The sequence below is a fragment of the Tachysurus vachellii genome, chromosome 7, assembly GCF_030014155.1.
Source record: "Tachysurus vachellii isolate PV-2020 chromosome 7, HZAU_Pvac_v1, whole genome shotgun sequence".
Taxonomy (NCBI): domain Eukaryota; kingdom Metazoa; phylum Chordata; class Actinopteri; order Siluriformes; family Bagridae; genus Tachysurus; species Tachysurus vachellii.
The window spans coordinates 31307013-31379101 of record NC_083466.1 but is presented as its reverse complement, the minus strand read 5'-3'; the positions used below and the strand labels follow the sequence as shown (position 1 = coordinate 31379101).

Here is a 72089-nt window from a genome sequence, read left to right as displayed (position 1 = left end):
ACAAGACAGGACAGTACAGACTGTACAAGAAAATGCAGATAATGTGATACAATATAGACAGTATGAGTATTAAATATAATACAGAATATATGACTGGTCAGTTATGTACATAAAGTGGGAGAAGTGCATGGTAGTGCTAATAACAATATGCAGCAGCAGCAGTGTGTGTAACATACACAGATAATGTGATGACTTACAGTTCTGATAATGCAGTACTTGTAGATATGAAGCGGGGAATATAATTATGGTGAGTTGTTAATCAGGGTGATTGATTCAAATTTAAATGATTTAAAAAAAAAAAAACCTTCAAAATAAGCATCATGAAAAACTCCCTGAAAACTGTCTCTACACTAAATAACTTCAAAATGTATAACGTAACACCAAATAATGTAGAACACAACATTTTATATACACATTGATGTTCAAAAGTCTAAGACTTACAGTATAAAAGATTAATAATCTATTAATCTGTAAATGAACATTAACATGAAATGTTGTGAAAAATCCTGGAGCCTTAAGAGAATATATTTATATTATTATATTATATTATATTATATTATATTATATTATATTATATTATATTATATTATATTATATTATATTATATTATATTATATTATATTAACCAGAAGTCAGAGGGTGAATAAAAGAGGGACTCTTTATTATAGTAACTCAGCAGACAGGAGAAGAAAAGAGTGTAAACAGGGTCTCAGGGCCAGAACAGAGCTGCTCCAGACATGTAATGAGCTCATGGGTGATATGAAGCAGTGATAGCTCGCCATGACATCAGCAGGCACTGGCCTTGGGTAGGGAGAAGGACGAGGATGGTGAGGTAAGGACCTGATGGTGCGACCAGGATGAATTGGCTGACCTCAAGGCGAAGGATCTGAGGGGAGATAAGGGGAGTTAGAGGAGATAGAGGAACGGAAGCTTGAGATATGTGTAAGCAAGCCCAACCTGGGCAAGGACAGGCTGAGATCATAACAAATTCAAGCATTTAGCAGGTTAGAGGAGTCATCAAAGAACTCCATTTTTGTACACAAGCAACATTATAGCAGCAATAGCTTAGCAATAGTGACAATATAAGATGACGAATAAATAAGAGCTTTTAACATAATAACTTTTGATATTAACCAGACTCATAGAGTGACTTATATATATATATAGAAGAAGATAGCAAAAGAGAAACTTACTCATTGTAGTTGAATGAAGGATTAATCCTCAGGACATCTGTCATAAAAGACTGAGAGGCGAATGTAACATTGACCAGTAAAGCTCTTTTGAGCACATTTTTAATAACAATAACAAAATTGTTATTTAGAATGAAGAAGACCTTGGTTCCCAGACCTTAGCTCATAAATTGTTATGTAGAATGAAGACGACCTTGGTCCCCAGACCATGACTCATAATTGTTATGTAGAACGAAGAAGACCCAGGGTCGCAGGCCTGGGCTCCCAGACCTGGGCCCCGGGGAACTAAGGGGAGGAAAATCCATAAATGGGCATATGGGTAAAAGGTGATGGAAAACAAGGGGATTGTAAGGAACAGGACGTTACAAAACATATGAGGTAATTCCGGTAAATAAGGTGATATGATGATAAGGTGATATGGGAACGGGCCTGTGAGGATGGGAACCAATGAGGAGGCGCCTAGAAGCGCCAGGGTATATATAGAGGAGAATTTTTTGGGCCAATTTGGTATGTGTAAAAAAAAACGTTACTTTGCAGGACCGGCCTGAGAGTTTTTGTTTTTATTTTTGCATGCCGATGCTCTTCATGAAGATGCTTTTTTGGGGTTTTTTGGTTTTCTTTTGTTACTTTTAACTTGGCAATTTCTCTTAGAGAATTGTTGGCTGATTGACCACAATAAAGAAGTTTGCTCATTCTCATCCAGGTCTGAGGAGTTTTCTCAGTGTTTTGCTTGTAGTAATTATAGTTTATCATTTAAGTCTAACTAAAACAGTCTTTATTAATTAAAAGTATATAAGTACAAATCACCCGGCGATGTGTCGACTTGGAGACGGGCTCTAAGTTCCGACAGAAACTACAGGCTGAAAAATGTGTCACTTTGTTGAGTAAAAATGTGTTATTGTTGGAACTCAGCAGTGACACTTCATTACAACCAAGTCAAAATGAACAAAGCTCATTTATTCCCAAACATGAAGTGCAGGAGGGTTTGAAGACTTCAAGAGGGGGATCAGGACAAAGCAATAAGCAGAACCCATCTAACTCATTTAGGGAGAAACTAAATAAGCTACAAAAGAAAATAAAAAAAACAAGATTACAACACAATACACAATACACTAACTCCATTACTAACATAAACAGGGGAAAACAAGATCCAAAAAGAAATGGCACCCCTTCCCTACTAACCCCTCCCCAAATTAACAATAGAACTCAACAAATAATGAATGAAAAAGTGTAACAAATATTAACTTTCAACCAAAAGAAAAACTTCCTGTTACAGAGATGTCAATTCCAACAACAGAAAGAATAACAAAATATCAAACAAACTCAATCAAAGTACAATCACTAAACAGTAAATACAAACTTCTGGGAGAGATTTAAAGCGCCTCCCAAAAACAGCTCACTCTCTTACACAACTAACCACACCAGCACCCACCCAACCACCCACACACAACTAGCAGGACGATGCTGTTTAAATAAACTCTGCATCCTCTCATTATCCCGACAGAGCTGATGTTTAATCAGTGATGTCAGATGGCAACCATTTTTCACTGAAATATTCATGAATCTATTCTACAAAAATAACATTTTTACACTGACAGTAACTGACACCCCAACAAGTACCTTTACACAGTTTAGGAAAACTTGTAGACATTCTGGTCTGTGATTTTCACACCTAATGCAGTTTAATCCATTTATCAACAATGTGTAACATTTTCTTTTCTAGTTTCTCATGACTCCAGCAGTCTCCTGTCTAAAGATCTGCTGCTGTGTCCGATCTGTGTGGATGTGTTCACTGATCCAGTCACCACTCCATGTGGACACAACCTCTGTAAGAGCTGCCTTACACAGTGCTGGGACATGAATCAACACTGTCGCTGTCCATTATGTAACCAGATATTCACCAAGAGACCTGAACTGAAGATCAATACAACACTGAGAGAGGTTGCAGATCACTTCAAGAAGAAAAGTGGTTCTGAAAAACCTGAGGTTCTTTGTGATGCCTGCAGTGGAGAGAAGCTGAAGGCCCTGAAATCCTGCCTGGATTGTGGACTGAGTTTCTGTAAAATTCATTTAGAGCCACATTATCATGTTCCAAAACTTAAGAAACACAAACTAATAAACCCTGTGGAGAACCTGGAGGCCAACACATGCCAGAAACATGAGAGAGCTCTGGAGCTGTTCTGTAGAGATGATCAGACGTTTGTGTGTCAGTTCTGTATTGAGACAGATCACAAGAATCACAACACTGTTCCTATAGAGGAGGAGAGCAGAGAGAGGAAGGTGAGAAACACTGAATAACTTCCAGTAGGAGATCAGATAGGAAGATTGTGATTTAAATTTAAATTTAGACAAATTACTTTTTTTAACAAAATTATTAGTTGTCTTCTCTGTCCTCAGAGTCAGCTGGTGGAAACACAGACAGATGTGCAGCAGATGATTCAGGACCGACTGAAGAAGATAAAAGAGATCAAACACTCAGTAGAACAAAGCAAAGTGTGTACAAACATGACATGATATGAGTTAATATCTGATACATTCAGTAGTTTTATTCTTATTTGTAGAACAACATTTGTATGAACAAAGTTCACTATCAGTGTTATCTGATGGAAGTGAAAATGTGTTCCTCCTTTAGAGAAGCACAGAGAAAGAGAAAGCAGACATTGTTGAAGTCTTCACTGCTCTGATTCGCTCCATTGAGAGAAGTCAGGCTGAGCTGCAAGAGATGATGGAGGAGAAGCAGAAAGCAGCAGAGAGGCAGGCTGAAGGACTCATTAAAGAGCTGGAAATCAGTGTGCTAAAGAGGAGAGACACTGAGCTGGAGCAGCTCTCACACACTGAGGAGCATCTCCACCTCCTACAGGTCAGTGTTCCTCTCTCTGCTCACTGACAATGCAGAACATCACAGAACAACACTAACCATGCTGAGGGATTTCTCCTCTCTCCTGCTCTACTGTAGATTTACTCCTCCATGTGCAGCCCTCCACACACCAAGAACTGGACTGAGATCAGCATTAACACTGATGTGAGTGTGTACACTGTGAGGACAGCTCTGTCTCAGCTTCAGCAGACTCTGAATGAGAAACTCACTAAATCACTCAATGACAAGTTAAAGAAAACAGGTGAGAAGATATTTTTACTTTAGATTTGGTTAAAAAAAAAGTCTAACTAGATTTGTAAAGTTTGTCTCGACAAGCTTTGATGTTGGCTTTGACAGTGCAAGTATTTGCAAAGGCCGGTGCGTTTTGGAGGCGAGTGACGTCACGTGATGTCACCAGAATACCCGTTCGGGTGCCAATACTTTTGCCGAAAAGTGGCTACTGAGGGTTTGGACATTTCATGTCAATACTGCAGTCATTATGGGATTCTACTTATTATACTGCATAGAACACAGGAGAGAAGCCGTGCCTGAGCTCTGCGCACGCTGCGTGTGTGAAAGCTTAGAGGAATTTTAGGAATTCCCCATTCAAGTCTATGGGATGTTCCATCGTCGACTACGGGAAAACCGAAAGTTCCGTTGGAACGCCGAAACAAAAACTTCGTCCAGAGCAACATCCTAAAGAACCTGTCCGAGTTTGGTGTAAATCGCTCGAAAACTTGCCAAGTTATAAACCTCCAAAATTTATAATGGAAGTCTATGGGGGAAAAGGCCACTTTGAGCTTCCGTACCGGGAATGCCAGAATTCCAATCGCTTAGAAAAGTATTAGCAACCAACTACAGACCAGGGTCTACGACATATCCGAATTTGGTGCATGTGGCTCGAAAGCCCTAGGCTGCATTTTTTTTGTAGATTTTTGGCTAAGAAGAAGAATAATAACTAGATTTGTAAAGTTCGTCGCGACAAACTTTGATGTTGGCTTTGACGGTGCAAGTATTCGCAAAGGCCGGTGCTTTTTGGAGGCGAGTGGACATAAGGGTCAGTGTTACTTTTGGAGGCAAGTGGACAGAAAGATTGTGAAAGCTACTGGACAGCTAGGGTGCCAATACTTTTGGAGGCAAGCGGACATGAGCATGTGACGTGATCCGAATACCCGTGAGGCAGTTCCCCTCATTGTTCTGAGTCTGGGGACCAATGTCCATGTTGTGCAAATTTTTGATTTCGCTTATTGGGGGCGGGGCTACACGTGACGTCACGTGACGTGACCAAAACACGCGTGAGGCAGTTCCCCTCATCGGGCTGAGTGTTTTGATATATGACACGTCCATGTTGTGCTAACTTTTTGATTTCGCTTATTTTGGGGGCGGGGCTACACGTGACGTCACGTGACGTGACCAAAACACGCGTGAGGCAGTTCCCCTCATCGTGCTGAGTGTTTTGATATGTCACATGTCCATGTTGTGCAAATTTTTTATTTTCACGTGAAATCACGTGACGTCACGTGGCTTCATCAAACTACACGTGAGGAAGTTCCCCTCATTGTTGTGAGTGTATTGATATGTCACATGTCCATATTGTAAAAAGTTTTTTGATTTTGTATATGTTGGGGGCGGGGCTGAGGCACAACCCGAAGGCCAGTCAGTACACCAATTTAAAAGTTTGTTCAGAGTCTCACCCTAAAGGAGCTGGTCGAGTTTGGTGTAGAGAGTTTAAAAGCTTGCCGAGTTCTAAACCTCAAATTTATAATGGGAGTCTATGGGGGGGGGGAAAGGCCACTTTGAGACCCGGTACCGGAGATGGGTGACTCGAGTCATATGACTTGACTCGAGTCAGACTTAAGTCGCACATTTGAGACTTGAGACTTGCTTGACAAATATTAAAAAAAGACTCGACTTGACTTTGACTTGACATTCATGACTTGAGACTTGTTTTTAAATCTGTTTTTAAACGCACACAAGAGCGTAATCTAACCACGTGACGCAGCAGGCAAGCAGAGGGAGCGCGTGCACTAACTAATAAACCTTAACAGTCGTGACGAAACATGGAAGGTGCTACACCAAAAATAATTAAGTTCAGGTACCGGGATTTTGTGTAAGATGAGAAGAGAAGAACAGCAGGATGCGACACATCACTCACATTTTAATGACAAAGTTTTATCAAATTCAATTTTTTTGCAAGCGCCATGTAGTGTAAATGTTTGGTGACTGTTTATGTGGAAATGTCAGCTGTTTACAATAGCACTTATAATTGGTCTTCAGTGTTAGGCTTTGTGTGAAAAGTGTATGGATCGTTTATGGGGATGCACACAGACACACACACACACACAGACACACACACACACACACACACACACACACACACACACACACACACACACACATTCAATTTAAAGGGACAGTCTTTTATACAGTCTTTTAAAGGGACAAATCTTTTATAATTTTCTCACCCTCATGATGTTACAAACCCAGGGGCGTCACTAGGCTTTAGCCCCCCTAAACTTCTGCCCAGCCCCCCTAAAAAATGATTTGATTAATTATTTTTTGATCGCTTCAGTCCCCTTTAAAAACGCATTTGAAGCGGCGACAAGCTGCGTCGTGTTTCAGCTCCTCCCCTGAACTGTTTTTCAATCCGCAGGGACGCCGAGCAGAGCGAACATCAGAGAGTACAAAGTGTGTGTGCTTTTATTGATGGATTGCTATGATATGACATCTGCATCGGTGCAGTTCTTGTAATTGCAGTTTACTGGACCGATACACAGTTCGGTTTCTCATCCAATGCGTCTTCGCTGCGTTCAACTTCAGCCCTTATCACAGTGCGATAGTTTTCTTCCAACAAAAATGAAGCGATTAACACCCATGAAAACATACTTTAGAAAACGACCATGATTTATTTTAATTGACCTTTTAAAATGTAAAACATATTATTGTGTATTTCGGCATTACAAATATGCAGCCATGCACAGAAATGATTAAAGACACACAAAAAAGTTCCTTATCTGAGGTTTTTATGTGAGCATAGAAATGCAAACAGTAAAATGTTGTGTTTGTACTGGAAACGTGTGTACGTGTGTTTGTACAGTGAGTAATGAATCAGGAAGTCTTCACTGTAAAAAAAAAAAACTACATTCACAACTCAAAATTTTCTAGTGACTGGTCACATCTAAATTTTTTATTTTTTTACAGTGAAATACAGGGAATACAATGGAATAGTGGATTGCAATAAGGTTAGTAGTATACAACCCTACCCTGGGGGCTGAGCCCCCCTAAAATGAAAATTCTAGAATCGCCCCTGAACAAACCTGTATAAATGTCTTTGTTCTGATGAACACAGAGGAAGATATTTTAAGGAATGTTTATAACTAAACCATTTATGAGCCCCATTCACTTCTAGTATTCTTTTTCCCCCACTATAGAAGTGAATGGGGCTCATAAAGGGTTTGGTTATAAACAGTCCTCAAAATATATACATGTGTGTTCATCAGAACAAAGACATTTATACAGGTTTGTAACATCATGAGGGTGAGAAAAGTGACAGAATTTTTATTTTTAGGTGAACTATAATATTAATAAATTACACTCACTCCAGTCATCTCTCTCTCTCTCTCTTTCTCTCTCTCTCTCTCTCTCTCTCTCTCTCTCTCTCCCCAATTGTTAATTCACTTCAAGGTTTGTGGGATTCAATAATTTACGTTTTTTGATTGACGTGATTGATTGTTGTTGTTATTCTGTTGTTAAAAAGGAAGGATCTAATATAAGGATGTGTTCATGTCCCATTAAAAGTGAATGTCTGTTCAATAAATGTCATTTGGTTGCATAGAAACCTTTGTACTTTTTTATATAAACTTTTCCATGGTCTTCTGCCATGTTTGAGGCATATTGAAACTTTTCATGCTTTTATTTTGGCCTTATTTCAGTTACATTTACATCTTATTCTTTGTAGTTTTGATTTTTATTCATTTTTAGATTTTTATTGTATTTACAACTCACCTGTATGTGGACACATTTTAAAAATAAATGCTTATAATCATTTTTATTGCAAATAAAACTCTCATAGTCCATAAATACTGTAGATTTAACTTTGTTTAATACATTTAGTTAAATCATCAAACATATGTATGACTTGCCAGTGACTTGCTTGACTCAAACTACGACTTGACTTGACTTGCTTGACATAAAGCAGTGACTTGACTTGACTTGACTCTCACAAAAAATGACTCGGACTTGCTTGAGACTTGAAGGTTAAGACTTGAGACTTAGTTGTGACTTGCACATGTGTGACTTACTCCCACCTCTGCTCGGTACCGGAAGTACGGTGACGTTAGTTCCCCGAAGTTTTGTCCGAAAGAGTATACAGGATAGTAAGAATGATGCTTTGCAAGCACCATTAATAATAAGCTTATAACAGAAAACAGAATGTTGGCTTCTACAAAGTCAACATAATAATAGACTAAAGTAGATGTTTTGCAAAATCTAAATATTAAATACCAATAACTGATCTGAAATCTAATGACAGTGATGTTTTGTTGTAATTAGATTCCACAGATCTGAAGAGGATTCAGCAGTATGCAGGTACAGTGAGCTTTCTGATTTCCTCTCATATTAAAATGTACATATCAGCATTACACCACTGCATCATCAGACTTATTTTCATCTGTAGATGTCTCCAGATAAAAGGAGTATTAAAGTGTCTCATTATCCTCCTCACTATAGCTCCTTATTACTGTCATGCACTAAAGCCCTTAAACCCTTTTCTACTTTAGACTTTACAGACTGCCTTCATTTGGACTTATGCTCTGTGTAATATTTTTAATGAAACAATCATAAATGCTTGTGGACAACAGATAGATTAGACATGAATGGATGGACTGAATCACTAGATTGACTGAATGCTAGATAAAATGATGGGAATTACGTAGAGACACTGTAAATCTTACAAAGCTAATTTTATTTCAATTAACTTATTTTAATGTAAAAAATGTCTGGAAGCAAATTCATTCACACCAAATCTACACCCATGTGACATCCTGATGCTTATTTATTAAACGTGATGATTTTTTAAGACCATAAATAGTATGAGTCACATAAACACAGGAGAAATTATTTTTTTATAAAGTAACTGGTAGAAGCTCTAGTGCAGAGACATTATTGTTGATGACAGCTAACTGGAAGTAAACGTTACACTAGATACTTTTAATTTTACTTTTCATATCAAAATGTTCTTATGTAATGAGACGTTATGTGAATCCGTGTGCAGGAGTTCAAATTTAGATTTAAGATTTAATTGACATTTTTTAGATGTTCAGAGATTCATATTTTATAATTCATATTTTCAAAATAATAATGTACTGTTTTGTGTCCTGACATTAAATAAACCCCCAAAGGTTTGAGTCCAAATTCCACAACTTGGAGTAAATCCTTGTTCTTTCCCCTTCACTGTTCAGCTTTATGATTGGATTGAATTCAGCTTCACTTGTAGAAATGAAAGATTCTAGATGTTAGTAAAACATTGTGTGGAAATAATGAATGATTCTGAATGATTTGTTACACCGTGTATGTGGAAAAGTGATGAGTATAAAACTCTTTGTCTATCAGAGGGGAATGTTGTTGTTTTGCTGGACAAAGAAGGCTGAAAGATTTATAATCATACAGTTAAAAAAGAATAAAAAAAAACACACAGTTTCTCTCAATCACTTTAGAGTCCCATGTTTTATTTCTAAATGTAAAATGTCCCAGATATTTATCACTAGAGACACTCAAGGTTTTTACCTCAAATGGTTTTCTCTCATGTTCTGTGACCCTTTCTGTGTATTTCCTGAAAAACAAAAATTACAAACACAAATTAATCACTAAAATTTCAGAAGGAACCTTTTTATATTTCGTATCTTTAATAGACTCCTATTATAAACTGTACTTTTGAAATTTCAATGAAATAAAATGTAAAAAATCTTCTACAAATCCTTTTATAAATCGATAATGAATATGATCCACTGGATGATGATGTAATATTTTTTACATGTTTACTCATATCACACACTGTGTGTTTCTCTCAGTGGATGTGACTCTGGATCCTGATACAGCTCATCCTGAACTCATCCTGTCTGCTGATGGAAAACAAGTGACACATGGAGACAAAAGACAGAATCTCCCTGATACACCACAGAGGTTTGATGAGTGTATCTGTGTTCTGGGAAATCAGAGTTTCTCCTCAGGGAGATTTTATTATGAGGTGCAGGTCGGAGGGGAAACTGGCTGGTCATTAGGAGTCGCGAGAGAGAACATTAACAGGAAGGGGGAGATTACACTGAATCCTCAGGATGAATTCTGGGCTGTGATCATGATGAATGAGAATCAGTATGATGCTTGTGAAGATCCCAGTGTCCCCCTCACACTGAGAGAGAAGGTGGAGGTTGTGGGGGTGTTTGTGGACTATGAGGAGGGTCTGGTCTCCTTTTATGATGTGAAGTCCAGATCTCATATTTACTCTTTCACTGGTCAGACTTTCACTGAGAATCTCTATCCATTCTTCAGTCCTTGTTTCAATGAAGGAGGTAAAAATGCAGCACCACTGATCATCTCTCCTGTATTTAACACTGAATAAATTTAAACCTCACAAATTTGGTAAGAGTAAAAACAATTAGTTTACTTTTTGGTTAGATTTTAGAAACACATATATCCTTTTAAAATGCTGTACCTATTATTTTAATACCTGCTTTTAATTGTAATCCTACAGTCTGTTATGATTGTGTGACATTATGATTGTGGAACTTTGTCATTACAAATCACATATTAAACTATTTATCCAGCAATCAGAATATTTTGTTTTTTGTTCATGGGAATGTATTTTATTTCACTGTGTTGGTGTGTTTTTTGTTACATTATAAATAGTAATTCATAGTTTATTTATAAGATAAAAAAAAACCCAGGTGTATTTACAGTAATTTGTTGTTATCCCATGATGCTCCGAGTGTACTACAGTACGTAAGACTGGAAGACTGGAGAAAGAGAGAACAAATCAAAAAAGTGTGAAGGACTGAACATGTGATGCCGGTGGCCACAGAAGGCGTGTGTCCGGGAAAATAATTAATAACAAGTGATTAGAGACGCGTTTAAACAAGCGTTGAAAACTGTTCCTTGCTCCAGTGGACCGCAGAGGAGTTCGTGGACAACCCGCGCTGCGAGAGAGTGAGTTGAACTGTGTTTCCGAGGACGGAGCACAGTGAGATAAGCTAAGCTAAAGTTAGCACTTGCGAGTCTTCGTGTTGCCGACGAACATTCAGCACTCACCTGCATTGAGGACAACATCCAGGGCAGTGGGATTCTGTGTGCACATCTCCATTGCTCCTTAAACCGACAGGGTGAGAGATTCCTTCAGAATGCTAGGATTATCGAATACAATGTATTTTCCTAAGGATATGAGCTCCAACGTGCGCCATCGGTCTTAATTGCAAGCTCACATATAAAACACTGAGTGCACTCTAACGTAAGGTTAAAACTTTAATCTAAAACATTCTTTTATATCTACTGGGTAATCCTATGTTAATATTTTTTTCATTTATTTAATACAAAAAGCCTAAAATGCATTTGTGTTTTAACAGGACGTGAGTGCTCTGGTTGTACAGGGTGAACCCTGCCTGTAGTCCGAGATGATGGAATAGGCTCCTATCCTCCTGTGACTTTACAGAGGATAAGACGTTTTGGAAAATGGATGGATGATGAATAGATGGACTGAAATTATTTAATAATGTTGCAGTGCTCTGACTACTATGGTGAATAACATTAACACTGTGTACATTTTACATCAGTTTGATGACAAAACATCAAAGTATAACTTCATTTTTAATATTGTTAACTAAGTATTAGAATGGTTTTATACTATTGGGGCAGTTTAGAGATCCATCTGTGTTAGATAAACATTCTGTGAAGTTGTTGGTGTATATCAGCTTTACTGATGCTGGTAACGTGCTGTAACATCACATGGATGTAGTCAGATTTATTTTAAAAGTATTAAATATTGTACAGTAATATCATACCTTGTTGACGTGAAATGTTCTGCACACCAATGTTGAGGATGAAAGTTTACTGAAAGAGAGCAGTAACAGATGCAGCACATTGTGTGGTTCACTTATTTCGGTCAGATGTCGCCATCTAGTGGAGGTGTGTCGCAAGGAAAACGTCAGAGTTCTGAGATATAAAGTCATCATTATGTTTTGTTACTTTTTAAAATAAGGCTTCCATACTTTTACTTTCCTTTGATTCTGTAATATAGAAATTTCCCCACTGGGAACGAATAAAGGTTTATCTTATCTTATCTTATCTAGCTTAGTAACATCACAACCAGAGAGAACACAGAACATGAGACTAAGTAAGACCCAAATTTGCCCACTGTTGCCACCGGCTTAGTGGAACATTATGATTTCTGAATCTGATGAATTCTGACAAACCTAAAACAGATCCAACTGAAACCATCATGACTGGTCAGTACATAATGGCATCAATGTAAACACTGGATTAAACAAGCACAGTACTACAATTAGGACAGCCTAAATTATTGTTCTTTTTTTATGTTTGGATTGTCTGCTTGTAATTACTGTGATAAACTCCTCATATGAATTATAATGCGACTCCTACAGTGGACACAAACAGTGAGGAATTAAAGTAGTAAATCACTCACTCACTCGTTTTCTACCGCTTATCCGAACTACCTCGGGTCACGAGGAGCCTGTGCCTATCTCAGGCGTCATCGGGCATCAAGGCAGGATACACCCTGGACGGAGTGCCAACCCATCACAGGGCACACACACACACTCTCATTCACTCACACAATCACACACTACGGACAATTTTCCAGAGATGCCAATCAACCTACCATGCATGTCTTTGGACCGGGGGAGGAAACCTGAGTACCCGGAGGAAACCCCCGAGGCACGGGGAGAACATGCAAACTCCACACACACAAGGTGGAGGCGGGAATCGAACACCCAACCCTGGAGGTGTGAGGCGAACGTGCGAACCACTAAGCCACCGTGCCTCCCACCTTCTAACATTCACATACAAAATCACAAGATCTCAGCTCAGAACGAGCTCTTATATGAAACGTCACTTCAAATGTTTACTTACAGTTTATGTTAAAGTCTGTAATCCACCTGAACTGACAGTTCACCGTTTATCAGGTCAGTCATATAAATAAATGGACAAAAGAGAGAAAAACCCCAGTGGGCAGAGAGATGACCCTGATGTAGAGCTAAGAGTCCTGGTGCCACCTACTGTACTTTTGGGTAGTTTAGATTAGGGTATGCAGCTAATTTTTCTTTGCTGTCAATTTATTTAGCTGGGGGGGAAAAAACAGACTACACAAGGCTCTGTTTTTAATTCTGTTCATTTCTTTACACTGTCCATGTTCTCCTACCTTTGTGAGTCTAGCCCTCCTGTCCCTGTGTGTCCTGAGTCCTCATGTTCTGTCTGTAATTTCTTGTTATTTGGATCATTAAAGTAATAATCTGTCCATAGCTGCGTTCCCCCTCATAAAATGTTTATGATTTTCCCCTCTTATATTAATAGCTATGACATCACTATATATAATTAATTGTGTAGTAATAAAGTGTCCACTTTCAGTAAATGATACTAATACAAATTCTATGTAATATAGTATGGTCTAAAGCTCTCAGATTCTGCACTTTATCACTGTTCTTTTAGAAACATAACACAGACATAATACAGAGTCAGTAACAGGCTGTACAAAATTTCATAGTCACATGAAAGAGGATTCTAAAAAACACATCATTTTTTTATCAGTTAACCACAGACATAAAAAAAAACACCATGTGCATCTGGAAGAAATGCAGCACATATAAAAAATAAAGAGGGTACAAACATGAATGAATAAGGAAACATCAGCAGTGCTGTGGATAAAATCAAACAGATACAGGTCAAGTGCTTCAGTTATTATTCAGATCCAATATCAGAATGTAGAAAAATATGATCTGAGTAATGTTGTGGCTTGTTCTTTGGTATAAGATGAGCTAGTTTGAGTATTTCAGAAACATTTCATGCAATAATATAAATATATAAATAACATTTCTTTACAATCACGGCCCCTTATGAATTATAGCTCCACCCTGTGACTCAGATGAGTGGCAGAGTGAATGGGACAATTAAAAGAGTACATGGGCCAATGTGTAGGTTCGAGAAGAGCAGTGGTGAGAAACTGAAGACAGACAGACAACATAAGGTGTAATAAACTTAACAAAAATATTTATATAAAAGGTGTACATTTAATCCAAACTGGTATGTTAACAATGAACAAATAAAATACATATCATGGCCTATTTATAAAGTCCTTCCTAATTTATAAAATCAGACCTAAATTAACTTTTGACCTGTTTATAATTTGAATTTTCTAATCTATTTATTTGATCTAATTTTAAATGGCTAGAATGTTTATACTTTTCCCAACACTTTTAGATCTTTCTGATTTGTTTTAAATTTAAACCATGTTAAATCGACAAAGGGAAGAAAAGAAAAATGGAAAACAATAAAAATAAAAATACAGCAGTATGTAGAACAACAATATATCAATAATAATTCAAATTCAATTAAACGTATAAACAGTTCTGAGATGATTAAAGTCACTTCCCTTTTCCAATATCAGTTCCTACAGAAAGTGACCCAGTGCAGTGAGGTTAGCTGAATGTTCACCTAAAGTCCTGTTGACCAAAAATAAGTAAAGAAATCTGTCTTGAGGAGAAAAAAGTTTGTCAACTCACTTTGTCCTTGTTGTAGTAATTCTCTGGGTGTCTCACCATCACAAGACACAAGCTGGTATCTGTTTAGTGTTGTTGTCGAATCCACGTTAAAAACACTGATTTGTTGAACCCTCGACTATTAATTTAAAGAAACATTACGTTCTTTCAACATGGAAAAAAAAAGAAAGAAAAGGAAAATAAAATAAAAGAAAGTAAAAACATCACCATTCTCATATTCACATCAATAAGTTAAAAAAAAAATCCATTCGAATGTTCTATATAACAAAAATGATTTTTTCTTAATTATTAATTTATTCCTTTAAATCCCCCCCTAGCTCTACTTATCTCTATTTATAGTAACCCTGGGTTACACATAAGTTAAAGTTTTCCGGTATTGACAGAAATTCCTTGGTTTTAGCAGAATTAATGTCTACATGAAGTCATCAAGTGGTATTACAGGTGAATATGTCGTCCAAGCAGTTCATTAAAGTGGTTAATAGATTAGTATTATAAGGAGTGATGTTGGACCAAACACCTTAAATGCCAGATACTAAAATGAGGTTATATCATATATACTTAGATTTTAGTGTGTAGCGCCCCTAGCGTTACTGGCTATTATGGGGTGACTAACCTGAGCTCTTTTTCATTTTACTGAAAATCTTAAACTTAATCTAGTCGTTTTATCTCTGATTTACATTGAGTATGGGTTCTATTGACAATTAAATCTATTAAACTGACAGGTACCAAGAAGTGTGAAATGTAATATTATAAATATACACAAACACAACACAACATAAATGATACGAACTAGTGTTAATTTGGTCAGACGAGACAAGGCGAAATATGTTCGTCAACAACCTTTTTTTTCATGACTAAGACGAGACGATGACGAGACTGCACCACTGTACAAAAACGCTGACTAAGACTAAATTAACACGCATTATTGTTGACGAAAAAAGACGAGACGAAAATGTTTTGTATAAAATAAAAACTAAGATAAAATCTCTCTTCATTTTCATCTACAATTGTCTCTGCTTCAGCTGTTACGCCTTTAAAATATTCAGCACGAGTTCGCGGCTTCGCTGTTGCTCAAGTTACAGGTCCGTGAAGCGGATCCCGCTTATTATATTGTTACCTACCAAATAAATCGATAAAATTTAAAAAGGAGTTTATTGATTTAAAAACAATAGTATTGTTTCCTCTAAAGAAAATAGTGCGCTCCGTCTCTACGGTTAGAATCCTGTGTGTCCATGGCAACGCTCTGTTTTTCATGGCAACGGTGTGTTATAGTTCGCAGCGGTCTGTTATCAAGAAATAAAATAGTGTGTGTGTAGAAAGAATTCGTCCACACGCCGCTCAAATAAATAAATAAATAAAAACCCCTGAGCACAAGTCCACCCCTGGTCTAGTCAGGCTTTTTGTGTTAAATTATATTCACAGGCTTTTTTATTGTACATGACAGCTTATGTCCCGATGACCGGTCTTTGCATTTCGATTAAAAGCAGCATCAATAAAGTAAAAAATGTGATGTGCGGTCAAGTTCGAGTGTGTGTACTGTTTAAACGAGTGTTCTCAACTTCTCACTGATACTTTTGTGATTTACGGAGTTTTGACAAGTTTTATAGCCTTGATATTGTTTCTTATTCAAAAGTGGTGACAGAAAAAACTCTTTACCCCCAACCTGAAACCTCTTCCCACCCCCCTGTCACAATCACATCATAATCAACACAAACTTTAAGGAGTAGACGGAGTCTTTAACAGCATATATTAATAACTGTATATCAAGATGCATGCCAAACTGAAACCATAGCTGCCTCGTGATGTCCACTCGCTGTGAACAATCCATAATGATGCTTTAAGATATAAAGACACTGCATCTTACAGACTGGCCAAAAACAACCTGTCCTGAGTTATCGGGTAAGCTAAGACACTGTATGGACTGAAGCTGAAACAATGCACAGACAACAAAGACTCACCAAGCTTGTGGTAAGGTTTCCAGTACATTAAAGAATGCAAGCCCCCTCCAGAGTCCACAACTTCTGTATCAGTTATGACAAGCAATAGAATGTAATCAAAACCATAGATGGTAATCAACTTCAGGAAGGCCGACACACCCACAGATCATTTATGGTAGTATTAATAGGGTCAGCAGCATTAAGTTCCTGTAGGAATACCTGGTGGATGACCCATGGCTATTGTCAATTTTAATTGTTTACATTATCATTCACTCACTCATTTTCTACCGCTTATCCGAACTACCTCGGGTCACGGGGAGCCTGTGCCTATCTCAGGCGTCATCGGGCATCAAGGCAGGATACACCCTGGACGGAGTGCCAACCCATCACAGGGCACACACACACACACACACACACACACACACACACTTACACACACACCTACAGGGTTGGGGGTTCGATTCCCACCTCCGCCTTGTGTGTGTGGAGTTTGCATGTTCTCCCCGTGCCTCGGGGGTTTCCTCCGGGTACTCCGGTTTCCTCCCCCGGTCCAAAGACATGCATGGTAGGTTGATTGGCATCTCTGGAAAATTGTGTGAATGAATGAGAGTGTGTGTGTGTGCCCTGCGATAGGTTGGCACTTTGTCCAGGGTGTATCCTGCCTTGATCCAACCCTGGAGGTGTGAGGCAAACGTGCTAACCACTAAGCCACCGGGCCCCCATTATTATTAATGGTGCTTGCAAAGCAACATTCTTGTTATCTTGCATACTGAGATCTTCTTCTTCCAGACAAAAATTTTGGCACGTAACTTGTCCCGCAGCTTTTGTCCTAGACCCATGAATGATGAAATGACAAATCGACCGGCTCATTGAGGAGAGGTGTGCTATGACTTTTATAAGCGATCAAACCAAAGATGTTTGCACAGCGGACGAAAAAGCAGCCAAAAAAGTCCCATAGACTTGAATGGGAAATTCCTAAAATTCCTCTAATCTCTCACACACACAGACACACACACACAAAAGCGGCCGGCCTTAGGCACTGGGAGCCTGGCCAATTCTGTCGCCTCTCCGGCGCTCCAGTTCTCCCGAAATTCACCGTGGACATGTGACATATCACGTGATGTGACGTCACGTGATGTCACGTGAAAATCAAAAATTAGCACAACATGGACATGTGACATATCAAAACACTCAGCACAATGAGGGGAACTTCCTCAAGAGAATTCAGATGATGTCACATGCTTGTCTCCACTAGCCTCCAAATGTTTTGATACCCTAGCTTTCTGTCCACTTGCCTCCAAAAGAAACACCCTAGCAACCGAACATGAGATCGAGATTTGCCATGTGCAAGCACCATTCACATTTTCTTCAGGAAATGTACATTCTACTTAATGGTGCTTGCAAAGCAACATTCTTATTATTCTGCATACTTATTATTAATGGTGCTTGTTAATAACAGTTTGCCTATAAGAAAGGTTGCAGTACTGAAGATGCAGTCGCTGCTTTGGTGCATATCGTCTCTAAACGTTTAGATCAATCCAATACAACTATAAGAACCCTGTTTTTAGATTTCTCCTCTGCGTTCAATACCATAAAGGTGGACATATTGGTGTCAAAACTTGTACAGTTGGGTGCAAATCCTCATTAGATTCATTGGTATATCGCATTCCTTACTAATAGAGTTCAGAGAGTTATAGTGAATAAAACCTTGTCATCTGCTTTTAACAATGGATATTTTCTCAAAGCAGCTTTACAGAACATCACCATAAAACAAAAAGTTATATAGAGATTAATATAAAACAAAAACTCAAGGTTAATATTAGACTCCTGTTTAAATGTGTTTGTATTTATTCCTAATGAGAAAGCCTGAGGTGACTGAAGTGACTGTGGTGAGGAAAAAACACCCTTAGGGAGAAACCCTGAGAGGAACCGGACTTAAGGTGAACCTCATCCTCATGTGGGTGACACTGGAGGGTGTGAATATAAATATACAGTCTGATAAATGTTGTGTTGATGATGAGGTTTTTGTCCTCAAAGATCACATGTAGTCATCATCTCTTAGTATATCTGAATATTTAATGAAGCAGAGTCCAACTGGAGCTGGTAAAATAAGATTATTGCCTTACTGAGTAAAGAAGCAGAAGGCTGTGTTATTATTATCTAATTTGTAATTACAAATTAAAATATAGTAGCGTGGATGAAATGCGTTAAAGAAAAAAGTGTTTATGCTTTGTTTTGTGTTTGTGTTTAAACAGAAAGAGAGCGAGAATCACCAGTGTTGATTATTATGAGCTAATTATGACCTCAGGTACAGAACTCTAGAATTCTGGTTTGAATACCAGTTTTGCTTCTATTTTCTCCTACAATTTGCTCCTTTAAGTAGTAGTAGTGCTGTTGCTGCTGTTATTAATATTATTAGTAGTTGTAGTATTAGTCGTTGTAGTGGTGGTAATAGTAGTAGATCACATAGATTAAATCATTAATATGCTATAAAATAAACAAATAAATGTATAAAAAAAATACATAATAGTGTTGTGGATGGATAATGACCACCATTGTGTGGCCATGTTAAGGAAACTAAGGTTGCTCACGTCTTAGAAATCTAATTTGTAGCAAATATTATTATTATTATTATTAGTAATAGTAGTAGTAGTAGTAATAGTAGTAGTAGTAATAGTAGTAATAGTAATAAAAGTAGTAAATTGTGATAAAAAAAAAAACCTCACAATGGTTAGAAATAGTTGCAGGTTACTATTATTATTAGTAGTAGTATATTTTTTTTTTCTACTCCTACTGTCAACAAGAAGAAAACTAATATAAAAGCAATAAAGTACATAATTAAAACTTACTGTTATGAATACTATTTGATCTTATATGTTGTTGGCCAAATGTCAAAATTGCAACAATACATTTAGTTCTTGACTGATAATCTTTCAAACTAGATTACAGTTTTCATATACAGTTAGGTCCATATATATTTGGACACAGGCACAATTTTAGGTTTTTTTTTTTTTAGGTATTTACCAAAACATATTCAGGCTGTATATTTATAGTGGGCTGAAAGTCTCTCAGCTTTAGGTTTAGGAATTACAGCTCTTGAGAGTAGACAGCCCCATCTTTTTTAGACTTGTTGCTGTTGCTATGTTCCCTTGTGCATGTGAGACTCCCAATATCTGTGTCATGATCTGGCCTGGCACAAGCTCTCTCTCTGTCTCTCTCTCTCTCTCTCTCTCTCTCTCTCTCTCTCTCTCTCTCTCTCTCTCTCTCACTCTCTCACTCTCTCACTCTCTCTCTCTCTCTCTCACTCTCTCTCTCTCTCTCTCTCTCTCTCTCTCTCTCTCTCTCTCTCTCTCTCTGTAAGTGAGACGCCCTTCTCCCTGACAGCTCTCAGTAAAACAGCAGGTAGTGATAAAGAAATTAAACACTATTTAAAAAGAGGTAATAATTAATCATAAAAAACAAATAATCAATTACATGAAATTTAAAAAATTAAAAATTAAAAAAAAAATAATTTACAACAGTAAAGAAAAAATGAATAACCTTTTCACTTGCAGAATGTCAAATTACTTATGAATCTTAAAAATGAATTGAAATTTTCAGTTTCAAATTTTCACATAAACAATCACGAGATCTCAGCTCAGAACGAGCTCTTATATGAAACGTCACTTCAAATGTTTACTCACAGTTCATGTGCAGTCTGAGACAGCAGTGTGGAGACCAGCGCTTTGTTGACGTCTGCACCAAAGTGCTAGTCGGAGTCGTCGTCCTCACCAAGTAATAACACGCATCAACACTAGGCTCCTTTAAACGCACATTAGCGTAGTTAGAGCATTACAAATCGGTGTCATTATAATAATTAACACGAGTGCTACAGTATTTAAGTATTTGATATGCTGATTGTGCATCTATGCTTTACTAAAAAAAAATTCAAAGGTATAACAACAAGACCTACAGGGTTGATGACATCGCTTGGGGCCCAATAACACCTTCAAGAAAGGAGACACTGATAGAAGTTTCAATGGTTACTATATGAAGGTAGGTAGGAGTTATAATGACGCTTGTGGTTTCTGCATTTATGCTTGAGCCTGGTTTCTGTTTTCTTTGCGGATTTTTAGCAATACGATCTGCAGATCACTGATGAGAATCAGGTACTGCTGATCAGTCATGTTAAAAGAATGGGCCCTACAAGAGCTCCTCCACCAGGTCCTGCCTTACTCGTCCCGGAGTTCTGCTACCTCACAGGTCTGTCTGAGGGCTAGGAGAACCAGACACTTAATCATTGTGGACAACTTCTTATTGTGCTCATTATTGTCATTTGCGCAGGTCTGACTGATAACATGCGCAACGATTTTACCATCATGAGGGATCTTGCCACTCACACCAGACTGTCCCCAGAACAGCGGGAGAACCGCCTCAACAGATTCGTTAGCAAAATAAGCAAGTAATAAATGCGACTGCGCTTTAACTTGTATAGTGAAATATGCACTTAACAGTCAACAACGAGAGAAGCGCTCTAGAGTTGTTAGAAAAGCGTGTGGATATTCGATTCACTGCAAGTATGCAGTGTCCATATGGGTTGTGTATTTACAGAGATTCTTCTACGTAACACATGCCTGAACATATAGTTTGATTCTGACTACAGTCTAAATAGCCGAATGGTAGGTAATTTAAATTCCTCCTGTGTTTGTAGCAAACAAATTTACATGATATCAAGAACATATTGTGTTGTTAACGTTCAAATAAAATAGCCTCGTTGTTCAAAGCGAATCTCTTCCAGGAACGCCAGCGCTCAGGATGCACTCGGTAGATGGGGTCTAAGCTTTGAGAACAAGATGCTGAATCTGACTGGAAGAGTCCTTCCTGCTGAGAGGATCATCCATGGAGCAAGAGCCGTAAGAGGAACCACAGAACGAACACACAAAATGGTATGCGCTTGTGTCTCAGTCTTGCTGAATCAAGTATATTTGTGTATTTGTGTTTGTGTTTGTGCAGTACGAGTACAACCCATGGGTCGCGGATTGGTCTAAAGAGATGCGAGGACCTCTGATCAACGCCATACCTCTCGGAAACTGGCCGATGTTCTTTACGCGCCGTAACGCTGACATCGCTCACTCCCGGATGCAGGCCCTCAACAAAGTGTCTGGGCCCATGGGCATCCAAATGCAGAGGTCAGGAATGTGAGGCAACTCACTTAACCAGTGTTGGGAAAGGAATTTTTGGGAGTTACAGAGAATTTCTGTCTCATGGGCTAATTGACTTCATGAAAGGGACGTTAGTGTGTAACTGCATTTGATCAATGTCAGAAATAATGTTGAAACACCGGTCATCAGTTGGGTAGTGCAGAACTTTTTCCTAATGTCATCAATATTTAGCTGCAGTTGATCAATTAGAGAGAAGAGTGTATCATCTTAACAAATAAACCTCTTTTGAATTGGAACACAGAGCTATTTAAAAGCTTGTTTCATTCATCATAGCGTATGTTAGTAGAGTGTCAAGAGCATCTATTTTATCCAAAGTAATCTATCATGTCCTAACTGTTAAAAAGAGCAGTGCAACACCTCAGGCCCTCATGACCATAGCCACAAAAATCGCCCTGCAGATGAACTGCAAGATGGGAGGAGAGCTGTGGAGCATCGAGATCCCGGTACAGTTCTGTTCCTCAAGCACTTTTTTTTCAAAGTGTGTCTTACAGAGCCGTGGTCAAGAGATCGTCGATGGACTCTGCAGGGTGTGTGACGTCCTCTGTGCCGAAACTGCTCATCGTGTATCTTGTCACACTGCAGTCTTTTTGCTTTACTTTTTGCTAAACTCCGGATATCTATATGGCATATGGCACTGTGACTGCAGTGTAGTTATATTTAGCAGTAAAAGTCAGTCATTTACAATTGACTTACAATACTTTCACCCACTACTGTTTCTGTGTTCAGGCCCAAGCTGACCATGGTGGTGGTGAAAAAACGCATTGCTTCCAGATTTTTCACCCTCCTCCTGGGACGGTCATCGACACCGAAGTAACGCGGCCTGAGTGGTGCGTTTAGATTTTTAATTGATCTTAAATGTTTAGATGTGAGTGAATTGATGTTTTCTTTTCTTTCTCTGGCTGTCAGCTGTCATTCTGTTCCCAGTTTCCAGTTGCAGTTTGTGTTTTAAAATGCCGATGGCTTGATTTGTCAGGTACGACTTCTTCATTGTGAGTCAGGCCGTGCGCATGGGCAGCCTCACCCCTACTCACTACAACGTGGTGTACGACAGCAGTGGCCTCAAACCAGACCACATGCAGAGACTCACCTACAAGCTTTGTCACCTGTATTATAACTGGCAGGTAAAAGCTACATGCACGTTTGTGTTCATATGTTTATAATTCTTGTTTATCATGCCGATTGACGAAGTAAGCAGGATGTAGACATTTTCTTTGATCGCAGGTCTATTCGCATCGTCTGATCTAAATGGGAGAACGCATCATATTGCATTGTTACAGACTTCTACCAAGATTTTATGGGAATGTTTTGTAAATCGAGACAAATAATAATCTAGTGCATGATGGCTGAAGTCAAAAAGTCTAAAAAATAAATAAAAAAATAAAGTAAATGCAGAGTTAAAGATTAGCCATAACTACACGCTAGTAGGTATTTCTGGCATGTTTTCCACTGGTTGCCATGGTGTTAATTGTAGCGGTTGTTCATCTTTACACACAGTGTTTACACACATTTATTCTGTGTAGGTAAATATATAACGTTTTAATTTGACCGAACCGTCTGGCTGAGCTGAAGTCGGTAAGTGAAGTAATATGAAATGCAACAGTTTTTTTTATTGTTCAAAGCCGGGTTTAAACTGTTTTTCAGATGCTATCGTCAGGTCACCCATAATATCCAGGCTGAAGCCCAAACGACGGCCATTTTCGATCAGTAGTGCACTAAATAGTGAACAGAACACAGTTGTGATCCGTGGGGAATTGCGGTTATGAAGGAATCCGAGAATTGTGTAGGGTTTGGCCTTGGATGTGTTCGAGTAGCGCAGCTTTTACGCAGCGCAGAGCAGAGCAGCGCAGGATTTACGCAGTGAATTACACATAGCATATGGGGGTTAAGTGACACCCACATTTTTACATACACACTCAAAAACAAGAGTTTTGTAGTATGGGATCTTGTTTGTTTGTACCTTCTCTGTATATTTTGAATACTTTTGTCATTCTGCGAAACGTGGATTAGGATTTAAATGCTTTTCTAAAGTTTATATGACTGAATATCTGACTGTGAATGAATGGCAGACAGAGTGTCTGACTGATTGTCTGACTGATTAATGGACAGGTTTAATTAGTTGTCTGATTGAATGTCTGACTCACACCTTGACTGACTGTGTACAGTGTGCAGACTTAAGAACTAGGATTGGAGAAATTCACGCCCTCTAAAAGGTTCAAGATATCTCAGAGTCAAAAGTTTAATCTTCAAAAGTCCTTATAATTCCAACTCCCTACATGAGGCACTAATAATACAGACATATTTCGAGTGACCAGCCATTGTAAAACGGTTGCTATCTGTTTACAAGCTGATTTCTTTCTATTCTACAGTAGATGTTGCGTAATCATTAGGGGCAGCTTTGCAGTCTGCCCCATGTAGCTGCAGATACTTATTATTGCACCTTGTGGTCAAAAATGGGATCTGCAACAAGCATGTGAAAAGGCTTGGCTGCAATCTTGATTGAACATACTGGCGCTATTCCTGTCTTGTTAGTTAGAAAGACCAGCTTACACAATGTTACGTCACCAGACACACGTGACATCTTAAAATGCTCAGCACTTTAAATGCCCAGCACCATGTCGAGAACTTCAACACGGGTGTTCTAATGATGTCACGTGACAACAAACACGTGCACGTCAACCCCCTATATGAACGGAATCGCAAATCTGCCGCAACGTTCACGTGTGACGTATGAAAACGCTTGATGTAATAAGGAGAACTGGATTATGTGCATTCTCGCAACGTCACATACTCGTATCCTCTCGCCTGCAAAGGTATTAGCACCCTTTCTGTCCACTCGCCTCCAAAGGTTTTGGCACCTTATGTCCACTCGCCTCCAAAATTATTGCTGACCCGTGGTCCATTTCTTGCTTCCTCAAGCCAACATCAAAGTTTTAAAAAATCTAGTTTTCTATTTAAAAAACCAAGAAATTTCTATTTTATTTGTGTATTCTATGATTCCTGATTGTAGGGGAGGCCTATCGATGAAGAAGATGGCAGCGTTGTGGTTCCAGTGGATTGAGGTGGCTTTATGGAAGGCTTTTTCAGACAGGTACAAACATCTTTGTTTACATTCATCACTAAAGTCATTTATAAATGATGCGGAATTTCGGTCAAATCACTAAACTGTTAAAGGACATAGTGTAAGAAATGTAAAATCAAGAAAAGTACTATTAATAAAAAAATAAAATGGAATTGAATACATAAGTTTGTCTGAACAAATTGACTGAATGTGTTTCAGGTGGAGGAAGTAAGGAGGTAACATTTCTAAAATTCCCTCGCAGGTGAACAAAGTGAAAAAGAAGCACAGTATGATCCTCTCAGCTCCCAACCCTGACGAAAGTGCGTACACACTCAATAATACACGAAAAACACACACACAAAAATAAAACCTCCATCTCATGCATATGTCCCTGCTCCCAAATCAGTTTTAATCAAATATAGCTATTGGAAAGCTTTTTCACTGGAGAAAAGTTTTAATGAGATACAAATGTCTTGATTACTGCATGTGATTGATGGAAAATAATTTCTGAAAATAATTCATTCTGTTAAGGACATCTGCAGCACTTTGTGTCATGGAAGCTAATGTACAATGCTCGGTTTGTGTCACAGCGCTGGCTGAAGGCATTGTTTCAAATGCACACACACACACTTGTGCAGTTCAGACTAAATATACCGTGCTTGTGTACTGAGCAGTAAAAACAATCAAATTGCACACACACACACACACCCCTAATGTATCCTTCAGGAAACATGCGAAGGAAACCTCACCTTTCCCGACTTCAAATACACGCATTCATCTGCTTTAAACACTTCACCAGTGTAAATCATGGTGAGATGTAGAAGATGCAGTAAGTGTGCTTTGCCACATATAACGTGCGCTCTGTTGTCTTCACTCCCATCGGTAGTCTTGCTTTCACTTGTTGTTGCAAATGCAGATTTACAGCTGCTATAAACGCAAATGAAAACAAGAACTAACTTGTTTTATGGACATTCTGCGCTGACCAACCTCTGGTCTACACTCAAGTATGTTTTTACTTGTTTAACTCTGCACAACGTAACATCTGATTTCTGTGTCCTTTATTTAGGGACCAAAGAGGAGCTCAAGCAGCTGATGGTCAAAATCAAGAAAAATGCCAATGTGACCAAGAAGCTCTACTCTCTCTCTCTCTCTCTCTCTCTTCCTGGCTTTCTCACTGTCGAGGGAAGAAGGTAGTTCTGTAATACAATAAGGGTTCAAACCCCTTCTTTGTGGTTTATCCTGATAATGAATGTCATTGTGCATCCATTAGCGAGATCTTTCACTGCTACAGGATTACAAACTCCTCACACCTATGTCTGTAAAGTGCAAAACCCGAAAAGCGAATACTACAAAAACAGTCAATAACTTCACTGTACTGTCACCAGCTCACACACACACTGTACTGTAATACACTGTACTGTAATACACTGTACTGTAATACACTGTACTGTAACACACTGTACTGTTACCAGCTCACACACTTCACTGTCACCAGCACTTTACAGACGGTCCCTTGGAATCTGTCTGTCAGCCGTCTGCACATAGAGACTTATGTATTCTGTGGACCGCAGATTAAAGCTGATATTGAGGAGAATTGTGTTGTAGCTGCGTCTCTACATTACTACGGTAGAAAAAGAGGTGTTATTTGTGTAATAAGAGCGTTTAGCTCAGGAGTTATTGACTCGGGAAACTCCAACCTGTGAATATGTGACTAACTTTACTTAAGTTAAATAAACGTCATTTTCTTTTTAAAAGCGAGAACATGATGTTGTGTCTGATCACGTATTATTAGTTCCAGTTTACTTGTTTCCCTACCGGACATTAGACGAGGTAACACCAGAGATAGAAGCACCACGCGGTACTGAAGTGTGCTAAAAGTGGTTATTAATAAAAGTTGTGTTAATGCCGAAGCTCGTGTTTTATTTAGACAAAACATAATGAGAGAACGTTATACATATCTACAATCATACATATGTTCAGTTCTATGTTAATAAATAGTCAGAAGGTTTTTAAATTGTACTGAAGATTTGATGAATGATTTGACAGTCAGGTATTGATTGATTGCTTGCAGATGTTGAGACAACTACTAGGCTACTTAAATATATATCACACTAATTAGTCTTCTGTAATTAAATTTTTGCCATGGAAATAGCTTTTGATTGCTGACATGGTATTAAATAAAATAATCTGAATCTGTTTGTAGTTTCCCAAGTGATAAACAGAGACGTCAGTCATGGACAAGTTGCAGGGACATGAAACACTTAGTTTTAATGGTTAACTCAGCAGACAGGCCTGGAAGGATGTCACCAGTTAGGTTGGCAGTTCAGCCTCAGTCAAACTTTGTGGGGGGGGTTTGTGTGGTTTTTTTTTTTTTTTTTTTTTTTTTTTGGTTTGTGAGACTTTACTTATTTAATGTGGCAAAAATATTGCTGGAAAAGAATAACTAAAAGATTGAACAGTCTTTGGCACCTCAAATATCTAACTTTCACATTATGTTCCTCTCAAATTTGTGATTTGCTTCCACCTGCAAATTGCTTTGTGTATCATATTTAATAAACCAACACAATTTAAATAAACACGTATAGTCACACCATTGTAGCAGTGTTACATGCAGTAGGCTATAAGGTAAGTAGTGATTGTTCATCACAATGTAACTAATAAACTTACACCTACTAGCACTATGCATTATATTGTGAAAAAGTAGATTATCTTAATATCAAAACCTTACATTTTCTCTGGACTCAATGATAAATACGTGTCTGACCTTTGGAACGAACCAAAAAAAAAAACTAGAAATGACATTCATGATTTATGGTGATTTTATTATTTTGCCTACATTGACGCTGATGCATTAAGAGGAGGGGGTCCCTGTACCAAGATGGCGGCTCAGTTGACGCATTCGTTCCAATGTACTGCCGTATACAAGGCGACATCTAGTGTATATATCCATGATAAAAATGAAGTATATATGATAGCCTTTTTTTTTCAGCATTTTTGGTCTAACTTGTTTCCAACATTAACATATATTTTGCAAAAAAATTTGTAATAATTGCTATAATAAACCTCAATATGCAAAATGCCTCATTTTCTAGTAAAAAAATTTTTTGAATTTTCACTATAGAGGCACAAAAGTTGATGCACAATTACAGGCTGGTATATTTCAAAGCCAGGACAGGAAACCATTTTGACCATTTTTAATGTCAGCAAATAATAAAATCTGTTTTTTTTTGTTTTTTGTTTTTTCAGGTCAAATTGACTTGAATGCTTATAAATCAAAAATTATAGAATTATCACCATTCTGTGTGATCAGCCTTACATTTGTGAAAATGTAATGTATATTTTGCCCACCATGTCATCCAAAAAACCTTTTCATGACAATAACAGAACAACTGTATTATAGCTGTGCATTCTTACAACAACTTGAGACTTTTACAATCACTCTCTTTAGCAAACTTCAATAAGCCTTTCAGGAGGTCTTGCATTACGCTTTGGCCTGCAATTATTTCCAGGAGAAACTGTGACCTCTTTTGTTACATCTGAGTCTGTATGGTCCTTGGAACTGTTAAGAGCTTGTTCACCAGTGGCTATATCAGACTTCCCAAAGTCATTTGGTTGTAGATCTGTTTCTTCAATAGTCACTTGTGGTCTTAAGTCCACTCGGTTCCTTCTGAGAGTTGCACCACCCTCTGTTTGAATCTCATAGGAGCGTTGAACTATTTCTCTTTCCACGTGACCTTGTGTCCAGGTGCCTGTTGCGTGATTCAGGATGCAAACTTTATCTCCAGGTTTGAGATTTTGCAGAGATTTTGCTTTCTTGTTGTCATGTCTTTTTTGCTTGTTTTTGTGTACATGTTTTGTGGCTTTAATCTTGTCTGTACCAGCAGGTGTTAATAAGTCCTTATGAATTGGTAAGTTGGTACGTATCTGTCGACCCATCAACATCTGAGCTGGGATAAGCCATTTTGTAGTGGAGCACTCCTGTAAATCATTAAACTTTGACTTTTTATCATGAGAGTCTTCACAATTTTCACAGAGCTTTCTGCTAGCCCATTGGACATAGGGTAGTTTGGGCTCGATGTGGTGTGTTGAAAACCCCACTCTTTAGTAAAAGACATAAACTCCGAACTGAGGACCATTATCAGAAAACACCTCGCAGGGGACGCCATGTCTTGCAAACACTGTTTTAAGGAAAGCAATGACGGCTTGACTGGATGTCATCTGTAACGTTGCAACTCCTGGATAATTGGAGAAATAATCAGTAACTACAACATGGCTCTTACCGTTGCAGTCAAACAAGTCTACACCGACCTTCTGGTATGGGCGATCAGGATGAGGCATGAGTGGCTCTGCTTGTTGTTTAGACCTGTATGTGAGACATATTTCACATGAAGCTGTAGTCTGACTGATGTCACGGTTCATCCTTGGCCAATACATTACCTCCCGTGCTCTGCGTTTACATTTCTTATGTGACCGTTCCAAGGAATCTTCTCAGTTTCTCTTTATTTTGTGGCTGTTCCATGTTAACAATTGCTGAGGTCTTTCTTGGCTCTGGCCTGACGCCATCCTCAGACAGTACATCTCCAACAAAAGTTAAGCTCTTGACTGCAAACTCACACTTCTCTTTGTTTAGTTTCAGATTGGACTGTCTAATCAAATCTAGGACCTGCCTTAGCCGTGCATCATGTTCCTGTCGGCTGGAACCCCACACAATTATATCATCCATCGTAGTCTCCACGCCTGTTAAGTGCTCAGAGATCATGTGAACTGTCTTGTGGTAAACTTCTGGTGCTGACAAAATGCCATACGGGAGACGGAGAAACCGATATCTGCCTTCTGGTGTATTGAAGGTGCACAATTTCCAGCTTTCCTCCTCAAGCTTCATTTCATCCTAAAGCCAGATGATGCATCTAGCTTACTGAACCACTTAGCTCCAGTAAACTGAGACATAATCTCCTCTCTGGTGGGCAGTTTATAATGTTCACCTTTTATGGCCCTGTTGAGATCTCTTGGGTCAAGACAAATCCTCAGAGCTCCATTTTTCTTCAGCACAATGACTAGTGAACTCACCCAGTCTGTTGGTTCATCAATCTTCTTTAGAACATTGAGCTTCTCCATGCGAGCCACAGCTCCTCTTTAAGTTTGCCTCGCAGTACAAATGGAACTTTTCTGCATGCATGTACCACAGGTGTCACTGTCTCATCTACACTTATTCTGTGCTCACCAGGCAGACATCCGAGTCCTTCAAACACATCTTTGTTCTCCTCCAAAAAGGAGTTTTCATCTGTTTCAGACTGTGACGTCACTACAAACACTCTCCTTACCAGGTCAAGTTTTTCACATGTATTCAGTCCTATGATTGGCTGTACATTTTTCTCCACAATCACCATTTGTGTCTTTAGTACGTCTCCTTTGTGTTTCAGAGTCACCAGACATATTCCCTTAACTGGAACATTCTCACCAGTGTATCCTGTCACTTTCAGCTTTGCTGAGTGAATTTAGCTTCTGACTTTGAGGGTTTTGTTGTCATCCAAAGACAAAAGGTTAACTTGAGCTCCAGTGTCTATTTTAAATGGACTTGTAGTTTCATTTACAGTCAGTGGTACAAGCCATTCAGCTTTATCTAGTGTGTTGGTCTGTACAGAATCAACAAGAAATTCCTCTGTTAGTTCTTCGACAGTATGTACTGTTTTTCTTTGCAACATTTCGCAGAATGATTGTTTTTTCCATAAGCTGGACATGACCTGGGCATGTGTACTCCTCCACATCTGCCACATTTCCTTTTTGTTTCTTTAGCTTAGCAGACTGTTTTGTGTGCTGCTCCTCTCTTTTAATTGCATGCACAGCAGCACCATCCCTGTGCAGTTCCTTAGCTTGTGCACGAGTAATTTCAGCAGCTCTACACATATTGACAGCTTTATCCAGTGTCCGTGCTGGTTCTCCTAACAATCTTTCCCTGAGAGCGTTGTCGGGAATTCCACAGACTCTTCTGTCTCTCACTAGTGAATCTCTTAAATTTCCGAATTCACAGCTCTTACTGAAAGTGTGCAGTTCAGCGAGGTATTGGTCAAAACTTACTCCTTGTTTTTGGTCAGCAGAGAAAAACTTGGATCTCTCAAATGTGACATTCTTACTTGGCACAAAATATTCCTCAAATTTTTGCATTAGAACAGTCAGTGGCTTGGGTTGGGTTGGGGTTAAACCTGGGTTAGGGTTGGGGTTAAACCTGGGTTAGGGTTGGGGTTAAACTTGGGTTGGGGTTAAACCTGGGTTAGGGTTGGGGTTAAACCTGGGTTAGGGTTGAACCTGGGTTGTGGTTGAACCTGGGTTGGGGTTGAACCTGGGTTGGGGTTGAACCTGGGTTGGGGTTGGGGTTAAACCTGGGTTAGGGTTAAACCTGGGCTTGGGTTGGGGTTAGGGTCAAACCTGGGCTTGGGTTGGGGTTAAACCTGGGTTAGGGTTGGGGTTAAACCTGGGTTAGGGTCAAACCTGGGCTTGGGTTGGGGTTAAACCTGGGTTAGGGTTGGGGTTAAACCGGGGTTGGGGTTAAACCTGCGTTTGGTTTAGGGTCAAACCTGGGCTTGACTGGAGTCAGGGCCGCTCTCATACACATGTGGAGGTGCTCATTAGTGACCCTGGAACCATATTTAGTTTGGATTATGTTCATTGTAGAGAAAGCTGCCTCACAGTTGTATGTAGAGACAAACATGGTCAGGATGTATAGGGCTACTTCACTCAGACCTGGGAAAGCTGTCTCAGGGACGCTGTCTTCAGATTTGAGTGGATATGTTTGTTTAAAACCTTTGTTTTGTCTCATAATGATGTTTCACATCGTCACTTTTAATATGAGACACACTGGTTTAGTGTGAAGTGTGAACAAAAATCAGTCTCCGTCTCACTCGTCTGTTTCTCTCCCTTTCTCCGTCTCACTCGTCTGTTTCTCTCCCTTTCTCCGTCTCACTCGTCTGTTTCTCTCCCTTTCTCCGTCTCACTCGTCTGTTTCTCTCCCTTTCTCCGTCTCCCTCGTCTGTTTCTCTCCCTTTCTCCGTCTCCCTCGTCTGTTTCTCTCCCTTTCTCCGTCTCCCTCGTCTGTTTCTCTCCCTTTCTCCGTCTCACTCGTCTGTTTCTCTCCCTTTCTCCGTCTCACTCGTCTGTTTCTCTCCCTTTCTCCGTCTCACTCGTCTGTTTCTCTCCCTTTCTCCGTCTCACTCGTCTGTTTCTCTCCCTTTCTCCGTCTCACTCGTCTGTTTCTCTCCCTTTCTCCGTCTCACTCGTCTGTTTCTCTCCCTTTCTCCGTCTCACTCGTCTGTTTCTCTCCCTTTGTTTTCTACATGTATCACTATCTTTCTTTCATGTGTAACTTTACTCTAATTCTCTACAAATACAACTGGTCTGTGCGTTTCCACTACCACTACCGTAAAGATAGCAAAAGCTGCGCCGGTTAAAATAGAAGCGCTTCGTCAAGTTTTAAATCAGAACCTTTTGTTTGGGCCGTAGGTCCGGGTCCGTATTGGGCAGCTTCTGGGTCCGGACCCGGACCGCGGTCCGCCTGTTAGTGACCTATGGTCTAAAATGTAGGTCATGCTAATGTGGTCATGTGGTGTTTCTCTCTCACAGCTGATCGACATCAAAACACTTGAGGCCATAAACTCAGTGGCTCAAGTGTTTTTGGGTGCAACGATGTTGGGCGACAACATCGGCCACATCATCAAGGAGGGGAAGTGCGGCGGAAGCACCACAATAATCGGCTTTGCGGCAGTGGCGATTATTCTGGAGGCCCTGTTGCTCCTATTTCTTGGCGTCATCTGTGAGTATTGCAGCATTATTGCTTTTTCAGCCATAAAGGTGTATATATAGAAACCTACAGACTTTCCAGATATGTTCTGGGTGTTAATGTTTTCAGAAGGAACTTTCTTTTTTCTTATCCCCTATCAGTGTGGAGAACACCACGAGGCCAAAAAGAGATTAAAATGATGAATTTCGCCTTCTTGGCCTGCGTCACCACGCACTTTGTTTTGAGGGTGGTGATCATCGCCCTGGTCAGTGCACAACATTGTCAGGTTCAATATGAGAAGAATAGCAACATATGTTTGGTTATATGTTATAAATGAGTTAATGTCCTTAGCCATGGTTTAAATCAGACGTCCATTTTAGGATTAGATTTTAGAAAATCTGATCTACTAAATTGCCTAAAAACGTGTTTTTGTTTAAAATTGACTTCTGCTTCACATTTACATACAGATACAAATCTGAATATGTGGAGCAGTAAACAGCTATAGATTCAGGTACCAACACAGACATAAATGAAGACATGAGACACAGAAGACATGTTTGTCAGATTTGCCAACACAAAAAGGACAGAGGACAATGTGTCCCAGTCAGTTGTGTTCCAGTCTTTAAATAAGCTTCAGACTTTTTCAAGGTCAATTATTTCTTTGTCCTTTTTGAGTTGGCAAATTTGCCGTGTGCAACAATGAACAATTTAACTATTAAAACAATTAAAATAAACACAAACATGTCTTCTGTGTCTCATGTCTTCATTTATGTCTGTGTTGGTACCTGAATCTATAGCTGTTTAGTGAAAGAATGTAAAAAGAAAGCGTTTTAAATGATCACACACTTCATTCAGCTCCTGATATTAATAATTATTAATGAACTATTATTAAAAACATTTACATCATTCATTTTAAGCTGAGTGTCCATGGTTACCAATATAACAGGTATAACAATTGTAATATCCGACATTAGAAATGTGTGTTTTATACATTAGTAACTTGTATTATCGCTGATTGTAGTTCGGTCACTGTGTGAAAACTACATATCCCAGGAACACTTGCGCTCCAGACGCGCTAATGTTAGCATGTGGCTAATGTTCGTTAAGCAGCAAGCTAGTGCTAATGTAGCAGCATTATCTGATTATCTGATTCGACTGATTACTTATGTTTATTATTTATTATTCAGGTGCAGCAGGGTGAATGCCCGAAAAATCCTTGAGAATGGATGACCAACGCTCTATACGCTCAATACGCTCTCTGTCACACACACACACACAGAATACTCTCTCTGTCACACACACACACAGAATACTCTCTCTGTCACACACACACACAGAATACTCTCTCTCACACACAGAATACTCTCTCTCTCACACACACACAGAATACTCTCTCTGTCACACACACACACACAATACTCTCTCTGTCACACACACACACAGAATACTCTCTCTGTCACACACACACACAGAATACTCTCTCTGTCACACACACACACAGAATACTCTCTCTGTCACACACACACAGAATACTCTCTCTCACACACACACAGAATACTCTCTCTGTCACACACACACAGAATACTCTGTCACACACACACACAGAATACTCTCTCTGTCACACACACGCACAGAATACTCTGTCACACACACACACAGAATACTCTCTCTGTCACACACACACACAGAATACTCTCTCTGTCACACACACACACAGAATACTCTCTCTGTCACACACACACACAGAATACTCTCTCTGTCACACACACACACAGAATACTCTCTCTCACACACACACACAGAATACTCTCTCTGTCACACACACACACACACAGAATACTCTCTCTCTCACACACACACACAGAATACTCTCTCTCACACACACACAGAATACTCTCTCTCTCACACACACACAGAATACTCTCTCTCACACACACACAGAATACTCTCTCTCACACACACACAGAATACTCTCTCTCACACACACAGAATACTCTCTCTCTCACACACACAGAATACTCTCTCTCTCACACACACACAGAATACTCTCTCTCTCACACACACACAGAATACTCTCTCTCTCACACACACAGAATACTCTCTCTCACACACACACAGAATACTCTCTCTCACACACACAGAATACTCTCTCTCACACACACAGAATACTCTCTCTCACACACACACAGAATACTCTCTCTGTCACACACACACACAGAATACTCTCTCTGTCACACACACACACGGAATACTCTCTCTCACACACACACACAGAATACTCTCTCTCTGTCACACACACAGAATACTCTCTCTGTCACACACACACACAGAATACTCTCTCTGTCACACACACACAGAATACTCTCTCTGTCACACACACACAGAATACTCTCTGTCACACACACACAGAATACTCTCTCTGTCACACACACACAGAATACTCTCTCTGTCACACACACACAGAATACTCTCTCTGTCACACACACACAGAATACTCTCTGTCACACACACACACAGAATACTCTCTCTGTCACACACACACACAGAATACTCTCTGTCACACACACACACAGAATACTCTGTCACACACACACACAGAATACTCTCTGTCACACACACACAGAATACTCTCTCTGACACACACACAGAATACTCTCTCTGTCACACACACACACAGAATACTCTCTCTCACACACACACACAGAATACTCTCTCTCACACACACACACAGAATACTCTCTCTCTGTCACACACACAGAATACTCTCTCTGTCACACACACACACAGAATACTCTCTCTGTCACACACACACAGAATACTCTCTCTGTCACACACACACAGAATACTCTCTGTCACACACACACAGAATACTCTCTGTCACACACACACAGAATACTCTGTCACACACACACAGAATACTCTCTCTGTCACACACACACAGAATACTCTCTCTGTCACACACACACAGAATACTCTCTCTGTCACACACACACAGAATACTCTCTCTGTCACACACACACAGAATACTCTCTCTGTCACACACACACAGAATACTCTCTCTGTCACACACACACAGAATACTCTCTCTGTCACACACACACAGAATACTCTCTCTGTCACACACACACACAGAATACTCTCTCTGTCACACACACACACAGAATACTCTCTCTGTCACACACACACACACAGAATACTCTCTCTGTCACACACACACACAGAATACTCTCTCTGTCACACACACGCACAGAATACTCTCTCTGTCACACACACGCACAGAATACTCTCTCTCACACACACGCACAGAATACTCTCTCTCACACACACGCACAGAATACTCTCTCAGTCACACACACGCACAGAATACTCTCTCAGTCACACACACGCACAGAATACTCTCTCTGTCACACACACACACACAGAATACTCTCTCTGTCACACACACACACAGAATACTCTCTCTGTCACACACACACACACAGAATACTCTCTCTCTCACACACACACACAGAATACTCTCACACACACACAGAATACTCTCTCTCTCACACACACACACACACACAGAATACTCTCTCTCTCACACACACACACACAGAATACTCTCTCTCTCACACACACACACACACAGAATACTCTCTCTCTCACACACACACACACACACAGAATACTCTCTCTCACACACACACACACAGAATACTCTCTCTCACACACACACACACAGAATACTCTCTCTCTCACACACACACACACAGAATACTCTCTCTCTCACACACACACACACAGAATACTCTCTGTCACACACACACACAGAATACTCTCTCTCTCACACACAGAATACTCTGTCACACACACACAGAATACTCTCTCTCTCACACACACACACACACACACAGAATACTCTCTCTCACACACACACACAGAATACACACACACAGAATACTCTCTCTCACACACACACACAGAATACACACACACAGAATACTCTCTCACACACACACAGAATACTCTCTCTGACACACACACACACACACAGAATACTCTCTCTCACACACACACACAGAATACTCTCTCTGTCACACACACACAGAATACTCTCTCTGTCACACACACACAGAATACTCTCTCTGTCACACACACACAGAATACTCTGTCACACACACACACAGAATACTCTCTCTGTCACACACACAGAATACTCTGTCACACACACACAGAATACTCTCTCTCTCACACACACACAGAATACTCTCTCTGACACACACACACACAGAATACTCTCTCTGTCACACACACGCACAGAATACTCTCTCTGTCACACACACGCACAGAATACTCTCTCTGTCACACACACACACAGAATACTCTCTCTGTCACACACACACAGAATACTCTCTGTCACACACACACACAGAATACTCTCTCTGTCACACACACAGAATACTCTGTCACACACACACAGAATACTCTCTCTCTCACACACACACAGAATACTCTCTCTGACACACACACACACAGAATACTCTCTCTGTCACACACACGCACAGAATACTCTCTCTGTCACACACACGCACAGAATACTCTCTCTGTCACACACACGCACAGAATACTCTCTGTCACACACACACACAGAATACTCTCTCTGTCTCACACACACGCACAGAATACTCTGTCACACACACGCACAGAATACTCTCTCTGTCACTCTCACGCACAGAATACTCTCTCTGTCACACACACACAGAATACTCTCTGTCACACACACACAGAATACTCTCTCTCACACACACACAGAATACTCTCTCTGTCACACACACACACAGAATACTCTCTCTGTCACACACACACACAGAATACTCTCTCTGTCACACACACACACAGAATACTCTCTCTGTCACACACACACACAGAATACTCTCTCTGTCACACACACGCACAGAATACTCTCTCTGTCACACACATGCACAGAATACTCTCTCTGTCACACACACGCACAGAATACTCTCTCTCACACACACACATAATACTCTCTCTGTCACACACACACACATAATACTCTCTCTGTCACACACACACACAGAATACTCTCTCTGTCACACACACACACAGAATACTCTCTCTGTCACACACACACACAGAATACTCTCTCTGTCACACACACACACAGAATACTCTCTCTGTCACACACACACACACAGAATTCTCTCTCTCACACACACACACACAGAATTCTCTCTCTCTCACACACACACACGCAGAATACTCTGTCTCACACACACACACGCAGAATACTCTCTCTGTCTCACACACACACAGAATACTCTCTCTGTCACACACACACACACAGAATACTCTCTCACACACACACACACACAGAATTCTCTCTCACACACACACACACACACAGAATTCTCTCTCACACACACACACACACAGAATTCTCTCTCACACACACACACACAGAAGACTCTCACAGACACAGACACACACACACAAATGATCTTTTCGGAGTGTTTGTGTGTATGTGGTAGTCTCATTAATCTCCAGCTGTCTCTGGATCCTGCCCTTGCTGCGCTCTCTGAAGGAGACGAGAGAGAGAGAACACAGTCAGCTTCAAACCAATGAAAACCCTGAAACAATGGGTTCACGCTGCACCATTTAAGTTTAACTCTGAGACATGAGAGAGATTGCATTATTCATAAAAAATGCTTTTATGTCTAATTTACTCATTCATCACAAGTGCTTTATCCTGGTCATGGACGTGGCTGAGGACAGGGACAGTCTACTGCAGGGCAGCATGCTCACGTTTGACCATTCACAAAAAAAAAGGTTCTTTTTTCTCATTTAAAACCTTGCTTTAGTTCCAGAAATGCATCAGAATTTAACTAAATTTCTTTCACATCAGTGTTGAGGTTAGAACAATAGTGTCCTAGTGTTCAGATATAATAAATATTAATAATAAGTCTTGCATTGTGTTACAGCTACCTGTATAAAAAAAAAAGATTGTGCCTTTTATCTTGTAATTATTTTTGACAATTTCTAAGAACTTTTTTCACAATCTATTAAATTTTATTCTCAAAATCTTGCACTTTTTGTTTATAAAAAAAAAAACACCACTGACCCTAAAACCCCACTGTAGTTTTCTGATTCCTTCCTGGTTCTAGTGTTAATTAATAACAAGGCAAGGACCTAAACCAAAGCCCTGTTTCTTGGACCTTAAAAAAATGAAACGGATCCAAAGTGCTACTGAGACGATGAGGACACCCACCTGTGTTCTCTGGATGCGCTCGTCCACTGAGGCAGGTTCTGCTGCATAGCTGAGGACAGAGAAAGGAGAAATCACGCCTCATTCATGGCCTGGAAATTATTCAGGCAGAAAATGCAATTTTTATACAGTACAGTTGAAGTGTTTGACTTTTGACCCGCAGATCACAAACAATGCACACGTTGGTAGGAAACTGAAATTAGGTGTGAGGAGTTTGTAATCCTGTAGCAGTGAAAGATCTCGCTAATGGATGCACAATGACATTCATTATCAGGATAAACCACAAAGAAGGGGTTTGAACCCTTATTGTATTACAGAACTACCTTCTTCCCTCGACAGTGAGAAAGCCAGGAAGAGAGAGAGAGAGAGAGAGAGAGAGTAGAGCTTCTTGGTCACATTGGCATTTTTCTTGATTTTGACCATCAGCTGCTTGAGCTCCTCTTTGGTCCCTAAATAAAGGACACAGAAATCAGATGTTACGTTGTGCAGAGTTAAACAAGTAAAAACATACTTGAGTGTAGACCAGAGGTTGGTCAGCGCAGAATGTCCATAAAACAAGTTAGTTCTTGTTTTCATTTGCGTTTATAGCAGCTGTAAATCTGCATTTGCAACAACAAGTGAAAGCAAGACTACCGATGGGAGTGAAGACAACAGAGCGCACGTTATATGTGACACTTACTGCATCTTCTACATCTCACCATGATTTACACTGGTGAAGTGTTTAAAGCAGATGAATGCGTGTATTTGAAGTCGGGAAAGGTGAGGTTTCCTTCGCATGTTTCCTGAAGGATACATTAGGGGTGTGTGTGTGTGTGTGCAATTTGATTGTTTTTACTGCTCAGTACACAAGCACGGTATATTTAGTCTGAACTGCACAAGTGTGTGTGTGCATTTGAAACAATGCCTTCAGCCAGCGCTGTGACACAAACCGAGCATTGTACATTAGCTTCCATGACACAAAGTGCTGCAGATGTCCTTAACAGAATGAATTATTTTCAGAAATTATTTTCCATCAATCACATGCAGTAATCAAGACATTTGTATCTCATTAAAACTTTTCTCCAGTGAAAAAGCTTTCCAATAGCTATATTTGATTAAAACTGATTTGGGAGCAGGGACATATGCATGAGATGGAGGTTTTATTTTTGTGTGTGTGTTTTTCGTGTATTATTGAGTGTGTACGCACTTTCGTCAGGGTTGGGAGCTGAGAGGATCATACTGTGCTTCTTTTTCACTTTGTTCACCTGCGAGGGAATTTTAGAAATGTTACCTCCTTACTTCCTCCACCTGAAACACATTCAGTCAATTTGTTCAGACAAACTTATGTATTCAATTCCATTTTATTTTTTTATTAATAGTACTTTTCTTGATTTTACATTTCTTACACTATGTCCTTTAACAGTTTAGTGATTTGACCGAAATTCCGCATCATTTATAAATGACTTTAGTGATGAATGTAAACAAAGATGTTTGTACCTGTCTGAAAAAGCCTTCCATAAAGCCACCTCAATCCACTGGAACCACAACGCTGCCATCTTCTTCATCGATAGGCCTCCCCTACAATCAGGAATCATAGAATACACAAATAAAATAGAAATTTCTTGGTTTTTTAAATAGAAAACTAGATTTTTTAAAACTTTGATGTTGGCTTGAGGAAGCAAGAAATGGACCACGGGTCAGCAATAATTTTGGAGGCGAGTGGACATAAGGTGCCAAAACCTTTGGAGGCGAGTGGACAGAAAGGGTGCTAATACCTTTGCAGGCGAGAGGATACGAGTATGTGACGTTGCGAGAATGCACATAATCCAGTTCTCCTTATTACATCAAGCGTTTTCATACGTCACACGTGAACGTTGCGGCAGATTTGCGATTCCGTTCATATAGGGGGTTGACGTGCACGTGTTTGTTGTCACGTGACATCATTAGAACACCCGTGTCGAAGTTCTCGACATGGTGCTGGGCATTTAAAGTGCTGAGCATTTTAAGATGTCACGTGTGTCTGGTGACGTAACATTGTGTAAGCTGGTCTTTCTAACTAACAAGACAGGAATAGCGCCAGTATGTTCAATCAAGATTGCAGCCAAGCCTTTTCACATGCTTGTTGCAGATCCCATTTTTGACCACAAGGTGCAATAATAAGTATCTGCAGCTACATGGGGCAGACTGCAAAGCTGCCCCTAATGATTACGCAACATCTACTGTAGAATAGAAAGAAATCAGCTTGTAAACAGATAGCAACCGTTTTACAATGGCTGGTCACTCGAAATATGTCTGTATTATTAGTGCCTCATGTAGGGAGTTGGAATTATAAGGACTTTTGAAGATTAAACTTTTGACTCTGAGATATCTTGAACCTTTTAGAGGGCGTGAATTTCTCCAATCCTAGTTCTTAAGTCTGCACACTGTACACAGTCAGTCAAGGTGTGAGTCAGACATTCAATCAGACAACTAATTAAACCTGTCCATTAATCAGTCAGACAATCAGTCAGACACTCTGTCTGCCATTCATTCACAGTCAGATATTCAGTCATATAAACTTTAGAAAAGCATTTAAATCCTAATCCACGTTTCGCAGAATGACAAAAGTATTCAAAATATACAGAGAAGGTACAAACAAACAAGATCCCATACTACAAAACTCTTGTTTTTGAGTGTGTATGTAAAAATGTGGGTGTCACTTAACCCCCATATGCTATGTGTAATTCACTGCGTAAATCCTGCGCTGCTCTGCTCTGCGCTGCGTAAAAGCTGCGCTACTCGAACACATCCAAGGCCAAACCCTACACAATTCTCGGATTCCTTCATAACCGCAATTCCCCACGGATCACAACTGTGTTCTGTTCACTATTTAGTGCACTACTGATCGAAAATGGCCGTCGTTTGGGCTTCAGCCTGGATATTATGGCTGACCTGACGATAGCATCTGAAAAACAGTTTAAACCCGGCTTTGAACAATAAAAAAAACTGTTGCATTTCATATTACTTCACTTACCGACTTCAGCTCAGCCAGACGGTTCGGTCAAATTAAAACGTTATATATTTACCTACACAGAATAAATGTGTGTAAACACTGTGTGTAAAGATGAACAACCGCTACAATTAACACCATGGCAACCAGTGGAAAACATGCCAGAAATACCTACTAGCGTGTAGTTATGGCTAATCTTTAACTCTGCATTTACTTTATTTTTTTATTTATTTTTTAGACTTTTTGACTTCAGCCATCATGCACTAGATTATTATTTGTCTCGATTTACAAAACATTCCCATAAAATCTTGGTAGAAGTCTGTAACAATGCAATATGATGCGTTCTCCCATTTAGATCAGACGATGCGAATAGACCTGCGATCAAAGAAAATGTCTACATCCTGCTTACTTCGTCAATCGGCATGATAAACAAGAATTATAAACATATGAACACAAACGTGCATGTAGCTTTTACCTGCCAGTTATAATACAGGTGACAAAGCTTGTAGGTGAGTCTCTGCATGTGGTCTGGTTTGAGGCCACTGCTGTCGTACACCACGTTGTAGTGAGTAGGGGTGAGGCTGCCCATGCGCACGGCCTGACTCACAATGAAGAAGTCGTACCTGACAAATCAAGCCATCGGCATTTTAAAACACAAACTGCAACTGGAAACTGGGAACAGAATGACAGCTGACAGCCAGAGAAAGAAAAGAAAACATCAATTCACTCACATCTAAACATTTAAGATCAATTAAAAATCTAAACGCACCACTCAGGCCGCGTTACTTCGGTGTCGATGACCGTCCCAGGAGGAGGGTGAAAAATCTGGAAGCAATGCGTTTTTTCACCACCACCATGGTCAGCTTGGGCCTGAACACAGAAACAGTAGTGGGTGAAAGTATTGTAAGTCAATTGTAAATGACTGACTTTTACTGCTAAATATAACTACACTGCAGTCACAGTGCCATATGCCATATAGATATCCGGAGTTTAGCAAAAAGTAAAGCAAAAAGACTGCAGTGTGACAAGATACACGATGAGCAGTTTCGGCACAGAGGACGTCACACACCCTGCAGAGTCCATCGACGATCTCTTGACCACGGCTCTGTAAGACACACTTTGAAAAAAAAAGTGCTTGAGGAACAGAACAGTACCGGGATCTCGATGCTCCACAGCTCTCCTCCCATCTTGCAGTTCATCTGCAGGGCGATTTTTGTGGCTATGGTCATGAGGGCCTGAGGTGTTGCACTGCTCTTTTTAACAGTTAGGACATGATAGATTACTTTGGATAAAATAGATGCTCTTGACACTCTACTAACATACGCTATGATGAATGAAACAAGCTTTTAAATAGCTCTGTGTTCCAATTCAAAAGAGGTTTATTTGTTAAGATGATACACTCTTCTCTCTAATTGATCAACTGCAGCTAAATATTGATGACATTAGGAAAAAGTTCTGCACTACCCAACTGATGACCGGTGTTTCAACATTATTTCTGACATTGATCAAATGCAGTTACACACTAACGTCCCTTTCATGAAGTCAATTAGCCCATGAGACAGAAATTCTCTGTAACTCCCAAAAATTCCTTTCCCAACACTGGTTAAGTGAGTTGCCTCACATTCCTGACCTCTGCATTTGGATGCCCATGGGCCCAGACACTTTGTTGAGGGCCTGCATCCGGGAGTGAGCGATGTCAGCGTTACGGCGCGTAAAGAACATCGGCCAGTTTCCGAGAGGTATGGCGTTGATCAGAGGTCCTCGCATCTCTTTAGACCAATCCGCGACCCATGGGTTGTACTCGTACTGCACAAACACAAACACAAACACACAAATATACTTGATTCAGCAAGACTGAGACACAAGCGCATACCATTTTGTGTGTTCGTTCTGTGGTTCCTCTTACGGCTCTTGCTCCATGGATGATCCTCTCAGCAGGAAGGACTCTTCCAGTCAGATTCAGCATCTTGTTCTCAAAGCTTAGACCCCATCTACCGAGTGCATCCTGAGCGCTGGCGTTCCTGGAAGAGATTCGCTTTGAACAACGAGGCTATTTTATTTGAACGTTAACAACACAATATGTTCTTGATATCATGTAAATTTGTTTGCTACAAACACAGGAGGAATTTAAATTACCTACCATTCGGCTATTTAGACTGTAGTCAGAATCAAACTATATGTTCAGGCATGTGTTACGTAGAAGAATCTCTGTAAATACACAACCCATATGGACACTGCATACTTGCAGTGAATCGAATATCCACACGCTTTTCTAACAACTCTAGAGCGCTTCTCTCGTTGTTGACTGTTAAGTGCATATTTCACTATACAAGTTAAAGCGCAGTCGCATTTATTACTTGCTTATTTTGCTAACGAATCTGTTGAGGCGGTTCTCCCGCTGTTCTGGGGACAGTCTGGTGTGAGTGGCAAGATCCCTCATGATGGTAAAATCGTTGCGCATGTTATCAGTCAGACCTGCGCAAATGACAATAATGAGCACAATAAGAAGTTGTCCACAATGATTAAGTGTCTGGTTCTCCTAGCCCTCAGACAGACCTGTGAGGTAGCAGAACTCCGGGACGAGTAAGGCAGGACCTGGTGGAGGAGCTCTTGTAGGGCCCATTCTTTTAACATGACTGATCAGCAGTACCTGATTCTCATCAGTGATCTGCAGATCGTATTGCTAAAAATCCGCAAAGAAAACAGAAACCAGGCTCAAGCATAAATGCAGAAACCACAAGCGTCATTATAACTCCTACCTACCTTCATATAGTAACCATTGAAACTTCTATCAGTGTCTCCTTTCTTGAAGGTGTTATTGGGCCCCAAGCGATGTCATCAACCCTGTAGGTCTTGTTGTTATACCTTTGAATTTTTTTTTAGTAAAGCATAGATGCACAATCAGCATATCAAATACTTAAATACTGTAGCACTCGTGTTAATTATTATAATGACACCGATTTGTAATGCTCTAACTACGCTAATGTGCGTTTAAAGGAGCCTAGTGTTGATGCGTGTTATTACTTGGTGAGGACGACGACTCCGACTAGCACTTTGGTGCAGACGTCAACAAAGCGCTGGTCTCCACACTGCTGTCTCAGACTGCACATGAACTGTGAGTAAACATTTGAAGTGACGTTTCATATAAGAGCTCGTTCTGAGCTGAGATCTCGTGATTGTTTATGTGAAAATTTGAAACTGTGAAAATTTCAATTCATTTTTAAGATTCATAAGTAATTTGACATTCTGCAAGTGAAAAGGTTATTCATTTTTTCTTTACTGTTGTAAATTATTTTTTAAAATTTTTAATTTTTTAAATTTCATGTAATTGATTATTTGTTTTTTATGATTAATTATTACCTCTTTTTAAATAGTGTTTAATTTCTTTATCACTACCTGCTGTTTTACTGAGAGCTGTCAGGGAGAAGGGCGTCTCACTTACAGAGAGAGAGAGAGAGAGAGAGAGAGAGAGAGAGAGAGAGAGAGAGAGAGAGAGAGAGAGAGAGAGAGAGAGTGAGAGAGTGAGAGAGTGAGAGAGAGAGAGAGAGAGAGAGAGAGAGAGAGAGAGAGAGAGAGAGAGACAGAGAGAGAGCTTGTGCCAGGCCAGATCATGACACAGATATTGGGAGTCTCACATGCACAAGGGAACATAGCAACAGCAACAAGTCTAAAAAAGATGGGGCTGTCTACTCTCAAGAGCTGTAATTCCTAAACCTAAAGCTGAGAGACTTTCAGCCCACTATAAATATACAGCCTGAATATGTTTTGGTAAATACCTAAAAAAAAAAAAACCTAAAATTGTGCCTGTGTCCAAATATATATGGACCTAACTGTATATGAAAACTGTAATCTAGTTTGAAAGATTATCAGTCAAGAACTAAATGTATTGTTGCAATTTTGACATTTGGCCAACAACATATAAGATCAAATAGTATTCATAACAGTAAGTTTTAATTATGTACTTTATTGCTTTTATATTAGTTTTCTTCTTGTTGACAGTAGGAGTAGAAAAAAAAAATATACTACTACTAATAATAATAGTAACCTGCAACTATTTCTAACCATTGTGAGGTTTTTTTTTTTTATCACAATTTACTACTTTTACTACTATTACTACTATTACTACTACTACTATTACTAATAATAATAATAATAATAATATTTGCTACAAATTAGATTTCTAAGACGTGAGCAACCTTAGTTTCCTTAACATGGCCACACAATGGTGGTCATTATCCATCCATAACACTATTATGTATTTTTTTTATACATTTATTTGTTTATTTTATAGCATATTAATGATTTAATCTATGTGATCTACTACTATTACCACCACTACAACGACTAATACTACAACTACTAATAATATTAATAACAGCAGCAACAGCACTACTACTACTTAAAGGAGCAAATTGTAGGAGAAAATAGAAGCAAAACTGGTATTCAAACCAGAATTCTAGAGTTCTGTACCTGAGGTCATAATTAGCTCATAATAATCAACACTGGTGATTCTCGCTCTCTTTCTGTTTAAACACAAACACAAAACAAAGGATAAACACTTTTTTCTTTAATGCATTTCATCCACACTACTATATTTTAGTATTTGTAATTACAAATTAGATAATAATAACTCAGCCTTCTGCTTCTTTACTCAGTAAGGCAATAATCTTATTTTACCAGCTCCAGTTGGACTCTGCTTCATTAAATATTCAGATATACTAAGAGATGATGACTACATGTGATCTTTGAGGACAAAAACCTCATCATCAACACAACATTTATCAGACTGTATATTTATATTCACACCCTCCAGTGTCACCCACATGAGGATGAGGTTCACCTTAAGTCCGGTTCCTCTCAGGGTTTCTCCCTAAGGGTGTTTTTTCCTCACCACAGTCACTTCAGTCACCTCAGGCTTTCTCATTAGGAATAAATACAAACACATTTAAACAGGAGTCTAATATTAACCTTGAGTTTTTGTTTTATATTAATCTCTATATAACTTTTTGTTTTATGGTGATGTTCTGTAAAGCTGCTTTGAGAAAATATCCATTGTTAAAAGCAGATGACAAGGTTTTATTCACTATAACTCTCTGAACTCTATTAGTAAGGAATGCGATATACCAATGAATCTAATGAGGATTTGCACCCAACTGTACAAGTTTTGACACCAATATGTCCACCTTTATGGTATTGAACGCAGAGGAGAAATCTAAAAACAGGGTTCTTATAGTTGTATTGGATTGATCTAAATGTTTAGAGACGATATGCACCAAAGCAGCGACTGCATCTTCAGTACTGCAACCTTTCTTATAGGCAAACTGTTATTAACAAGCACCATTAATAATAAGTATGCAGAATAATAAGAATGTTGCTTTGCAAGCACCATTAAGTAGAATGTACATTTCCTGAAGAAAATGTGAATGGTGCTTGCACGTGGCAAATCTCGATCTCATGTTCGGTTGCTAGGGTGTTTCTTTTGGAGGCAAGTGGACAGAAAGCTAGGGTGTCAAAACATTTGGAGGCTAGTGGAGACAAGCATGTGACATCATCTGAATTCTCTTGAGGAAGTTCCCCTCATTGTGCTGAGTGTTTTGATATGTCACATGTCCATGTTGTGCTAATTTTTGATTTTCATGTGACGTCACATCACGTGATATGTCACATGTCCACGGTGAATTTCGGGAGAACCGGAGCGCCGGAGAGGCGGCAGAATTGGCCGGGCTCCCAGTGCCTAAGGCCGGCCGCTTTTGTGTGTGTGTGTCTGTGTGTGTGAGAGATTAGAGGAATTTTAGGAATTTCCCATTCAAGTCTATGGGACTTTTTTGGCTGCTTTTTCGTCCGCTGTGCAAACATCTTTGGTTTGATCGCTTATAAAAGTCATAGCACACCTCTCCTCAATGAGCCGGTCGATTTGTCATTTCATCATTCATGGGTCTAGGACAAAAGCTGCGGGACAAGTTACGTGCCAAAATTTTTGTCTGGAAGAAGAAGATCTCAGTATGCAAGATAACAAGAATGTTGCTTTGCAAGCACCATTAATAATAATGGGGGCCCGGTGGCTTAGTGGTTAGCACGTTTGCCTCACACCTCCAGGGTTGGATCAAGGCAGGATACACCCTGGACAAAGTGCCAACCTATCGCAGGGCACACACACACACTCTCATTCATTCACACAATTTTCCAGAGATGCCAATCAACCTACCATGCATGTCTTTGGACCGGGGGAGGAAACCGGAGTACCCGGAGGAAACCCCCGAGGCACGGGGAGAACATGCAAACTCCACACACACAAGGCGGAGGTGGGAATCGAACCCCCAACCCTGTAGGTGTGTGTGTAAGTGTGTGTGTGTGTGTGTGTGTGTGTGTGTGCCCTGTGATGGGTTGGCACTCCGTCCAGGGTGTATCCTGCCTTGATGCCCGATGACGCCTGAGATAGGCACAGGCTCCCCGTGACCCGAGGTAGTTCGGATAAGCGGTAGAAAATGAGTGAGTGAATGATAATGTAAACAATTAAAATTGACAATAGCCATGGGTCATCCACCAGGTATTCCTACAGGAACTTAATGCTGCTGACCCTATTAATACTACCATAAATGATCTGTGGGTGTGTCGGCCTTCCTGAAGTTGATTACCATCTATGGTTTTGATTACATTCTATTGCTTGTCATAACTGATGCAGACGTTGTGGACTCTGGAGGGGGCTTGCATTCTTTAATGTACTGGAAACCTTACCACAAGCTTGGTGAGTCTTTGTTGTCTGTGCATTGTTTCAGCTTCAGTCCATACAGTGTCTTAGCTTACCCGATAACTCAGGACAGGTTGTTTTTGGCCAGTCTGTAAGATGCAGTGTCTTTATATCTTAAAGCATCATTATGGATTGTTCACAGCGAGTGGACATCTCGAGGCAGCTATGGTTTCAGTTTGGCATGCATCTTGATATACAGTTATTAATATATGCTGTTAAAGACTCCGTCTACTCCTTAAAGTTTGTGTTGATTATGATGTGATTGTGACAGGGGGGTGGGAAGAGGTTTCAGGTTGGGGGTAAAGAGTTTTTTCTGTCACCACTTTTGAATAAGAAACAATATCAAGGCTATAAAACTTGTCAAAACTCCGTAAATCACAAAAGTATCAGTGAGAAATTGAGAACACTCGTTTAAACAGTACACACACTCGAACTTGACCGTACATCACATTTTTTACTTTATTGATGCTGCTTTTAATCGAAATGCAAAGACCGGTCATCGGGACATAAGCTGTCATGTACAATAAAAAAGCCTGTGAATATAATTTAACACAAAAAGCCTGACTAGACCAGGGGTGGACTTGTGCGCAGGAGTTTTTATTTATTTATTTATTTGAGCGGCGTGTGGACGAATTCTTTCTACACACACACTATTTTATTTCTTGATAACAGACCGCTGCGAACTATAACACACCGTTGCCATGAAAAACAGAGCGTTGCCATGGACACACAGGATTCTAACCGTAGAGACGGAGCGCACTATTTTCTTTAGAGGAAACAATACTATTGTTTTTAAATCAATAAACTCCTTTTTAAATTTTATCGATTTATTCGGTAGGTAACAATATAATAAGCGCGATCCGCTTCATGGACCTGTAACTTGAGCAACAGCGAAGCCGCGAACTCGTGCTGACTATTTTAAAGGCGTAACAGCTGAAGCAGAGACAATTGTAGATGAAAATGAAGAGAGATTTTATCTTAGTTTTTATTTTATACAAAACATTTTCGTCTCGTCTTTTTTCGTCAACAATAATGCATGTTAATTTAGTCTTAGTCAGCGTTTTTGGACAGTGGTGCAGTCTCGTCATCGTCTCGTCTTAGTCAGGAAAAAAAAGGTTGTTGACGAACATATGTCGCCTCGTCTCGTCTGACCAAATTAACACTAGTTCGTATCATTTATGTTGTGTTGTGTTTGTGTATATTTATAATATTACATTTCACACCTCTTGGTACCTGTCAGTTTAATAGATTTAATTGTCAATAGAACCCATACTCAATGTAAATCAGAGATAAAACGACTAGATTAAGTTTAAGATTTTCAGTAAAATGAAAAAGAGCTCAGGTTAGTCACCCCATAATAGCCAGTAACGCTAGGGGCGCTACACACTAAAATCTAAGTATATATGATATAACCTCATTTTAGTATCTGGCATTTAAGGTGTTTGGTCCAACATCACTCCTTATAATACTAATCTATTAACCACTTTAATGAACTGCTTGGACGACATATTCACCTGTAATACCACTTGATGACTTCATGTAGACATTAATTCTGCTAAAACCAAGGAATTTCTGTCAATACCGGAAAACTTTAACTTATGTGTAACCCAGGGTTACTATAAATAGAGATAAGTAGAGCTAGGGGGGGATTTAAAGGAGTAAATTAATAATTAAGAAAAAATCATTTTTGTTATATAGAACATTCGAATGGATTTTTTTTTTAACTTATTGATGTGAATATGAGAATGGTGATGTTTTTACTTTCTTTTATTTTATTTTCCTTTTCTTTCTTTTTTTTTCCATGTTGAAAGAACGTAATGTTTCTTTAAATTAATAGTCGAGGGTTCAACAAATCAGTGTTTTTAACGTGGATTCGACAACAACACTAAACAGATACCAGCTTGTGTCTTGTGATGGTGAGACACCCAGAGAATTACTACAACAAGGACAAAGTGAGTTGACAAACTTTTTTCTCCTCAAGACAGATTTCTTTACTTATTTTTGGTCAACAGGACTTTAGGTGAACATTCAGCTAACCTCACTGCACTGGGTCACTTTCTGTAGGAACTGATATTGGAAAAGGGAAGTGACTTTAATCATCTCAGAACTGTTTATACGTTTAATTGAATTTGAATTATTATTGATATATTGTTGTTCTACATACTGCTGTATTTTTATTTTTATTGTTTTCCATTTTTCTTTTCTTCCCTTTGTCGATTTAACGTGGTTTAAATTTAAAACAAATCAGAAAGATCTAAAAGTGTTGGGAAAAGTATAAACATTCTAGCCATTTAAAATTAGATCAAATAAATAGATTAGAAAATTCAAATTATAAACAGGTCAAAAGTTAATTTAGGTCTGATTTTATAAATTAGGAAGGACTTTATAAATAGGCCATGATATGTATTTTATTTGTTCATTGTTAACATACCAGTTTGGATTAAATGTACACCTTTTATATAAATATTTTTGTTAAGTTTATTACACCTTATGTTGTCTGTCTGTCTTCAGTTTCTCACCACTGCTCTTCTCGAACCTACACATTGGCCCATGTACTCTTTTAATTGTCCCATTCACTCTGCCACTCATCTGAGTCACAGGGTGGAGCTATAATTCATAAGGGGCCGTGATTGTAAAGAAATGTTATTTATATATTTATATTATTGCATGAAATGTTTCTGAAATACTCAAACTAGCTCATCTTATACCAAAGAACAAGCCACAACATTACTCAGATCATATTTTTCTACATTCTGTTATTGGATCTGAATAATAACTGAAGCACTTGACCTGTATCTGTTTGATTTTATCCACAGCACTGCTGATGTTCCCTTATTCATTCATGTTTGTACCCTCTTTATTTTTATATGTGCTGCATTTCTTCCAGATGCATATGGTGTTTTTTTTATGTCTGTGGTTAACTGATAAAAAAATGATGTGTTTTTTAGAATCCTCTTGCATGTGACTATGAAATTTTGTACAGCCTGTTACTGACTCTGTATTATGTCTGTGTTATGTTTCTAAAAGAACAGTGATAAAGTGCAGAATCTGAGAGCTTTAGACCATACTATATTACATAGAATTTGTATTAGTATCATTTACTGAAAGTGGACACTTTATTACTACACAATTAATTATATATAGTGATGTCATAGCTATTAATATAAGAGGGGAAAATCATAAACATTTTATGAGGGGGAACGCAGCTATGGACAGATTATTACTTTAATGATCCAAATAACAAGAAATTACAGACAGAACATGAGGACTCAGGACACACAGGGACAGGAGGGCTAGACTCACAAAGGTAGGAGAACATGGACAGTGTAAAGAAATGAACAGAATTAAAAACAGAGCCTTGTGTAGTCTGTTTTTTCCCCCCCCCAGCTAAATAAATTGACAGCAAAGAAAAATTAGCTGCATACCCTAATCTAAACTACCCAAAAGTACAGTAGGTGGCACCAGGACTCTTAGCTCTACATCAGGGTCATCTCTCTGCCCACTGGGGTTTTTCTCTCTTTTGTCCATTTATTTATATGACTGACCTGATAAACGGTGAACTGTCAGTTCAGGTGGATTACAGACTTTAACATAAAACTGTAAGTAAACATTTGAAGTGACGTTTCATATAAGAGCTCGTTCTGAGCTGAGATCTTGTGATTTTGTATGTGAATGTTAGAAGGTGGGAAGCACGGTGGCTTAGTGGTTCGCACGTTCGCCTCACACCTCCAGGGTTGGGGGTTCGATTCCCACCTCCACCTTGTGTGTGTGGAGTTTGCATGTTCTCCCCGTGCCTCGGGGTTTTCCTCCGGGTACTCCGGTTTCCTCCCCCGGTCCAAAGACATGCATGGTAGGTTGATTGGCATCTCTGGAAAATTGTCCGTAGTGTGTGATTGTGTGAGTGAATGAGAGTGTGTGTGTGTGTGTGTGTGTGTGTGTGTGCCCTGTGATGGGTTGGCACTCCGTCCAGGGTGTATCCTGCCTTGATGCCCGATGACGCCTGAGATAGGCACAGGCTCCCCGTGACCCGAGGTAGTTCGGATAAGCGGTAGAAAACGAGTGAGTGAGTGATTTACTACTTTAATTCCTCACTGTTTGTGTCCACTGTAGGAGTCGCATTATAATTCATATGAGGAGTTTATCACAGTAATTACAAGCAGACAATCCAAACATAAAAAAAGAACAATAATTTAGGCTGTCCTAATTGTAGTACTGTGCTTGTTTAATCCAGTGTTTACATTGATGCCATTATGTACTGACCAGTCATGATGGTTTCAGTTGGATCTGTTTTAGGTTTGTCAGAATTCATCATATTCAGAAATCATAATGTTCCACTAAGCCGGTGGCAACAGTGGGCAAATTTGGGTCTTACTTAGTCTCATGTTCTGTGTTCTCTCTGGTTGTGATGTTACTAAGCTAGATAAGATAAGATAAGATAAACCTTTATTCGTTCCCAGTGGGGAAATTTCTATATTACAGAATCAAAGGAAAGTAAAAGTATGGAAGCCTTATTTTAAAAAGTAACAAAACATAATGGTGACTTTATATCTCAGAACTCTGACGTTTTCCTTGCGACACACCTCCACTAGATGGCGACATCTGACCGAAGTAAGTGAACCACACAATGTGCTGCATCTGTTACTGCTCTCTTTCAGTAAACTTTCATCCTCAACATTGGTGTGCAGAACAGTTCACGTCAACAAGTTATGATATTACTGTACAATATTTAATACTTTTAAAATAAATCTGACTACATCCATGTGATGTTACAGCATCAGTAAAGCTGATATACACCAACAACTTCACAGAATGTTTATCTAACACAGATGGATCTCTAAACTGCCCCAATAGTATAAAACCATTCTAATACTTAGTTAACAATATTAAAAATGATTTAATATAAGTTATACTTTGATGTTTTAATTGTCATCAAACTGATGTAAAATGTACACAGTGTTAATGTTATTCACCATAGTAGTCAGAGCACTGCAACATTATTAAATAATTTCAGTCCATCTATTCATCATCCATCCATTTTCCAAAACGTCTTGTCCTCTGTAAAGTCACAGGAGGATAGGAGCCTATTCCAGCATCTCGGACTACAGGCAGGGTTCACCCTGTACAACCAGAGCACTCACGTCCTGTTAAAACACAAATGCATTTTAGGCTTTTTGTATTAAATAAATGAAAAAAATATTAACATAGGATTACCCAGTAGATATAAAAGAATGTTTTAGATTAAAGTTTTAACCTTAAGTTAGAGTGCACTCAGTGTTTTATATGTGAGCTTGCAATTAAGACCGATGGCGCACGTTGGAGCTCATATCCTTAGGAAAATACATTGTATTCGATAATCCTAGTGTAACCCTATTTTTAACCCATAAGGTTATAAAATAATTTCCTTATTCAATTTTATTTACCCTTATCAAAGAAACCTGGGTTCCCGGCAGTTGAATGGTGAATTGGCCGGTAGTATTCTATTTACCTTAGTATAAAATCACAATCTCTTAGTGTCATATTAATCATCCCAAAAATGAAACACAAGAATACAAATGTGATGTAGTAAAACTAACAACCAATATTTATTTTCTTACACTAGAGGTTTGTTATTTTAGCTGTAATGTAGTTATCATTTAAACAAAATGTATGAAACAATTAAACAAAAGTGAAGATTAAATATTTGAAACCAGAAACCAAAATAAAATGTATCAAATCGTATGAAAAGTAATTATTCTTCAGTTGTTGCTATTCTTATTACAACCCTGTATTGATACTTTCAATTATGTTTATCACATGACATGAGATTACATTTCACCCTTTAGTAAACTGAAACACCTCAAAACATATAAGGCAATACAAAAAGATATCAGAACCCAATATGAAGTGTTTCACAGTTTATAAAGAACCAACAACTCAGTCACACACACTAGTGTTTCGTTGGGGCCCAGTTGGTGCACATTTGCAGTGTGAAGGTTAATGGCCACTCCTCTTAAGCACAAACTTAGAAAATAGATCCACTTGCATCCATCCGAGGAAAACCAGATGACCCGTGAACAGCGTCAACTCACGATTACCAGTGATCCATTCTTCCTGTGTGATGAGTCAAGCTGATCCAAGCACAGAGCAAACATGCAACTCCACAGCCGCAGCAACACAACACATCCAATGGCAAACGAGGAAGTCCTAGGTCCAACTCGATCCCTTCTGCAATCACTGTCCACGCACACGTTGTTCTAGTGATAACCACTAGGCCTTTATTACACGCGGCGGCGGAGATATCGTATAAACAGTCGGCAAAAATGAAAATAACGTCGAACCTTGAGATGAATTCAATAAACTAAAACAAATACAGTTTCGTTACACTTTGGGCCATAATCTTCTTCTTCTTCTTTCGGCTTTTCCCTTCAGGGGTCGCCACAGCGAATCATCTCTCTCCACCTATCCCTATCTTCTGCATCCTCAACACTTGCACCCACTAGCTTCAAATCCTCATTTATTACATCCATATACCTCCTCTTTGGCCTTCCTCTTTTCCTCCTGCCTGGCAGCTCCATGTCCAACATTCTCCTACCAATGTACTCACTCTCCCTCCTCTGAACATGTCCAAACCATCTTAATCTTGCCTCCCTAACTTTGTCCCCCAAATGTCCAACATGGGCTGTCCCTCTGATGTACTCATTCCTAATCCTGTCCAATCTTGTCACTCCCAAAGAGAACCTCAACATCTTCAGTTCGGCTACCTCTAGCTCTGACTCCTGTCTCTTCTTCAGTGACACTGTCTCTAAACCATACAGCATGGCCGGTCTCACCACTGTCCTGTACACCTTCCCCTTGATTCTTGCTGATATTTTCCTATCACACAGGACTCCTGACACCTTTCTCCACCCACTCCAACCTGCCTGCACTCGCTTCTTTACTTCTTTCCCACTCTCTCCATTACTCTGGACTGTTGACCCCAAGTACTTAAACTCCTGTACCTTCTTCACCTCTTCACCCTGTAACCTTACTATTCCACTTCCCTCCCTTTCATTCACACACATGTACTCAGTCTTACTACGACTGACTTTCATTCCTCTTCTCTCCAGCGCAAACCTCCACCTCTCCAGGTTTTCCTCCACCTGCTCCCTGCTCTCACTACAGATCACAATGTCATCTGCAAACATCATCGTCCAAGGAGACTCCTGTCTGACCTCCTCTGACAACTGGTCCATCACTATAGCAAACAGGAAGGGGCTCAGAGCCGATCCCTGATGCAGTCCCACCTCCACTGTGAACTCCTCTGTCTGACCTACAGCACACCTCACCACTGTCCTGCTCCTCTCATACATGTCCTGCACCACTCTGACATACTTCTCTGCTACTCCTGACTTCCTCATACAGTACCACAGCTCTTCTCTTGGCACCCTGTCATACGCTTTCTCTAAGTCTACAAACACACAGTGCAACTCCCTCTGACCATCCCTATACTTCTCCAACAACATTCTCAGAGCAAAAATTGCATCTGTTGTGCTCTTTCTGGGCATGAAGCCATACTGCTGCTCACAAATTTCCACCACCTTCCTTAACCTAGCTTCCACTACTCTTTCCCACAACTTCATTGTATGGCTCATCAACTTTATCCCCCTATAGTTGCTGCAACTCTGCACGTCACCCTTATTCTTAAAGATCGGCACTAATACACTCCTTCTCCATTCCTCAGGCATCCTCTCACTTTCTAAAACCATGTTGAACAAACTAGTTAAAAATTCCACTGCTGCCTCTCCTAGACACTTCCAGACCTCTACCGGGATGTCGTCAGGACCAACTGCCTTTCCACTTTTCATCCTCTTCAAAGCCTTCCTGACTTCATCCTTTCTAATCTTATCTACTTCCTGTTCCACAGAGTTCACCCCTTCTACTCTTTTTTCCCTCTGATTTTCCTCATTCATCAGCTCCTCAAAGTATTCCTTCCATCTCCTCTGTACACTCTCCTCACTTGTGAGCACCCTTCCATCTCTATCCTTAATAATTCTAACTTGCTGCACATCCTTCCCATCTCGATCCCTCTGTCTAGCTAACCTGTACAAGTCCTTCTCTCCTTCTCTAGTGTCTAACCTAGTGTACAACTCGTCATATGCCTTCTGCTTGGCCTTAGACACCTCCCTCTTCACTCTGCGCTGTAACTCCTTGTATTCCTGTCTATTCTCTTCAGTCCTGTCCATATCCCACTTCTTCTTGGCTAATCTCTTCCTCTGGATACTATCCTGAACTTCCTCATTCCACCACCAAGTCTCCTTATCTTCTTTCCTCCTTCCAGATGACACACCCAGCACCTTTCTCCCTGTCTCCCTGATCACTTCTGCTGTAGTTTCCCAGTCATCTGGCAGCACTACCTGACCACCCAGAGCCTGCCTCAACTTCTGTCTAAATTCCTCACAACATTCCTCCTTTTTCAGCTTCCACCACTTAGTTTTCTTCTCTATCTTTGACCTCTTCCTCTTACAGATCATCAGAGTCATCCTACACACCACCATCCTATGCTGTCTGGCTACACTCTCTCCCACTACCACTTTACAGTCACTAATCTCTTTCAGATTGCCTCTTCTACAAAGGATGTAGTCTACCTGTGTTCTCCTACCTCCACTCTTGTAAGTCACTCTATGTTCCTCCCTCTTCTGAAAATAAGTGTTAACCACAGCCATGTCCATCCTCTTAGCAAAGTCTACTACCATCTGTCCTTCAAGGTTCCTTTCCTTAACTCCAAACTTGCCCATCACCTCCTCATCACCTGTGTTCCCCTCACCAACATGTCCATTAAAATCTGCTCCTATCACCACTCTCTCACCCTTGGGAATACTCTCAATCACCTCATCGAATTCACACCAGAATCTCTCTTTCTCCTCTAACTCACAACCTACCTGCGGGGCATAACCACTAACAACATTCAACATCACCCCTTCAATCTCTAACTTCAGACTCATCACCCTGTCTGACACTCTATTCACCTCCAGAACATTCCTCACAAACTCCTCCTTCAGGACCACACCTACCCCATTTCTCTTACTATCCACACCATAATAAAACAGCTTGAATCCTGCTCCTATACTACGAGCCTTGCTACCCTTCCATTTGGTCTCCTGTACACACAGTATATCCACCTTCCTTCTCTCCATCATATCAGCCAGCTCTCTACCTTTCCCTGTCATAGTACCAACATTCAGAGTTCCTATTCTCAGTCCTACACTCTTACCTTTCCTCTTCTCTCTCTGTCTGTGCACTCTCCTCCCTCCTCTATGTCTTCGACCCACAGTAGCCCAATTTCCACCGGCGCCCTGTAGGTCAACGGCGCCGATGGTGGTCGTTGTTAACCCGGGCCTCGACTGATCCGGTATGAAATTCGTACTGACAATTCGCATGGTTAGATTTGGCAATGTTTTATGCCGGATGCCCTTCCTGACGCAACCCTCTCTATTTATCCGGGCTTGGGACCGGCACAGAAGTCACTGGACTGTGACCCCCATGGCTAGATTACTTTGGGCCATAATACTTTAACGAATATTCTCAGTCTCCAAAGATGCTAACTTCTGCCGTTTTAGCGCGCGCACGCGCGCGCGCACACACACACACACACACACACACACACAGCATGCACGTCTCCTCTCGCCATGTGCGTTGCTCCTCCCCCTCTTTTCCACCTGTAACTCGTCATTACATGACCTTTTACCTTTCCCTCAACAGTCATTGGCCAACAATATTCACATTTAACCCATTAATTGACTATATAAAACAAACCCATATCTGGAAAAATAAAACAATGCTGCATGTAATATTACATTTTGAAATAGAAATAAAAAATAAATAAAATGGTATTATACAACGTTGAAAACAAAACACATTTTTAAAAGGTCCCTACACTAGCATTCTGAAGGAATCTCTCACCCTGTCGGTTTAAGGAGCAATGGAGATGTGCACACAGAATCCCACTGCCCTGGATGTTGTCCTCAATGCAGGTGAGTGCTGAATGTTCGTCGGCAACACGAAGACTCGCAAGTGCTAACTTTAGCTTAGCTTATCTCACTGCGCTCCGTCCTCGGAAACACAGTTCAACTCACTCTCTCGCAGCGCGGGTTGTCCACGAACTCCTCTGCGGTCCACTGGAGCAAGGAACAGTTTTCAACGCTTGTTTAAACGCGTCTCTAATCACTTGTTATTAATTATTTTCCCGGACACACGCCTTCTGTGGCCACCGGCATCACATGTTCAGTCCTTCACACTTTTTTGATTTGTTCTCTCTTTCTCCAGTCTTCCAGTCTTACGTACTGTAGTACACTCGGAGCATCATGGGATAACAACAAATTACTGTAAATACACCTGGGTTTTTTTTTATCTTATAAATAAACTATGAATTACTATTTATAATGTAACAAAAAACACACCAACACAGTGAAATAAAATACATTCCCATGAACAAAAAACAAAATATCCTGATTGCTGGATAAATACTTTAATATGTGATTTGTAATGACAAAGTTCCACAATCATAATGTCACACAATCATAACAGACTGTAGGATTACAATTAAAAGCAGGTATTAAAATAATAGGTACAGCATTTTAAAAGGATATATGTGTTTCTAAAATCTAACCAAAAAGTAAACTAATTCTTTTTACTCTTACCATCTGATGATCAAATTTGTGAGGTTTAAATTTATTCAGTGTTAAATACAGGAGAGATGATCATTGGTGCTGCATTTTTACCTCCTTCATTGAAACAAGGACTGAAGTATGGATAGAGTTTCTCAGTGAAAGTCTGACCAGTGAAAGAGTAAATATGAGATCTGGACTTCACATCATAAAAGGAGACCAGACCCTCCTCATAGTCCACAAACACCCCCACAACCTCCACCTTCTCTCTCAGTGTGAGGGGGACACTGGGATCTTCACAAGCACAATACTGATTCTCATTCCTCAGGATCACAGCCCAGAATCCATCCTGAGGACTCAGTGTAATCTCCCCCTTCCTGTTAATGTTCTCTCTCGCGACTCCTAATATCCAGCCAGTTTCCCCTCCGACCTGCACCTCATAATAAAATCTCCCTGAGGAGAAACTCTGATTTCCCAGAACACAGATACATGGATCAAACCTCTGTGGTGTATCAGGGAGATTCTGTTGTTTGTCTCCATGTGTCACTTGTTTTCCATCAGCAGACAGGATGAGTTCAGGATTTGCTGTATCAGGATCCAGAGTCACATCCACTGAGAGAAACACACAGTGTGTGATATGAGTAAACATGTAAAAAATATTACATCATCATCCAGTGGATCATATTCATTATCGATTTATAAAAGGATTTGTAGAAGATTTTTTACATTTTATTTCATTGAAATTTCAAAAGTACAGTTTATAATAGGAGTCTATTAAAGATACGAAATATAAAAAGGTTCCTTCTGAAATTTTAGTGATTAATTTGTGTTTGTAATTTTTGTTTTTCAGGAAATACACAGAAAGGGTCACAGAACATGAGAGAAAACCATTTGAGGTAAAAACCTTGAGTGTCTCTAGTGATAAATATCTGGGACGTTTTACATTTAGAAATAAAACATGGGACTCTAAAGTGATTGAGAGAAACTACGAATCTCTGAACATCTAAAAAATGTCAATTAAATCTTAAATCTAAATTTGAACTCCTGCACACGGATTCACATAACGTCTCATTACATAAGAACATTTTGATATGAAAAGTAAAATTAAAAGTATCTAGTGTAACGTTTACTTCCAGTTAGCGGTCATCAACAATAATGTCTCTGCAGTAGAGCTTCTACCAGTTACTTTCTAAAAAAATTATTTCTCCTGTGTTTATGTGACTCATACTATTTATGGTCTTAAAAAATCATCACGTTTAATAAATAAGCATCAGGATGTCACATGGGTGTAGATTTGGTGTGAATGAATTTACTTCCAGACATTTTTTACATTAAAATAAATTAATTGAAATAAAATTAGCTTTGTAAGATTTACAGTGTCTCTACATAATTCCCATCATTTTATCTAGCATTCAGTCAATCTAGTGATTCAGTCCATCCATTCATGTCTAATCTATCTGTTGTCCACAAGCATTTATGATTGTTTCATTAAAAATATTACACAGAGCATAAGTCCAAATGAAGGCAGTCTGTAAAGTCTAAAGTAGAAAAGGGCTTTAGTGCATGACAGTAATAAGGAGCTATAGTGAGGAGGATAATGAGACACTTTAATACTCCTTTTATCTGGAGACATCTACAGATGAAAATAAGTCTGATGATGCAGTGGTGTAATGCTGATATGTACATTTTAATATGAGAGGAAATCAGAAAGCTCACTGTACCTGCATACTGCTGAATCATCTTCAGATCTGTGGAAACTAATTACAACAAAACATCACTGTCATTAGATTTCAGATCAGTTATTGGTATTTAATATTTAGATTTTGCAAAACATCCACTTTAGTCTATTATTAGAGACTTTTTTTTAATCAAATCTAAAGTACAAAATAATTTCTCACCTGTTTTCTTTAACTTGTCATTGAGTGATTTAGTGAGTTTCTCATTCAGAGTCTGCTGAAGCTGAGACAGAGCTGTCGTCACAGTGTCCACACTCACACCAGTGTTAATGCTGATCTCAGTCCAGTTCTTGGTGTGTGGAGGGCTGCACATGGAGGAGTAAATCTACAGTAGAGCAGGAGATAGGAGAAATCCCTCAGCATGGTTAGTGTTGTTCTGTGATGTTCTGCATTGTCAGTGAGCAGAGAGAGGAACACTGACCTGTAGGAGGTGGAGATGCTCCTCAGTGTGTGAGAGCTGCTCCAGCTCAGTGTCTCTCCTCTTTAGCACACTGATTTCCTGCTCCAGCTCTTTAATGAGTCTTTCAGCCTGCCTCTCTGCTGCTTTCTGCTTCTCCTCCATCATCTCCGGCATCTCAGCCTGACTTCTCTCAATGGAGCGAATCAGAGCAGTGAAGACTTCAACAATGTCTGCTTTCTCTTTCTCTGTGCTTCTCTAAAGGAGGAACACATTTTCACTTCCATCAGATAACACTGATAGTGAACTTTGTTCATACAAATGTTGTTCTACAAATAATAAAACTACTGAATGTATCAGATATTAACTCATATCATGTCATGTTTGTACACACTTTGCTTTGCTCTACTGAGCGTTTGATCTCTTTTATCTTCGTCAGTTGGTCCTGAACTCTCTCATGTTTCTGGCATATGTAGTCCTCCAGGTTCTCCACATGGTTTATTAGTTTGTGTTTCTTAAGTTTTGGAACATGATAATGTGGCTCTAAATGAATTTTACAGAAACTCAGTCCACAATCCAGACAGGATTTCTGGGCCTTCAGCTTCTCTCCACTGCAGGCATCACAAAGAACCTCAGGTTTGTCAGAACCAATTTTCTTCTTGAAGTAATCTGCAATCTCTCTCAGTGTTGTATTAATCTTTAGTTTAGCTCTCTTGGTGAATATCTGGTTACATAATGGACAGTGACAGTGTTGATTCTTGTCCCAGCACTGTGTAAGGCAGCTCTTACAGAGGTTGTGTCCACATGGAGTGGTGACTGGATCAGTGAGCACATCCACACAGATCGAACACAGCAGCAGATCTTTAGACAGGAGACTGCTGGAGTCATGAGAAACTAGAAAAGAAAATGTTACACATTGTTGATAAATGGTGTAAATAGTTCCCTTTCGGAACTTGAGCTGCATCGAAACGCTATGGGAACGCCCCCTGCGTGACCGCGCTCTGAAGCACGTGTGTAATCTGACCAGTAGGCGTTGGGACGTGACGTCATCGGCGGGAAGGATTTGCACAATCTGTGCTTTGTTTGCTTGGGAGTGGAGCATGCACAATCGGCTCTCGAGGGAGTCGATTGCTCGCATTGCAGCCGCATGGCTATGCGCACGCTTCGCTCCTGAGAAGAGCGCTCTCCCTCACGTCTCCGATCCCGCTCTTGCCGAGGCAAAGCTGCGCCGGCGCTCGTGGGGCTCGCAGGTCGATTTAGCAGCGGGATTGGAGTCGGATGAGTCCTCTCCAGCCTCGTCTGCTGAATCGAGCTCCGGTGGAGAAGCAGGCCCAAGGGCTTTACATGTCTCTCCCTCCGAGGAAGGAGAGCTGATGGATGCTAGCGAGCCTGTGGGCTCCTCACAGCCTGTGCTGTACGAGGAGCTCCTCGTGGTCGTGACACGAGCCGTAGCCAAGCTGGATTTAGATTGGCTGGTGGAGCAGCAGAAGCAGCGCGCACCCAGTAAGCTGGATGAGCGTTTCCTGCGTCCTGTGTCACTTCCTGGGCGCCGGAGCCTGCCGTTTTTGCACTTCTCCTCGTCACTCCTCGCTCTTCCCGAATGTGGTTGGGGCTAAGGCGTGCGGCTACGGGGCGATGCCGCATGTGGAAGAGACGCTGGCTAGCTATCTCTCCCCTAGCATAGCATCATCGCTGAAGGCTCCGGTGTTCCCTACTACGCCGCTACGTGGTACGTCGGCCTTAGTGGGGAAGGCTTACGCGGCAGCAGGTCAGGCTGCAGGCTGCGTCCACACCATGGGTGTGTTGCAGGCATACAAGGCTGACCTGCTACGAGATTTGGATGAGGGACTTAGCTCCGGGACCGCCTATATTGAGGAGTTGCGTCGCACTGCCGACTTGACTCTTCGGGCCACGAAACACACGGTGCGGGCCGTTGGTCGGTCCGTGGCGGCCCTGGTGGCCACAGAAAAGCATCTGTGTCTCACCTTGTCCGACCTCCCGGACAAGGATCGAGCTGTGCTGTTGGACGCACCGATGGCTCCTCCTGGACTGTTTGGCGACACTGTGACGGCGGTCGTGAACAAGTTCCAGGAGTCTAAGAAACAGTCGGCTGCCTTTCAGCAGTATCTCCCTCGGCGATCTCGTGGGGCTGTTCGGCAGCAGCCCCAGCCTGGTCCTTCCAAGCACCGCAAAGCCCAGAAACAGAGCGTGGCCACCTGATGCGGGCGGGGCCTAAGGGCCCAAGGCGAAGCTCTAGGCCCAAGTCGGAGCAGGATGACCTGAGGGTCACCCTTGCCTCCGACCAACAGGCAGTGGTGCGTAGATCCTGACGATCTATGGTTGGGGGGATGGGGCACACCTCACACTACGGTGCCCATCCCTCCCCTTCACCACCAGGTCGCCAGTCCGTCAGCTCTGCCACAGGATGTGCTTCAGAGCACGGCCCTCCTCCAGCGGGCACCTCCCTCCACCTCCGCCCAAAGTCTCGGTACGGATGGGGGAGGCCCGCCGCCTCTCAGGAGGTGTCACCGGCACGTACTTTCACGTTTCCATCCTTCCTGCACACAGGAGGTTCCTGAGGTTTGCTTTCGGGGGTGAAGCTTACCAATATCGGGTCCTCCCGTTCGGCCTAGCACTCTCGCCCCGCACCTTCACGAAATGCGTCGACGCAGCACTGACCCCGCTGTGGCTCCAGGGCATCCGCATTTTAAATTACCTCAACAACTGATTGATTCTGGCTCAGTCGGAGCGCCAGGCGTTTCGTCATCGAGATGTTGTCCTCGCCTGCATGAAGGTGCTTGGGTTTCGGCTAAACGTTGGCAAAAGCATGCTCTCTCCAGCCTTGGATGTTTGGAAAGACCGAACGTTTCTGCCCCAAGGCCCCGTGTTGGGGGCTCCATGTCGTTGCGGGGCTCCATGCCATTTATATCCCGGGACGGTTGAATGTCAGAGCAGATGCCCTGTCGAGGCAGGGGCCGAGGCCTGGGACGCGACCCAGAGTGCCTGTCTGGGATCTGGCAGTTGTGAAGGCGGCTCTATTGGAGCCCCCTTCAAGCCATTGACTGAAGCGGCCCTTAGGTTTCTGTCTATTAAGACCACCTTCCCCTTGGCGATTTCCTCCCTGAAGAGGATCGGGGATCTGCAGGCCCTGTCCGTGGCCCCGTCTCGCCTGGAGTTTGCCCCTGGCATGGCCAGAGTGTTTCTCTATCCGAAACCTGGGTACGTACCTAAGGTGCCTTCGGCCCCCTCACGACCTTGCAGGCATTCTGCCCTCCTCCGTTTACAGCCCCCAAACAGGAGAGACAAAACCGACTGTGTCCAGTGCGAGCACTGGTCACTTACCTCCGCAGGACGAGTCCGTGGAGAAAGTCGGAGCAGCTGCTCGTCTGCTATGGCCCTAACAGGAAGGGTTTTCCGGCCGCTAAGCAGACGTTGAGCAGATGGGTAGTGGATGCGATTGTGTCGGCTCACGAGTCCTCTGGCCGCCCCTCACCGCTCGGGGTCCGAGCTCACTCCACCCGGGGTGTGGCGGCCTCTACGGCCTGGTCCGCTGGAGTGGCACTCCAAGACATCTGTGGCGCTGCGGGCTCCTCTGTCCTACATGCAGGTGCCGAGGCCCTCACTTTCTAAGCAGGGTCTGGTCAGTGTGGCGTCATTGGACACTCGTTCCCATAGCGTTTTTCGACGCAGCTCGAGTTCCGAAAGGGCACGTCTCTAGGTTACGACTGTAACCCTAGTTCCCTGAGGAATGAGACGCTACGTCTCCATGCCACACTCCCTGCATCCCTGCGGCGCTTACCTTCTCTCGCAGGAGCTAGCGTCTTGTCCATCTCGCAGCCATTTGTAGCTTCCTGTTTATGCGACGTCACCCGCCAATGACGTCATGTTCCAACACCTATTGGTCAGATTACACACGTGGTTCAGAGCGCGTTCACGCAGGGGCGTTCCCATAGCGTTTCGACGCAGCGTCTCGTTCCTCAGGGAACTAGAGTTACGGTCGTAACCTAGAGACGATTAAACTGCATCTGTAGTTTAGGTGTGAAAATCACAGACCAGAATGTCTACAAGTTTTCCTAAACTGTGCAAAGGTACTTGTTGGGGTGTCAGTTACTGTTAGTGTAAAAATGTTATTTTTGTAGAATAGATTCACGAATATTTCAGTGAAAAATGGTTGCCATCTGACATCACTGATTAAACATCAGCTCTGTTTGGATGATGAGAGGATGCAGAGTTTATTTAAACAGCATCGTCCTGCTAGTTGTGTGTGGGTGGTTGGGTGGGTGCTGGTGTGGTTAGTTGTGTGAGAGAGTGAGCTGTTTTTGGGAGGCGCTTTAAATCTCTCCCAGAAGTTTGTATTTACTGTTTAGTGATTGTACTTTGATTGAGTTTGTTTGATATTTTGTTATTCTTTCTGTTGTTGGAATTGACATCTCTGTAACAGGAAGTTTTTCTTTTGGTTGAAAGTTAATATTTGTTACACTTTTTCATTCATTATTTGTTGAGTTCTATTGTTAATTTGGAGAGGGGTTAGTAGGGAAGGGGTGCCATTTCTTTTTGGATCTTGTTTTCTCCTGTTTATGTTAGTAATGGAGTTAGTGTATTGTGTATTGTGTTGTAATCTTTGTTTTTTTATTTTCTTTTGTAGCTTATTTAGTTTCTCCCTAAATGAGTTAGATGGGTTCTGCTTATTGCTTTGTCCTGATCTCCCTCTTGAAGTCTTCAAACCCTCCTGCACTTCATGTTTGGGAATAAATGAGCTTTGTTCATTTTGACTTGGTTGTAATGAAGTGTCACTGTCGAGCTCCAACAATAACACATTTTTACTCAACAAAGTGACACATTTTTCAGCCTGTAGTTTCATGTTAATGTTCATTTACAGATTAATAGATTATTAATCTTTTATACTGTAAGTCTTAGACTTTTGGACATCAATGTGTATATAAAATGTTGTGTTCTACATTATTTGGTGTTACGTTATACATTTTGAAGTTATTTAGTGTAGAGACAGTTTTCAGGGAGTTTTTCATGATGCTTATTTTCAAGTTTTTTTTTTTTTTTTTAAATCATTTAAATTTGAATCAATCACCCTGATTAACAACTCACCATAATTATATTCCCCGCTTCATATCTACAAGTACTGCATTATCAGAACTGTCAGTCATCACATTATCTGTGTATGTTACACACACTACTGCTGCTGCATATTGTTATTAGCACTACCATGCACTTCTCCCACTTTATGTACATAACTGACCGGTCATATATTCTGTATTATATTTAATACTCATACTGTCTATATTGTATCACATTATCTGCATTTTCTTGTACAGTCTGTATTGTCCTGTCTTGTGTAGTATAATGTTATATATGTCTGTACTTTTGAGAGTCACAAACAGCTGGAACCAAGTTCCCTGTGTGTGTCAACACCCTTGGCCAATAAACCTGATTCTGATTCTGATTCATTTTTCTGCCTTTCGGTGTCAGTGAAATAAATTAATATCCACATATTAAAATAGCAAACAAAACATTTCACTTTTATATATCTATGCAAATAAATACAAACTATAAAGAAATAAATAAAACAATAATAAATAATATAATTCTAATGAGGTCTTATTTATTTCTTACATTTCATTACATATTTAATTATTGAATTATATATTCAAATGTGTAACTAATAAAGTAATATAAATCCTCTATAGTTACAGGATCAGTGTAAATAAATGTCTTTCAGTGTGGTGTGCCAACAACAACCTGACCCTCAACGCCACAAACACCAAAGAGCTCATTGTGGACTTTCGGAAATCCAACAGCAGGAGACATCTACCAGTCAACATCAACAGAACTGAGGTAGAGCGAGTCTCCAGCTTTAAGTTCCTGGGAATTCACATCTCTGAGGATCTGTCCTGGCAGCAGAACACTTCAGCTCTGGTTAAAAAAGCACAACAACGCTTGTACCTCTTGAGAGGTCTCAAGAAATCTCATCTGTCCCTGGGGATTTTAACGAGTTTCTACCGCTGCACCATCGAAAGCATCCTGACCAACTCCATCACCGTATGGTACGGAGGCTCCACTGTGTGTGAACGTAAAGCCCTGCAAAGGGTGGTCAAAACCGCCCAACGCATCACTGGCACCCAACTACCTGCCATTGAACACGTTCACCACAGTCGATGTCTGCGCAGAGCTCACAACATTATCAAGGACTCTTCACATCCCAGTCATAAACTGTTTAACCTCCTTCCATCAAGAAGGAGATACAGGAACTTACGCACCAGAACCAGCTTTTTTTCATCCACCAGCACACTACTGAACTCTACACTACACCGCTAGATCACTACAAAACAAACACAAAAACAAAACACTGTATATAACCTCTGTACAATACATGTACATATTACATAGTTTATCTTTTTTTACTCCTCATTACATCTGCACTATTTTTTTATCTGTATGTATCTTTATATCATTACTGTACATTCTGAATTACATTTCACATTCATCTATGTGTATATAACATGTGTTTATATATATTTATATATAGCAGACTGTTTATTCAGCTTGCTAACTCCTTAAATAATCTTGTACACATTCCTCTTCAATGCCATAGCCTTAGAACCATTTCCGTAATTCTTAATGATGTCCACACGTCTCTGCACTGTTATAGCCTTTATATTTACTCACTGTACTCCTGTATGTCCACACGTCTCTGCACTGTTATAGCCTTTATATTTACTCACTGTACTCCTGTATGTCCACACGTCTCTGCACTGTTAATACCTTTATATTTACTCACTGTATAAGCTTTCGTATATACCACTTGCTGTAAATATGCTATATATTTATCGGCACATTTGCACGACTGCTACATTTTGCACTTCTGGTAGATGCCAAACTGCATTTTGTTGCTGTGTACAGTACCTGTACAATGCAATGACAATAAAGTTCTATCTATCTATCTATCTATCTATCTATCTATCTTTCTAAGATGTTTTATTACGGATGTTTTATTTTATTTAAGATACGTATTATAACACAACTCTTGTTACATAAGGCAGTTAAGACAATGAAGCCATTCACTGAGATCATTTTTATAACAATATAGATTATAATAGTGACAGTACTTCATTAAAACATACAGAAAACTAATCATGCATAAACTGTATAACTTACATAATTCTGGTTCTTCCATGTTTCCCCTTCTTCTGCCTTCTGTTTGTGATGAAGATTCAGCCATTTACTTCCTCCTGTGTTTTTAACCTTTACAGTAAGAAATCACATCATTCAGTCCACACATGTAACAGTATGAGCTTTTACTGATTAGTCTGTTTAACTCACTTATGTCTGTCTGCAGTGTTAAACCTAATGAATGACACTAAAACATTTATCTGTGATTTAAAACACATGTAAACATTCTCATCATCATGAGATTGTAATAAACACAGAATTTCACTGATCTTTCTCTCAGCTTTCAGCTCAATAACTGTATCATTCACAGTTTCTCACATCCACATAAGTTTGTAAGTGTGTTCGAGTTTCACCCAGAGCTTACCACAGTCTGTAATGTCCTGTCTTGTGTAGTATAATGTTATGTTAAAGTTCCTTGTGTGTGTCAACACCCTTGGCCAATAAACCTGATTCTGATTCTGATTCTGATTCATTTTTCTGCCTTTCAGTGTCAGTGAAATCAGAATCAGAATCAGAAATAATTTATCATTCATCTTCTACCGCTTATACGAACTACCTCGGGTCACGGGGAGCCTGTGCCTATCTCAGGCGTCATCGGGCATCAAGGCAGGATACACCCTGGACGGAGTGCCAACCCATCACAGGGCATACACACACACACACACACAAACTCATTCACTCACGCAATCACACACTAGGGACAATTTTCCAGAGATGCCAATCAACCTACCATGCATGTCTTTGGACCGGGGGAGGAAACCGGAGTACCCGGAGGAAACCCCCGAGGCACGGGGAGAACATGCAAACTCCACACACACAAGGCGGAGGCAGGAATCGAACCCCGACCCTGGAGGTGTGAGGAGAACATGCTAACCACTAAGCCACCGTGACCCCCCCAGAAATAAATTAATATACAAATATTAAAATAGCAAACAAAACATTTCACTTTTAAATATCTGTGTAAATAAATACAAACTATAAAGTGTAGCTGACCCCATCCTAATGACGACCAAAACTTTACTGATGGTCTTAATGAAGTTTTATTGAGCCTTGATAACTCCAACAGATCACAGTAAGACCTTATGCCCTTTAGGGGGGTGTTAACAAAAATAGTAGTGCCGTAGTGTTGTGATGCTTTTCACAACCGTGATCCGTGACTGCAATGGATGCTGCCGCTTTTCAAAATAAGAGTCCTGCATTTATATCAAAATTGAACAACATAATATAGCTCCAAAAACTCAAAATATGCCAAAATGTTATTTAAACAAATAAAATGTATAATAAAGAAAATATTCAAATACGTCTGCTACACTCCCACCAAATTATAAATGTCTCTTAAACATGAATAATTTCCATTTATGTTTCTTTAACCTTTGTGTGTTTGAAGAAATATAAAATCCACATGTAAATCAGTTCATTCTGATTCTTCTAATAGCAAAACCAACTTTTGAGCTGGTCTTTCTACCATCGATATTATTTATTACTTTTTTATCTGTTCTCCTTTTTTGGACAATTTCCTGTCACCAAGTATTAATTCAATCCAATCTGTGAATATGTGACCAACTTTACTTAAGACGCCGAGGCGCTTTTTTCCTTCTCGATAGGTGAGTAACGTTGGTTTTGTTTTGTTACACAGAACTAATATATGCCTTTGTCCTTTACATGATTATGCTTGTGTGCCATTTTTGCTTGTTTGTTTATCTACAATCGTATTGTTCTTGCCTTCAGCTATGATAAAGACACGTTTCTTTCCATTAGTTGCCCGAGTTACGTATGAATGTGTGGGCGGAGCTATCGATACAGGGGTGGGACCCATTTGGGTTAGGGGCGTGTTTGTTTTGGTGATTTTAAATGTCAACATTGGCTTTCAAACATCCGGAGACCCTTGGCCTGTTTCAGAAAGCAGGTTAAGTGAAAACTCTGAGTATGTTAACCCTGAAATGAGGGAAACTCTGGCTTTTCTGTTTCAGAAAGGGAGGTAAGTTAAACCTGAGAAAGCAGGTTAAGTCAAGCCCGTTTCTGAAAAAGAGGTAATTTATAACTCAGAGCCAGTTACCATAGTAACTTACTCTGTGAACCTAACCTGGGGCCTATTGCACAAAACTAGGATAAGGGATTAAGCCGGGATATCTTGGTGATCCTGGCTCAATTTATCCGTGATCCGGTTGCACTAAAGCTGGATTAGGGGCAGTAGGATGTTATGGTATAAATTACCATGGAGATTTATTCTGTGGAGCTAGCCTGCTCCAGACCAGGCTAAGTTCTAGGATCTATTTAATCTCATCCCTTATGTCAGTCAGCAGTCACCACAAACAGAAACCAATAGTTATTCCACTGCCCACTATACATTGTCATCACATATACTGTAACTAGACCCACTGTCATTATTTAAACATTTGTGATCATTAATTTCAATCATTTTGGATAAATGATGATTTTAGATGATGTTGCTATCATTAGATAATTTACAGTTTCCCATAGACTATAAGGCTATATATAAAATGATAGAATATTAGGGCCACAGAGGGAAAAAAAAGAATATTCACAGACTTTGAGAATGAAGTCTTTAATAATATTGTAACCCGTCGTTTTAGAGGAGGACGGTTGTTAAAATGACAGCTGTGGGGCATTTCGTGGAATTGTTCTTCAGTATGGTTTCACAAACAAGGACATACTTTTGGCACATCAGCATCACATTGTCATAAGTATCAGGACTGTAAAGAGAATGTGCATCTTTTCTGCAGAAAGAACCAGCCTCATAAATTTATGACTTTTTCTGTCTTCCTCAGTGTGGCCCTAATACTCTGTTGTATAAAATACACATTCCATATAAATATAAAAACACAAAGTGTACCATTATGTTCCTTTATTGAATAAGGTTAAAACAAAGCAGGTAAACCATCAGCTCCTTTTGAAACTGAAGTCACATAGTGACTCTACAACTGTGGTCCCCAAACTTTTTACCGCAACAGACCGGTCAACGTTTGATCATTTTACCGCGGCCCGCTGAGGGGGGGCGTTGATTGTTTATATTTTAGATTGTTTTGATTAAATAATTTTAATTTAATTGTATTTAAACATGCCATCAAAATAATATACAGTTACACCAAAAAATGAATATAAAGTGATTTAACATTTTAACTCACTAGAACGCTAAATCAATGAGAACCCTGAGCTTGTTTGTTTGCAACGAGACGGTTCCATCTGGGGGTAATAGGAGACAATGACACCCGAAGTGTGTTGCTTATGTCCAGTATATTCCGTTGTTTTGTTTTGGTTGCTGTCAGTGCAGAAAACCGCTTCACACAGATAGGATGTCAAAAATGGCAATAGGGATTTATGTGATTTAAGTTCCTTTCCCAAGGAAACTTTCTAA

At 40.2% G+C, this 72089-nt stretch overlaps 2 protein-coding genes and 2 pseudogenes across 2 annotated transcripts in view; 2 read left to right on the top strand and 2 right to left on the bottom strand.

Annotated features, from left to right (window-relative positions):
• The window catches only part of LOC132849182 (E3 ubiquitin-protein ligase TRIM39-like), a 16019-nt gene extending 5356 nt beyond the window's left edge, over positions 1–10663 (top strand). Inside the window, exons 2-7 of the mRNA XM_060875436.1 lie at positions 2914–3470; positions 3588–3683; positions 3823–4050; positions 4147–4309; positions 8608–8634; positions 10116–10663. Of these exons, the coding sequence (XP_060731419.1) occupies positions 2914–3470; positions 3588–3683; positions 3823–4050; positions 4147–4309; positions 8608–8634; positions 10116–10663 (1619 nt within the window). The remainder of the gene's footprint in view (positions 1–2913; positions 3471–3587; positions 3684–3822; positions 4051–4146; positions 4310–8607; positions 8635–10115) is intronic.
• Positions 10664–20450: 9787 nt separating this feature from the next.
• On the top strand, positions 20451–25021 carry LOC132849286 (piwi-like protein 1; annotated as a pseudogene).
• A 15542-nt stretch (positions 25022–40563) lies between these two features.
• Positions 40564–45135, bottom strand: LOC132849285 (piwi-like protein 1; annotated as a pseudogene).
• Positions 45136–59459: 14324 nt separating this feature from the next.
• LOC132849184 (E3 ubiquitin-protein ligase TRIM39-like) lies at positions 59460–68762 on the bottom strand. The gene is made up of 6 exons (XM_060875439.1): positions 68699–68762; positions 61923–62422; positions 61553–61786; positions 61294–61456; positions 61117–61152; positions 59460–60007 (listed from the first exon to the last, which is right to left on the bottom strand). Exons 1-6 carry the CDS (start codon positions 68760–68762, stop codon positions 59460–59462), a joined length of 1545 nt encoding a protein of 514 aa, XP_060731422.1.
• Positions 68763–72089: the final 3327 nt, after the last annotated feature.

Coding starts and splice junctions, on each gene's coding strand:
- LOC132849184 (XM_060875439.1), bottom strand. CDS start 68,762: ATGGCTGAATCTTCATCACAAACAGAAGGCAGAAGAAGGGGAAACATG. Junction 61,787..61,922: donor GCTCAGTAGAGCAAAGCAAA/GTGTGTACAAAC, acceptor TTCCTCCTTTAG/AGAAGCACAGAGAAAGAGAA. Junction 60,008..61,116: donor GATGATTCAGCAGTATGCAG/GTACAGTGAGCT, acceptor TGTTTCTCTCAG/TGGATGTGACTCTGGATCCT.